The 69,526-nt window shown below is 41.2% G+C and overlaps 1 protein-coding gene across 1 annotated transcript; it reads right to left on the bottom strand.

The window, feature by feature from the left end:
• Positions 1 to 18,666: 18,666 nt before the first annotated feature.
• Positions 18,667 to 63,771, bottom strand: ippk.S (inositol-pentakisphosphate 2-kinase S homeolog). The gene is made up of 13 exons (XM_018261283.2): positions 63,431 to 63,771; positions 45,773 to 45,820; positions 44,927 to 45,022; positions 43,665 to 43,731; positions 38,290 to 38,408; positions 36,977 to 37,066; positions 35,527 to 35,585; positions 33,967 to 34,039; positions 32,254 to 32,536; positions 30,571 to 30,721; positions 28,635 to 28,737; positions 21,279 to 21,358; positions 18,667 to 19,647 (listed from the first exon to the last, which is right to left on the bottom strand). The coding sequence occupies exons 1-13, from the start codon at positions 63,509 to 63,511 to the stop codon at positions 19,428 to 19,430; spliced, it is 1,470 nt and encodes a 489-aa protein (XP_018116772.1). The 5' UTR covers positions 63,512 to 63,771; the 3' UTR covers positions 18,667 to 19,427.
• Between the last annotated feature and the right edge of the window lie 5,755 nt (positions 63,772 to 69,526).

The raw sequence follows: 69,526 nt of genomic DNA, 5'->3' as shown, positions 1-69,526 counted from the left end.
ATCTTGAGTACTAGGTAGTGTGTTTTTAGTGCATTCCTAATAAAAGTCAAGTTTTACTTTATTAATTTTGTCAGTCACTTGAACTGGTTAACATGTGTGTTACAGATTGGATATTATAGTTATATTGTATCCAATAGTGTGACACTACAACTGTTTCTATTTGTACACACCCCTAAATACCATGTCCTTTTTACAAAATTTAGCAGGTTATAGGAACACATTTCTGGGGGTTTTAGGATCAGGTTTATGTGTTATTACAGTTTTGCTAATGAAGGTGAATTGCCCTTAAACTGCAAGTCACAGTTTCCCCAAGAGACCTGCTAATCTTAAATTGTTACAATTGTTTCTTTGCTTATCTTAAGTTTTTACAAATGTATCTAAGTGCACCTGCCATTCTGGGCTCTCTGCTAAAAGCCTCCGCTTTAGAAATGTTGTATCTTTTTCTGGCTGTTCAGTGCAGGAAATCAAAAAGAAAGCCAGGACATTTCAGTAACAATTTGGGACTGCGGGTTGAGCTGTCAAAATCGGGACTGTCCCATGAAAAAGGGGACAGTTGGGAGGTATGCTGATTTATACAATGAGAATAAAAATTCTGCATTCTAAAAATGCTTTACATTCTCTTGATTTGAAAAAGTAGCAGTAACACAGTAGATAGCAGATAAGCTCTGTAGAACATAATGGTGTTATCTGTTATCCACTATTTAACCTGTGACATATAGACTTTTTTTAATTTTCGCCATTGCTACACAGCAGCTTGTTTATATGAACTATAGTAGAGTTTCTGAAGCAAAACATCAGTTTTACCAGTGCAGGGCAACACTACATTATATTTTCATTACTTTAAACCACTTTAATTTTTTGGTGTTACTGTTCCTTTAGAGGAATGTGTCTTTCGTCCTTCATGGAGATAAACTATTTGCATTGCTTCAGATGAAGACTCCTCTGCTCCAGGGTAAAGGATGGCCTCTTGTCATTTGTTTATTCTCTGTGGAAGTAATATCTGCCTATAATTCCCTCTAATGTACTTGTAAAGAGTAGTATGTCCTCTTACAAATGCCCTTTCTCTGGAGAAAATAAAGCAAAGTTTCTTAGTATAATTGTTCCATTGCTTTTACTAGTTTAGTGACACATCGCTGCACTCTTTCCAGCTCAATAACTTTCCTGTGGTCTTAGACTTGGGATCTATAAATAGGCAAAATGATTCTTTCATTCCTCAAGTCAATAGTATACCAGAGACTTATTTATAATTATTAGCAGACCCTGACTGACACTGTCTCGAGTTACAGTCTGTTATCCATAATCAATCCTAAATCCATTTTTATTAGGAAGGCTTTCAACTCAATTATATTTAAATAGGGTGATTCACCATTAAGATAACTTTTAGTATGTTATAGAATGGCCAGTTCTAAGCAACTTTTCATTTAGTCTTCATTATTTATTTTCTAATTTTTTTTTTTAAATATTCACTTTCTTCTTCTGATTCTTTCCAGCTTTTCAGTGAGAGTCACTGACCCCATCTAAATATGTACTGTAAGGCTACAAATGTATTGTTATTGCTGCTTTTTAAGACTCTTTCTATTCAGGCCTCTCCTATTCATATCCCAATATCTTTTTCAAACCAATGCATGTTGCTAGGGTAATTTGGACCCTAGCAACCAGATTGCGGAAATCACAAACTGGAGAGCTGCTGAATAAAAAGCTAAATAACTCAAAAAACAAAAATAATAACATTAAAACCAAATTCAAACTGTCTCAGAATATCACTCACAAGTTTTTATTAAAAGTTAATTTAAAGGGGTTGTTAACTTTTAGTATGATGTCGAGAGTGATATTCTAAGACAATTTGTAATAGGTTTTCATTTTTTATTATTTGTTATTTTTGAGATATTTTGCTTTTTATTCAGCAGCTCATCAGTTATCAGTTTCAGCAATCTGGTTGTGAGGGTCTTATACCCCTAGCAACCATGAATGAGTCACTGGAATATGAATAGCCTTTTTCAGCAGGATTAGGACTAATCCTTCTGTCTGGCCAAACCGAATCCGAATTTGCATATGCAGATTAAGGGCGGAGAGGGAAATTGCGTGACTTTTTGTCACAAAACAAGTAAAAATTGTTTTCCTACCCCTAATTTGCATATGCAAATTAGGATTCGGTTCGGTATTCGGCCGAATCCTTTGTGAATCCAAAATAGTCGATTCGGTGCATCCCTACTTTGTACTACTCCCAGCATGAAACCAATTGTTTGGCTTGTGAGAAATATGTTTTTCACCAAGCCCTTGGATGTTGCTCCCAGTGGTCTCAAAGCAGGTGCTTATTTTTGAATTCCAGGCTTGGAGGCAAGTTTTGGTTCCATAAAAACCATGTGTAGTGCCAAAAAGAGACTCCAAGTGCCTGATAGTCCACATAGGGCTACCAAATTGTAAATAACAGCCCATATTTGCCCCCACAGGAACTTTTTTCAGGCTTGCGTTGCTCCCTTGGGAACTCCTAGTTTGGCCCCACATAGTTTCTTAGGAAAATGCAAAGACAGTAATTATAAAGTCATCCTTGAAGTCATTGGAGTTGCTAAGTGGTCTGTGCCCATCTCATAGTCAGAAAGTCTGCACACACTTGAGCTTGAGGCCTCATTAGCTCAACACTAGGGGCACATCTCTTCCCATGATCAGCAGGAAAAAGTGCAGAAAGGTAACCAGTAAACTGCCTGCTAATTGGCTGCCAACCCGGTATTCCGTATACCCGGACTGGCATGGCATCGGCCCGACAGGTAGTTACTCCACAGCATGTGACACTCGCCTCTCTCATACAAGAGCAAATAAATAGCACATGTACAGAAAATGCTCATGCCTAGGATTGCATCCGACTCTACTGTGAATCACATGTTCTGTATTGCGTTCTGTATTGCGTTCTGTATTGCGTTCTGTAGGGCGTTCTGTAGGGCCGCCATCAGGGGGGACAGGGGGGAGAGTTGTAGGGGGCCCGGAGGGCAAGGGGGGCCCGGCCACGCCGCACTTACTTGATTAGCCGTGCCCCCCTGCTTTCCGAGAGCTGCCGACTTCGGAAGGGAGGGCAGGAGCACAGGGGGAGGAATCTTCTGTCTATTACTTTCCCTTATTGGTCACAGAGTTTAAGTCCTGGCTGAGCTGTTAAGGTATTGGATAGAACTTCCCCTCCAGCTCATCCAAACACCATGCAGCTTTACCGGGACTTTAAATTCTGTGACCAATTAGGGATGAAAATGCTGCTCCTCTCCTCCCTTCTGTAGTTGGCAGCTCACTGACAGCAGGTGGGCCACACTAATGAAGTAAGTGTAGCATGGCACCAATTTTTTTACATGGATATTTAAGAGGGGCCCTAGCCACCAATGTTCTTATAACGTGGGGGGAGGGGGCCCTAGACACCATTTTTTTTTTTACCATGTGGGGTCCTAGCCACCAATATTTTTTAATGGGGGGCCCTAGCCACCAATGTTTTTTAATGGGGGGCCCTGACCACCAATGTTTTTTATGAGGGGCCCTGACCACCAATGTTTTTATGAGGGGCCCTGACCACCAATGTTTTTATGAGGGGCCCTGACCACCAATGTTTTTTATGGGGGGCCCTGACCACCAATGTTTTTTATGAGGGGCCCTGACCAGCCAATGTTTTTTATGGGGGGCCCTGACCACCAATGTTTTTTATGGGGGGCCCTGACCACAAATGTTTTTTATGGGGGCCCTGACCACCAATATTTTTCTTATTAACATGTGGGAACCCTAGCCACCAATGTTTTTTTTTTACTGTGTGGGGGGTTGGACCTGTGGGGTGGGGAGGGCAGACCTGTAGGTAGGGCTTGCGGTGGGCCCAGGAAATTTTGTCGTATGGGGCCCTGCGATTTCTGATGGCGGCCCTGTTCTGTATTGTGTTCTGTCACTGGGTCTCACTCCATTGCTTCCCTCCTAATCTGGGGAATGGGGAGACATAAGAGAACTACATTTAGCACAGGTAGAAGAAATCAGCCTCTCTGCCTTGATTTTTTTTGAAAGCACAAATGCTCCTGCTTTAGATCTGGTTTCATTGGACACAGAGGATTGGTCCAGACCAGTAATAAACTTTCCACAACTTCAACAACTTCTCACAAATTTCCACATTTTCATCCGTTTCAGAGAAAAAAAATGAGTGACGTGAAATTAAATATTCTTGTTTGGAACATTGCTTGTTATCCCCTCCAACGTTACATGTAGGGGTTCTTTTATCTCTGCTCAAGGGAAAATATGCTTTCATGTGTAAATGTGGTGTTCTCAGTCTCCTTGTTTACCTCAGCTGATGTAAAATAGTAACTGTTTCCCTGAGCTACAAAACAGCAACACCCCTAGAGGCTATGAGCAGGTACTGCAGTTTAACAGTCAGCATGGAACAATATCATAAACCTGACCGTTGACTTGCTAATGGCATGAATGAATTCCTACGTCTCCAATAAATCATACCCTTATGATTTACTGTCTGCTACTGGAAAACGGATTTAAGCAGGCCAACCTGAAAAGATGAGCTGGATTTTTTCTAGTGTTGACATAGTAAAAGATGTATCTGTAGGGGAGATCCAAAAATCCCCAGACTACAGAAAAAAAATTGTTTTTTTTAACTATAAATTCTGAATTTTAATGGAAAAAAAAACTTTGAATTTTTCGAGATAGAAAAAGTACAAATACGAAAATCTGGCATCTCAGACCTGCCAAGGTTGTATATAAGTCAATGGTCCTATTTGGAATTTTCTGTCTGCGCTGGAATTAGCCTGAAAATCTGACTAATTCAGACTTTTTGGGCAAAAATCAGACAAATTCTGGCTTTTTTTTATGTTTGTCCCCGATCCAATTAAATTAGATAAGATACAATCATGGATTCTAGTTTGGTCTGACTTTTTTTATTAAAATACTCTTTATCAAGAGTTTTGATAAATATGCCTCTAAATGATATAGGGGCATATTTACTAAAACTCATATTTTGAAAAAATTTTAAAAAACAAATTCAACCTTAACTCCTAACCACAACCTGGCTTAATTTACTAACAATTCAGATCAAAAATTGTCCATTGGGAAAAGTCTCAGCAAAATCGTGCGTTAAGTCGATCTGTGCAACTTTTTCAAATTATTGGCTGGAAAACTCGACTTTATCAAATTGTCAAAAAACTAGAATTTGTCGGATTATCAAATGAAAACCAGCTTCAAACGGCCCAAAACTATTGAGAATCATGAAGGCAAAAAACAGCTTTCTGTTGTTAAAGGGACCATCTGCCATTGACTTTTAAATAACTTCAGGTTTTAGCTGGAGTATTTTCAGATTTGTTGCAGCTTCAGAGCATAATAAATCTAAAAAAATGTGAGGGTTTTTTTTTTCTTCTTAAAGTTCTGATTTTTTTTCCCCCTTTAAAACTCGACCAGAAAAAATCTAAACTAAACCATCATCCCCATAAAGGGGGTCATTTATCAAAATCTGAATTTATCTCATTTATTTCTGAAATATACTCCGACCAAATCCGTGGATTATTTCCCTTTATTTATCAATACATTTTTCTGGTGAACACAAATGTGCAGATATCTGGCAATCAAAGGGTTAAACTAAATATAATATATACACACACATAGGGCTGCCATCAGAAATGTTGGGGCCCTGTACAAGTTTTGTATATGGGGCCCTCATCTACGTTGAGTTCCTAGGCAAGTCAGGGCAGTTTGTGTGAAAGTTACATAAAGTGCTTCAGTTTTAATGTAATAATACGTAACTTACACAACTTGCATATCTTTCCCGATGTAATCAGGCCCCTTCCAATACAGAATTTTTCTGGGCCAGGCAGTACCCCTTCGCCCCTCCCTTGATGGCAGCCCTATACACACACACAGTTATAGTGTAAAGCCACAAATGCTTTTTTGCACAAACACAATATACATAACAGCTTTTTCAGGGAAGAGGACAAGTTCAGTTGCACAATTTTTGTTTCTTTTATGTATTAATTCTAAAATAAAAGGCAACTCGAAATTCTCTACCTCTACCCACGGTCCTACTGAACTGATCCCTGTCTGCCAGCATTTCCTCTTGGCTCTTTGTCTAATCAAATGAAATGTGCTGCAGTTTCGCTGCCCAGTTGGTTCACATCCACCACTTTTCTAAAAGCTAAAGAATTCTCGTTGATCTTTGTTCCAGACCTTGTATAAATATTTTTGAAGCAGCAGGGAAAGAACATTAGCTTAATGCTAGTGAAAGGGCTGCTATCATACTGAATTCTCTCCCCACGGTGTTTCTCTCGTGGACTTATCAAAAGAAAAAGCTGGGTAGGAAGGATTTGAACAAAAGTTTGAATTTTGAGACATTGAAGCTACTCGATGTGTAGGGAAAGTAAGTTATTTGGCTAATTCCCTAAGGTTATGACAAGCAAGATAGGTCCTAATTTACATTTGGGGTAAAGTATTCTACTGACAGTTCAGTATCTGGCCAGGAGGTATCATTGTTCTGTTCTATAAAACTTGTGTTCTGTCTATTCCTGGAAAGTGGGTGCAGATTAGGGCCTGAGTGGAGGTGCTGTAGGCTCAGTAGGAGAAGCTAGTGTGAGGATAGTTCTGTAATGGCTCACTGCAGGAGGGACAAATAGGGTCCGATTAGCTAGTGAGCAGCTTGACCTCCTCTGAGGAGAAGAAGAAAGATTAGAGTCCTGGATGTACCACCTGTAGAGTAGGGACTCAGAGTTATTTTTTTTAGGGATGCACGGAATCCAGGATTCAGCCTTTTTCAGCAGGATTCGGATTCGGCCGAATCCTTCTGCCCGGCCGAACTGATTCCTAATTTGCATATGCAAATTAGAGGCAGGAGGGAAATTGTGTGACTTTTGGTCACAAAACAAAAAATTAAAAAATGTTTTCCCCTTCCCAACCCTAATTTGCATATGCAAATTAGGATTCGATTCGGTATTCGGCCGAATCTTTCACGACTGATTCGGGGGTTCAGCCAAATCCAAAAAAGTGGATTCGGTGCATCCTATTATATTTTTAAAGAACCACTGACACCCACTTGATTTAATCAAACTGATGATGGTAGTTCTGCAACATCTTGCCTCCATTAAGTCTGCAAGGGCACCTACCAAGAGATAAAGAGCCACAATACACACACACACAAAAAAAAAAAAAATATATACATATATATATATATATATATATATATATATATATATATATATATACATATATATATATATATATACACAAAAGCCATGAATATCTTGTAAATTATATCCTTATAAACGGTGAGTTCTGATGTCATCAGTTATAAATGCTGAGTTCTGATGTCATTTCTGTCACATGACTCACCGAAACTTGTGTGTTATAATAAATAAAGTACCCCCAGTTGCAAAATATGAGGATATTGGAAGTTACCTCGGAGTTCCATGACCTGTATAACAAGGCCAAGGCTGTTTTTATATGGTCATGGAACTCCTCTGTAACTTATAATATCCTTATATTTTACAAGAGGGGGAACTTTATTCACTATATATATATATATATATATATATATATATATATATATATATATACACACACAAATCCATGTATTGTTTCATCTTGACTGCATTATTGATACACTGAGAAGTATTGTGCTGCTTTTGTTAGGCCTTCTTGGTTGAGAGTTAGCGGAGATAGTGGGGCTCATTTATAAACAGTGGACATTGCACCTGGGCAGTAACCTATGGCACCCAATCAATTTTTAGGGGTTACCTTGGGCAAATGTGCTTAGTGTTTATAAATGAACCCCAGGACTGACTTTAAGGAATCCTGTTTAGGACTAATGTCTCCTTTCCTAAGCATCATACTGTCACCCACACACTTGACAGTGTTCCATTAATCTGAACTCCGTATGTCCTAATGGAAATGCACAAATGTTTTCATTTAGCTATAAAAAATTCTTTAGCCACGCAGTCCCCTTGAAATAGCTATCAGAATATGTGTGAGACATTTGATTTGATATCTGTTTTATGTAACCACACCTCCAAAAGTATTTTTCCATACCTTTGTTTAAAGAGAGTTCAACTTAAAGGGGAACTCCGACTTCCAAATCAAAATTTGATAAAGAGGCCCACATAACACAGAAACCCCTAATATATCCATCACAGTTACCTGTTTCTTCAAAAAGTATGAATAAATGCCATTTTCTATGTTGCAATCCAGCTGTTCTCTTTCTGCATCATTTGCATCCTGGCAGGGAAGGAGAGACTAAACACTGATGTTACAAATTGTAACAACTTCTCCACAGCTTACAGACAGCATGCAGGAACTGCATAACCCACAATGCATTGCACTGGGATGGTCTGTTCCTTATTGAAATCATGTGTGCAGGGAATGATGCAGTAAGGACAGCTGGCTGTTGATACAAAGTAACAGTAGTCAGCCAGCTCAGCAAAGTAGTCAGACAGATCAGCAGGGGGCTAGGCTTAGGGAAATGTTCCAAACTATTAAAAATCATGAAAAGTCTGCATATTTTTTAATTGATGTATATTGCAAAATTGCTTGAAATTATGTTTACTTTTCAAAAAGCTTAAGGTATGTTTTTGTGGAGTTCCACTTTAATCATTTGGGACTTATATGTAGCACCTATTTGGCTGATTTAGACAATTTCCAACTAGTGTGATAGAGCATGGGCTATACACGACCCTCTTTCACCAGGATGGGCTTTCACAAAAATGGAAACACACGTGCTGATGTTGTTGAACTACAACTCACTACTGCCAAAAATACACCAAAATAGAGTTGGACGCCAGGGGTTCTTTGCAAAACGGTAGAACAGGATTTATTTAAAACAAAGCGCCACAGGTATTGTAATACTGTAATAATTCTAGGTGTATACTGTCCCTTTAATTTTCTACCGACTGTGTCCAGTTACCTGAAATGAACAGCAGGTGCCGATATTTCAGATTTATTTTATTAGAAGTGTAAAAACTGTTCTTACCATAAAAACTAGAAAATGATGTAAATTACAAACTAAGAGCCCTTATTTAAAGGGGACCCGTCACCCAAAAAAATTATTCAAAATCCTATTTTATCACATTAGTCAAGCAAAATGAACTTTAATTACACTATATAAATTATTTGAATCTTGTTTCCTTCAGTCTGGGAATTCATAATTATAGCAAGCAGGCAGCAGCCATTTTGTGGACACTGTTATTAAGACAAGTCTTGTATCATCTCAGAATCTTGTTTGTGCACCAGAATGTGGGACCTGATGTCCATCCCCATGCCCTGGCTACACAATTAAATGGTGAAGAGAATGGGGGAATGTGGGGAGAGCAGTGACATCTAGGAAGTGCTGAATGGAAAGTGAAAGTATTTGTCTGCCCCGCCTCTATGCCCGGGGCATAGAGGAGTGGCAGACAATATTTGATTGACAGCTGATATTTTTAAATGAGCTTACAACAGCTATGAATGCCTTAATAAAAAATAGAAATTGGATTTCATGTTTAATTTGAAAGGGACTTTTATTATACAGATTTTTGTGTCTGGGTGACAGGTCCACTTTAAAAGGGTTGCATTTTCTTTAAGAAAAACACCAAAATGGCCATAGGGTGATTAGGCTAATGGTGTGGCTGACATAGCTGTGCATTCCCTGCATGGACAATATGGTTTGCTAGCGATGTATCTGGGACAGTGCAGGAACCTCTCCTAGGACAAGGTGGATTTCTTGCACATGTGGTCTTTATTCCTCTCTCAGCATCTGTTTCTCTTTATTCTGTTATGTGTCAGATATTCATTGACAGATCCAATACCCTTTGCCTAGATTAGAAGATGTATTAGAGCTCACTTTTAAAATCACCAGAAATCCTGTCTTTCTACATGCAGAGAAAGCCATCCAACCCCTTCTTAAAGCTATCTAATGTATCAGCCTGTACAACTGATTCAGGGAGAGAATTCCACATCTTCACAGCTCTCACTGTAAAAAAAACCCCTTCCGAATATTTAGGCGGAACCGCTTTTCTTCTAATCGGAATGGGTGACCTCGTGTCAGATGGAAAGACCTACTGGTAAATAAAACATTAGAGAGATTGTTATATGATCCCCTTATATATTTATACATAGTCATCATATCTCCCCTTAAGCGCCTCTTCTCCGGCGTGAACATCCCCAATTTGGCCAGCCTTTCCTCATAGCTAAGATTTTCAATACCTTTTAACAGCTTAGTTGTCCTTCTCTGTACCCTCTCTAATACAATAATGTCCTGTTTGAGTGATGGAGACCAAAACTGTACGGCATATTCTAGATGGGGCCTTACAAGTGCTCTATACAGTGGAAGAATGACCCCCTCCTCCCTTGACTCTATGCCCCTTTTAATAAAGCTCAAGACCTTATTTGCCCTTGATGCTGCTGACTGGCATTGCTTGCTACAGCCAAGTTTATTATCTACATACATTTGATATGCAATTACCCAAGGATATATTCCATCACTTTTCTGACAGGGTACTAAATGTCCTAGTTTTGCTTCAAAATCTAAAATTACAACCTGCTTTAAAAATTGAGTGTGTCTGACTTATTACAATTTCAGCAGCCAGTTTTGCATGCCCCCCTTCACCCCAAGCTTCTGGGAACCCTACCAAGGACCTTCCAGAGCCAAGCTATATGGTCTACTATGGGGGCATAAGAATGCAAGGATGAATAATTTTCCTCTGATGAACTGTGTCTGTAAAAAACTCCCAAGGACCCAAGGTCCATGCAGGAAAAACCATTGAAATTAGACCACTGAGATTATACAATTATGTGTTACAGAGGCCCCAATTCATAGAAAAGTTTCCATAAAAGCACTTTCCAATTTATAGTGGAGCCAGCATGGCAGAGACTCACAGCCTTATCAACTGAGTCAGTGCAATGTACCCATCTGTGGATATGGAGGATTGAATTGTGTGACCAGCTGTAAGGGACTTGCTATTCAACAGGCCTGTACCCCATCTAATATCTCAGATACCTTGTGTTTTATTATTCATAGAAATTAGAATTTCTTATTCTAGTCTCACTTGTCAGTAGTAAAGTAAAAAGGGAGTTGTCAGCTTGTTTCCTTCATATTCATAGCATACATAACCAATAAAACCAGGATAAGTGGCACTTGTCATTATTAGCTGGATATGTGGCTGCCTAGCCCACCATTTGATCAATACACTTCTAAACAACCAATAGGAATGAAGGAATCTCACATTTTGTTAAACCTGCCCCTAAATGTTAAATGTCCGGCTGTTAATAACAAATAAGGATAAGAGTAACAGCGGTATTGCACTCAACAGGTCCTGAAAAATTGGGAAACTGTTATTTGGAACCCAATGGTCTTTGACTTTTCTCAACTAAACACAACACTATACACCCAGCCTGCAGGGGCAACTCATTTTTCTTCTTCAGAAAGTTGGGCACAGCCATCTCCATAATACTCCCAGTCCGCTCAAGCAAAACGAATCAGTTAAATCAGCCAAAATGTAACTTCTGATTGCCGGCAACCTCCCCATGATGCCAAATGGTTAAAAGGCCATTAGGCTGCCAAGAGCCACATGGACCCCCCCCCCCACCAAATGCTTGTGGTACAGTTTCATTTACACTACAGCGATGGCAATATACTGCACCTCTGCCACAGGATCATATAGGATACACGATACACATTCTGTTACAGTAGAAACCCCATTGTTTGTGTCCTAGGGGACCAGAAGAAATGACGTAAAATCTGGTAAAACGTTGAATCAGAAAAATGTGTTATGTTTTGTATATTGGTTGGACCACAAAAAAATGATGTAAATGTTTAAAAACTTAAAATTTCACTGTATTGGAGCAGTTTCTCATATAACCCTCAGTCACTTTAAATGGGCTTCAGGCTCCCCCCCCCTATTTGCTGCTTTGGGCCCCCCTATGCTGGAGTCGAACCTCTGCTTTAGATATTCATTTTGCTGATGATCTTTTTTTTTTAATTTATGAGATCATATTTACTAATTAAAACAACTAATTTCAATTAATGATGGAATGTGAGTTATAATCTACTCCATTCCTCTCTATAAAACTTCCAACCTCAAGTGATGGGCCACACAACGCTCTGTCTTCCTCAGGAATGTTCTGTTTGTTCATCCGGGAACCCGCAGAGACCAGGGGCCTAGGAAATATATATTTCTTTATGAACCCCTTGCAGCCAGGGAGAATTACAAGGAATGTATACATGTGTATGGATATAAGGCCTGGTGACATTATCTCCAACGGCTCATGTTTAAAGGTAGGGAAGGAACAATATGTACTTGGCTTTTGTGCTGTAGGCAGATATAACGTGCTAGGGCGTGAAATGTGTAACCTGTTTGCTTCCCCATTATAATCACTTTGGGTACCAGTAGTTGAAGATCATCACCCAGAGCATTGACCTACAGCAAATATACACATTCACATCAGCACCCCCTACAGGAGGACTTAACCATGGCATGAAACACTGCAGCCTTAAAGGGATACTGTCACATGACTTGGGGCAGCTGGGAAATTGACAAAATGTCTAGCCCCATGTCAGATTTCAAAATTGAATATAAAAAAATCAGTTTGCTCTTTTGAGAAATGGATTTCAGTGCAGAATTCTGCTGGAGCAGCACTATTAACTGATTCATTTTGAAAAAAAAGAAATTTCCCATGACAGTATCCCTTTAATCTGTCATATCACTGAGACCAACAGCAACTGCAGCCAATAATAATAGCAAAGCCACCAGACTGTATATTAGGCATTGGCTAGAACTGGTTAGATTTAATTTAATTTAGTTTCATTCACATATAAACTCTCCTGCTGTTTTATTCACTTGTGTCATTCTTGGAAGTTGGCAAGTGTCACTGCCCCCATCAACTGTTTTTTTCCAACCTTTTCTTTTAAGGAGAAATATCCCCTCGCTGTCGGACTGCCCGCTGGAGACTCTGCTGAATACACGACTCTAAGGAATCCCCAAAACCCAGGGTAAGAAAACTAATTATGTGCTCCTTCCAGACATTGTTCAGAAGATCAGCGTAGTTTGATTGAAAAGTGGATTGGAGAAGGGAAAACATATAAAGAAGTGCAGAAAATGATAGGCTGCTCAGCTAAAATGATCTCAAATGCTTTAAAATGGCAACCGAAACCTGAAAGACGTGGAAGAAAATGGAAAACGACCATTCAAATGAATAGAAGAATTGCCAAAATGGCAAAGACTCAGCCAATGATCAGCTCCAGGAAAATTAAAGAAGATCTAAAGTTACCTGATACAATTAGAAAAACGCCTATGTGAAGCCAAACTATCATCAAGAAGCCCTACAAAGTCCCATTGTTTAAAAAAAGACGTGCTGAAGAGCTTGCAATCTTCATTGACTGGCCTAAAGAGAAATGGTGCAACATTTTGTGGACTGATGAAATCAAGATTGTTCTTTTTGGGTCTAGGGGCTGTAGATCGTTTGTCAGACGACCCCCAAACACTGAATTCGAGTCACAGTACAGTGTGAAGCTGGTGGCACAAGCATCATGATATGGGGATGTTTCTCATACTATGGTGTTTGACGTAGTTGGCCAGCTTATATATTGAGGTATATTGACAAACAATCCCTATTTTGTTTAAAGGGTAAGGCATTTTTAGTAGCTTAAAGGAGAAGGAAATTCCCTGGGTGCAAACCCCCCCCCCTTCCTGGCCTACATGTCCCACCAGGCAAATGCCCCATACTTGTTACTCACCCCTCTGCGCAGAACCAGTCCACGGAATTCACAGACGCCATCTTCTTCCAATCGGTCTTCTTCCTGCTTTGACTGGCGTTTTTGGCGCATGCGCAGTAGGAGCAATTCACCGGTACGGATCTACTGCGCATGCATTGAAATCGGAAAACAGTGACTTTTGGCGCATGCGCAGTAGATCCGTACCGGTGAATTGCTCCTACTGCGCATGCGCCAAAAACGCCAGTCAAAGCAGGAAGAAGACCGATTGGAAGAAGATGGAGCCTGTGAACTCCGTGGACTGGACCTGCGCAGAGGGGTGAGTAACAAGTTAGGGGCATTTGCCTGGCGGGACAGGTAGGCGAGGGGGGGAGGAGGGAGGGGGGGTTTGCACCCAGGGAATTTCCTTCTCCTTTAAGCTCTTCTATGAAACACTCTGGAATCTCTTGTATGTAACACTCTGGAATCTCCTGTAACACTCTAAAATCTCTTGTATGTAACACTCTAGAATCTCTTGTATGTAACACTCTGGAATCTCCTGTAACACCCTAGAATGTCTTGTATGTAACACTCTGGGACCCTTGTTACAAACAGTGTAGTGGAAGGGGCTGCCTCGGGCTTCAGAAATCTCCTGCAGGTGTTTGGCATCCATGTTTCTATTGAATGGCTCATTCAGTCCTTCTGCTTGTCTGATACCAGTGTCAACGGGGCTGCCAGCCTGGGACATGGAACAGCAAAGAGTTTCCTCTCGGAATAAATGCAAAAGAATTGGAACGTTGTCTGAATGTCATTTTATTGAATAAAAATCTTGTCGTTTTCCATTTATAAACAAGAACCTCAGCTCATGCGCTATGTACAATATGTATGGCACATTATATATAATTTATTAGGCATTGGAAAATAAATACAAGCATTAAATACAAAATTCTGCAAGACCGGAAGTGTCTCCATTTCTAATAACCGAGGAAGAAGAGCCAAGCAGTAGCCCTTTGTTCACAACTAGACCTCCCCCTAACACAATGATTTTCAGACCATCCTTGCAGTTAAGGGGTTAAACAGATTTCTGGCTAATGGATCTCCAGTCCTGGTCCAGCAGAAGGAAATGACTAGGAGCAGACAGACTGAAGGCACGGTCAGTGGGAGATGCTCAATACAGGCTGAAGAGGGGAAAATACAATTACAATAAGGGCTCTTACTGATGAGTGGTTGAAGCTGTGCTCCCCAGCGTTCCATTTTTCTGCGTTCAGCCGCAGGGGAGCGCAGGAATAGACGAATTAGGTTTTTTTCAATGGGGCTGTACTCACACAGGTGCCTGTAGGTGCCGAACGCAGGTTGAGACGCAACATGCTGCATTTTTCCTGCGTTTGGCGCCTACGTGAGTACAGCCCCATTGAAAAAACCCTAATGCATCTATTCCTGCGCTCCCCTGCGGCTGAACGCAGAAAAATGGAATGCAGGGGAGCGCAGCTTCAACCGCTAGTCAGTAAGAGCCCTAGCAGTTCAGATTTTGTGTTCACATGAAATTCCCTCACCGTGTGAAAAACCCACAACAACCTAATTTATTCAGTAAAATCAACAATTGTCTCCCTGATTCCTAAAGACTTCCACCATTTACTGCTTCAACTGAAGTGTTCCTGGAGTTTAGTAAACCAAAGTGACCATAGAAGTGACTAGTGGGCTTTGCCAATCACGTGCCTGATCCTTGTGTGTCATTTGCACTGAGAAGCGTCCTTATGTCTGACAGTCATCACATTAGCAGCCTATTTACTCCTGTGTGCAACAAAGAGTTAAATGTTTGTCTCTGATAATTTAGCATAATATAATAAGGGATTTTGTTAAGAACCATTAAAGGGCACATGGATTCTGTTGTATTGTGACCGGCAGAGAATCCAGCCCATGTCCCTCCCAGGATGCTTCTTGTCCTACATAGTGTTACCAAGCCCAATATGGCTGCACACTGGGTGCCAGTTACATTCACAGTAACGCTAAAGAAAGTAACAGTGAAAACTCAGCGTTAAATGGCAGTGGCTTCACTTGTGCAAGGAATGTGGTGACCCCTCTATATCCAGCTCCTGGCATGAGCACTGCTTTGCTATTTGTAACAACTTTCTGTGGTTTGCATCCTCCATAATGATGTATAGAGCACCAGCAAGTCACATAGCACTTTATGATAAAACAGGCATCTGACAATACTATAATAAACAGGGGTTACAGAATAAAAGCAATAGGACCTGTGAGCTCTGCTGATTGGATCATGGCAGTATCCATCAAATCAGTTCCCACTTCTTGATAAGTACCAAACTAACATACAGCATCACTTCTTACTGGCATGCAGCCTGGCCTGAACTTATAGCTTGAGCATCAGATTTCCAGGAATAAGAACAATACTTGTCCTTATGTGCAGCTGCAAAAATCAGTCTGATAGCTGCACCACTACACTCCTCCAGAGCCAATCAGACACCACTGCACCCTTCCAGAGCCAATCAGACACCACTGCACCCCTTCAGAGCCAGACACCACTGCACCCCTCCAGAGCCAATCAGACATCACTGCACACCTCCAGAGCCAGACACCACTGCACCCCTCCAGAGTTATTTAGACTCAACTGCACCCCTCCAGAGCCAGACACCACTGCACTCCTGCAGAGCCAATCAGATACTACTGCCCTCCTCTAGAGCCAATCAGACACCACTGCACCCCTCCAGAGCCAGACACCACTGCACCCCTCCAGAGCCAGACACCACTGCACCCCTCCAGAGCCAATCAGACACCACTGCACTCCCGCAGTCCAGACTGCAGTCCCTCAGTTAAAATGGAGTCATTAAATTCCCCATTGGGTTTCTTCATAAAAAAATTGTGCTGTTGAGAAAGTATGTGCTAGTCCAGCCCATTAGCCCTGTGGGATAGAATTACTGAACTGCAAGTATTTGCATTCAGGGGTTTTCTTGCTATATTCGCCAAACCATGCTTGCTTATATTGCATTCATATGTGTAAAGTTTGCCCCATAATAATATATATTTATAGCTAGCAATCCCACAGATGGAAACATAGTTCCTATTTAGCATACATGGCCCTGCATTTAGAAGAACAAGCAGAATTGAACAATAAATGACAGTCTGAGGTCACAGAAAAATGTTTCAGGCAATTGCAGGAGGAAAATGTCACTGAATCTTTACCAGCATAGAAGCCTGACAATAATGGGGTCTCATAATAATGCAAAGGTGACTTTCAGTACTGGGGGGACAGTCAGACGCTGGTGGGTTCAATGTGACATTTTAGCTTTGACTCTGGACTAATAGTTCTAATAGATCTTTAAAATACTGATGTAAGTGTGAAGAGGTCCTGTATATAGAGAGAGGTCCATGCTGCAGTCACTATGCTAAAACATTTCATGCACATTTCCACCATTTCACAAGTGACTTGTATTCTCTCTCCTGCAGAATTGTTCATGTATGGGACAGATGGGCAGCATAGTCACCTGACCAGTAAAAATGTATAAAAAAAAAGGGTAAGTTAAACATCCCATGACATGCGCATCAGTAACATCAGTTAATAATTAAAGAAGGCAGATGGCTTCAGATAAAGGGGATCATTAGTAACTATTATGTAGCACAAGTAAGGGTTATAAACAATAGCAGCCATAGGCCACCTTCATGCGAATGCCAAATGGGCAACCTGGTGCATGTAGTACAACAATGACCTCTCATACAAACATGATCACATGACAGATCCACAAAGTGTATTAAACAAATATTTAATAGAGCCGCCGACCAAGAGGAGGGTTTAAAGACTTTGGCAGGTCACATGTAACATTTCAGCAGGACCACCTTGCTCTGAATTCTTCTGCCGCTAATACTCCCTACGTCCAGTTAGCTCTTAGAAGGCACAAGATTTTCATTGGCTATTGGAATTTTAGCTAAAAGTAAAAGAAACAGACATTAAAAATGCCTAATAACAAATGGCATGAAATCCCATGGATGTCTGTTGCTTTCATGAAACAGGGACATAAAATCTATATGGTTATGGGTAAGGGATCCGTTATCCGGAAAGCCATTATCCAGAAAATTGTGAATTACGGAAAGGCTGTCTCCCATACACTCCATTATAATTAAATAATTCAAAATGATTTCCTTGTTCTCTGTAATAATAAAACAGTACCTTGTATTTGATCCCAACCAAGATATAATTAATCCTTATTCGAGGCAGAATCAGCCTATTGGGTTTATTTAATGATAACATTAGACTTAAGGTACGAAGATCCAAATCATGGAAAGATCCGTTATGCAGAAAACACCAGGTCCCGAGCATTCTGGATCACAGGTCCCATAACTGTACTAGAATAAAATTAACATGTCTCCACACAACAGATCATTTCAGAATAACCACTTCGGTGTAAGTAAAAGGAAGGCTTGTCCCTATAGACATGGTGCCGCAATAGTTAGGCGAGAGGTTTGTACAGAAGACTATATTCGAATTTCTAAGGATTCTGGTGCAGGTTTAGTTGCACAATTACGGTGTCACTAGGGAACAGCATAAATTAGGGCAGAGGCACAAGTGGAGATTCGGGGAGATTAGTCGCCGGGCAACAAATCGCCTTTCCTCATGAGGCAACTTCGGAAAACGAAGAGCTCCGTGTGCCATCCCGCCGGCAATTTAGATTCTTGGCTCAAAAATAGACATTTCAAACAGGCAACGTTCTAGCCGGCCTTCCCGCCGGCTAGAATCTAAATCGCCGGCGGGAAGGCCGGTGAGAACGTTGCCTGTTTGATTTGTCTATTTTTGAGCCAATAAATCACTTCTTTGAGCAAATTAACAACTTCCAGTGTGCTGCAGTAATTATGTTACTTGGATTAAAATTTGGACCCTAGGCAGGCTTGGGTCGTAATACTGTACTAGCACCTGGTACATAGCAGGTACGATAGTAGGTAGAGCACTCTATTTTTGAGTGGATCTGCCCTAACTGGTGGCTGATCTGTCTCTCTACTTTTAAACCCCCCCCCCCCCGAAAAAAAGAGTTGGGGGGTCCACTTTTGACTTACAGTAAACTGAAACTTCACCAACTTGCCAGGGTCCAGCGTTGTTTTCATTTAAAATCTTTTCAAGTATTTGGATCCTTAATGGAAGGTAACGGAGGTGATGGCATGCACATGCACAGAATTGGTGCCATTCTATAGAGGCAGGGGTTCCCGTGACCAAATTTAACTGGAGCATTAAATGCCATAAATCATTACGGTTGCAATATTAAAGCTACATTTAAACCCAGTTACCAGAAAAGTTAAATGGTGCAAGTAGAGAAAGATTATATCCAAGGTTATTGTAGGGCTCAGATATGGAACGCAGGAGGCACCCAATAGAAAAGCAGCAAAATGAATGCACAGGAACATGGTGTTTGCCTTAATTCTGTGTAAAAACAAAATCCTCCAGTATATACGTTTCACTTTGTTAGCAGTCTATTTGTATCAAACAGGCAGGAAATTTAAATTAAATTAATTGGTGGGCTCTGCCTTAAAATGCATAGAACCCTTTTTTACTATCCAAGTACCCACATAGGGCAGCTCTAGGCACTGCATAGTCCAACAGCAATGCTAAATATTGACCCCTTTGCAAGTGCATGCCAAGGTTTTATGACCAAGAGCCATTCACACTGCAAGGATTTGCAAGAAGCATGATGACAATGACCTCAGCCACAAAGGGGTTAACATATTCACAGTTCCAAGCTGGGGGGGAAGGGAATAAGAGTCAATATTATACTTTCTGTAGCAGAAGGGTGCAATCCTCGCTTTTCTTATAGAGGTTTAAGGGATCCTCTTGGACCTTTATACTCTTCAAGTAATGATTCACAATCTTACTGTCCCGTTTGTATTGGTGTGGAATGTTTTCATACGGCTTGAGGTCCAAATCCAGGATGGACACCGAGTGGATAAAACTGGACGTTGTGCTCCTAATCACAGACCTGGGATCCAAGCTGAAATAAGAAAGGAGCTCAGTTAAACAATAGATTCTGCATAGCCACCAACATGGAGTGCATTAGAATAAACAGAATTCCATTCCTCCTTGTCCTTAGGGTGAGGGCACATTGGAAGTGTTAGCTCTACTGCTCTCAGCCTGGCTCAGTTCTATTCTGCATCTCCCTGTACAGACAATCAAAACAGCTTCCTTCTGCGTGTACTACAGGGATCAGACGCGAATATCTGCTTGAAAACACCAAAGCAGATATTTTCTGCTGAACTCCGTGTAGTTATACACAGGTGGAAGCTGAGATTGTCAGTACAGCTACAGGGAGATGCAGAAGGGAGTGGATCTGCTTCTCTCGCCTGCAAAAACAAAAACCATAGGCTGAAAGTAATAAAGCAAGTGTGCCCTCAACCCTAACACATACATACCACACATAAATGCCCCCTGTAACCTTCCAGTCTTCACCACCGAAATCCCATACAGGTAAGCTCCATTCAGAGATCCTAACAGAACTGAAAGCTGCACCTCTACCCCACATACACCTCTATTCTATACATGCAGGCAGAGTTTGGGAGTCCTTTCTAAGCAACTTCATTCACTTCTTCATGATCAAGCCAACTGGTACCTTTAATATAAGCTCTGCATTTTTACCAGCCATGAAGATTTACTTTTCATAACCAATGACTCAAAAAGGCTTCAGCTTTTAGCAAACGTACAGAAGACATTAGTGAGACCATACAACTGGCCAATCCTGTACGGTATCCATGGCCCAAATGTTTGCAATACATGGACAAACAATCCCTGTTTTTTTTAAAGGGTAAGGCATTTTTTAGTAGCAGTATGCACAAAATGTCTCTGTCTTAAATATATTGATAATGGGCTGAGTGCAGAGGACTCTTGTATTTGTCCAAAGGTTTAGGTACCATATGAGGGGATATACATAGTATAGGGCACCTTTCTGATTTTCTCATTTGAATTGGGTCACAGCCATTCAACTGCCTTTGCACCATGGTACAGGGGTACATATATATGTGCTTAGGAGACACTCTTGCCTAAGCAGTGACTTTAAAGGAACAGTTTTGTATTAAAATAAAAACTGCGTAAATAGATGTAAAAATTAAAAAATGTTCTAATATAGTTAAAAATGTAATGTATAAAGGCTGGAGTGACTGGATGTCTAACATAATAGCCAGAACACTACTTCCTGCTTTCAGGTCTCTTGGTTTCCACTGATTGGTTACCAGGCAGTAACCAATCAGTGACTTAAGGGGGGGGGCACATGGGTCATAACTGTTGCTTTTGAATCTGAGCTGAATGCCGAGGGTCAATTGCAAACTCACTGAACAGTTTTGTCCCATGTGGCCCCCTTCAAGTCACTGACTAACTCAGAGTTAGAGAGCTGAAAAGGAAGTAGAGTTCTGTTCTTTTAGACATCCAGTCAGTCCAGCATTTATACATTACATTTTTGGCTAAATAACTATATTAGAAATATTTTATATTTTGCACATACTATCTATTTAGCCAGTTTTTATTTTTTATACTGAACTGTTCCTTTAACAGTATGCACAATTAATACCAACAGGTCAGTGATAATTGTGTCTGGTTTAATAAGCAGTCTTTGTGTAAAGTGACAGCACCTACCATTCTTCCTGTACTGCTGGTGAAAGAGCGATCATGATGGAACAATCTTTAGCAGTCATTGCCACTCGGTACTGCTGGATCTTTATTAGAACAACAGAGGGAAAAGAGCAGTGAGATGATAATGGGACCGTCCAGTTAATGCATTTTATTAGCAAGTAATAATTACTGATAAAATAAGGAGATTTTGTGTATACTCACCGTTAAATCTCTTTCTCTTCAGTCGCTTGGGGGACACAGGAGACAGTGGGGTATAGCTAATGCCACTAGGAGGCAGGACACAACAGAATAAGAAATGTGACTCCTCCTCCGCTGGCTATACCCTCAGCAGTAGGCGGAGCCGGAATCAGTTTGTACCAAAGTAGTACTAAGTAGAGAATAACAACAACTTGTAACTTGAACATATTGACAACAGGCAGTAACATGTCTGACGGACAGAGAAGGGCCTCCATCCGGGAAGGGAAGTCCTGTGTCCCCCAAGCGACTGAAGAGAAAGAGATTTAACGGTGAGTATACACAAAATCTCCTTTTCTCCTTGTCGGCTTGGGGGACACAGGAGACAGTGGGGACGTACCAAAGCTGTCCCCTATCCTCAGGGCGGGAAGGATAGGCCCTATGAGGAAGTAGCCACTGCGGCTTGGAGAACTCTCCTGCCGAAGCGTGCGTCAGATGCCGCAAAAGTATCAAAGTGATAAAATTTTGTGAAAGAGTGGATGGAAGACCACGTGGCCGCCTTGCATAGCTGATCAGCTGATGCCTGGTTTCTGAAGGCCCAAGACGTGCTCATCCCTCTAGTGGAGTGAGCCTTGACCTTGACAGGAGGAACTCGACCTTGTGCCGTGTATGCTCTTTGTATGGCTTGCTTGATCCATCTGGAGACAGAAGATTTGGCCGCTGGTAAACCCTTTCGAGGTCCTGAAGGGAGAACGAACAGTGCATCCGATTGACGAAGTCCTGAACTCTGTGTAGGTAGAATTTGAGGGCTCTGACAGGGTCAAGAGTGTGCAGTGCAGCCTCCTTTGGATTGGAGGGTGACGGGCAAAATGTTGGAACGGTGATCTCCTGATTTAAGTGAAAATCCGACACCACCTTCGGTAGGAAGGAGGGTACAGTGCGGAGGACCGCTCTGTCGTGATGAAAAATGAGAAAAGGTGACTTGCAGGATAAGGCGGTGAGTTCTGAAACACGCCTGGCAGAGGCTATTGCTAGGAGAAAAACGGTCTTCCAGGTAAGCCACTGAAGGGGAATAGAAGCCATCGGCTCGAAGGGTGGTTTCTGTAATGCCTTCAACACCAGCGTCAGGTCCCATGGGGGTGCCGGTGGTCGAACTGGGGGAGCCAGGTGAGCCACCCCCTGGAGAAAAGTCTTGACGTCAGGTAGGAATGCGAGTCTCCTTTGAAAAAGGGCAGAGAGAGCCGAAATCTGGGACTTTAGAGAACCGAGGGAGAGGCCCAAGGCAAGGCCGTCTTAGAGGAACTCCAGCAGATCTGGGACGGAGAAAACTGCGAAGGTCTTCTTGTGACTATGGCACCGGGCTCGGTATGTGGACCATACTCTGTGGTAGGTTTTAGCAGATACTGGTTTTCTGGCTGCCCGCATGGTGCGTACGACTGTGTCTGAGAAACCTTTCTTCCTCAGGATTTTGGTCTCAAGAGCCACGCAGTCAAACTGAGATGTGCCGGATTGGGATGCCGGATTGGCCCTTGTAGGAGCAGATCCGGCCGAAGAGGAAGAGTTCGGGTTCCGCTATGGATAGGTTGAGGAGGTCCGAGTACAATGTGCGTCGAGGCCACCTTGGAGCGATTAGGATTAAGGTGGTGTGCTCCCTCTGTAGCTTTCTGATCGTTCTGGGGATCAGAGGCAGTGGAGGGAAGGCGTAGGCTAGGTTGAAGTTCCAGGGAGCCGTGAGGGCGTCCGCCTCCAGAGCTAGTGGGTCCCGGTAGCGGGCTAGGAAGGTTGGTATTTTTCGATTCTGCCTTGTCGCCATGAGATCGACCTCTGGAGTGCCCCAATGATCGGTTATCTCTAAGAAGATGTCCTCGTTTAACGACCATTCCCCTGGGTCCAGGGTCTGACGACTGAGGAAGTCCGCCTCCCAGTTTTGGAGGCCTGGAATGTAGATTGCTGACAGTTGGGCATGGTGATCCTCTGCCCATTGAAGAATGAGGCTGGCTTCGTTCTGGGCTTTTCGGCTTCTTGTGCCGCCCTGATGATTGATGTAGGCCACTGCCGTGGCGTTGTCTCACTGCATCTTTATCGCTTGGCCTGACAGGTCGCGTTGCCAGTGGGTCAGACCCAACCGAATGGCTCTGATTTCCAACAGGTTGATGGGTAGGGTCCGTTCTTCCTGGGACCACCTGCCTTGTGCTGAGCGTCCTTCCAGCACTGCTCCCCATCCGAACAGACTTGCGTCCGTTGTTAGTAGACGCCATTGGGGTTCTCCCAGATGTCTTCCTATGGACAAGTGTTGAGGGTTTAACCACCAAAGAAGAAACGTCTGGGTTTTGTGTGATAGACGGATCTCCTGTAGGAGAGATTTCCGTTTCCAGGCAGCAAGTATGTTCCACTGCAACTCCCTGAGGTGATGTTGGGCAAAGGGGACGGCTTCTATGGTTAATAACATGACCCCCAGGACTTTCATGCAGTGTCTGGCTGAGTGGGTTGGTTTGACCAGCAGCGTATTCACTAGGGCCTGGAGTCTCACAATCTTGTTTTGTGGGAGGGAGACTTGTTTGGTCCTGGTGTTGAACTGCATTCCCAGGAAAATCATGGATTGACTGGGAACCAGGGACGATTTCTCCCGGTTGATGCACCATTCGAGCTGTTGAAGCTTGGAGATGGAGATCTGTAGGCAGTGTTGTGCTGCCGAGAAGGAAGGAGCTTTGATCAACAGGTCGTCGAGGTAGGGAGTAATGGATATTCCCTCGTTTCGGTTCAGGGCTGTGGCAGCCGCCATGATCTTCGTGAAGACTCGAGGGGCTGAGGTGAGTCCGAAGGGGAGGGCTGTGAATTGGTAGTGTAGGTTTTGGAAGGCAAATCCTAAGTATTTCCGATGGGGAGGGAAAATTGGAACGTGCAGGTAGGCATCTTTGATATCGAGGGATGTCAGGAATTGGCCCTCGGTCATGGCTGCTATGATGGACCTGAGGGATTCCATCTTGAATCTTCGAGGTCGGATGAACCTGTTGAGGCCCTTGAGGTCTAGAATGGGTCGTACGGACCCGTCTTTCTTGGGGACGACGAATAGGTTTGAATAGTAACCCTTGAATCTTTCCCCTATGGGAACTGGTGAGATCACTTCTGTTTGAAGGAGGTTCGAAATCACCAGACGAAAGGCCCTTTGCTTGTCTTGTTCCCGAGGGAGTCTTGACATAAAGAACCTTTGAGGGGGACTTGAGGAAAATTCGAGATGGTAGCCTTGTGACACTACCTCGTGTATGCAAGAATCCTGAGTAATTAAGAGCCAGGTATCCGCAAAGCGTTGAAGCCTTCTGCCTAGAGGTACCTGGGGAGACGGGGGAGAGACCCCGTCATGCAGAGGATGATTTGTCTGCAGGTCTGGAAGAGGGTTTGCGATTCTGCCAGGAGGATCTGGGCTTGCCCCCGAACCTCCCTCTATTGGAGGGAGTGTGTCGTGGAGGAGATGACCTATTGCCCTTGTTTTGGGACCTTCCTCTGCAAAAAGGCAAGCGAGGCTTTGGTTGTGGAAGTAATGTGCTTTTTCCTCCAGTCGCTTGACTGATGATCTTGTCAAGGTCGGGGCCGAATAGAAGCTTTCCTTTGAATGGAAGTGAGGTAAGAGACTTCTTTGAAGAAAGGTCTGCTGTCCACAATTTTAACCAGAGGCATCTGCGTGCCGCAACAGACAGGGCTGAGGTTCTGCCGATGATTTGTGCTGCATCTAGGGAAGCTTCACAGATGTAATCATTCGCCTCTTTTATCTGGGATGCCCATTGCGCTAGCTGGTGGCGTGGGGCTCCCGAAGAAATCCCTTGAAGTAGAGTGTCAGACCAGGACTGAATAGCCCTGCTAACCCAAGCTGTGGCTAGCACTGGTCGGAGGGAAGTACCCGATGCTGAAAATTGGGAGCGAAGTAAGCCTTCTAATTTCTTGTCCATATGATCTTTAAAAGAAGATGCGTCAGGAACTGGTAGAGCTGTATTTTTGGATAGACGTGAGACAGGAGCGTCCACTGATGGTGGAGAGGACCACTTGTCAGTCGAGTCTGATGGAAAGGGTTACAGTTTGAGGAATCTGAGGTTTGGCTGGAACCGCCTCTCAGGTTTGTCCCATTCCTGTTGAATAATCTGTTCAAGTTGGGAATGAGCTGGGAAGGTAGGCGAGGATCTACTGTTTCTTTTGAAAAGGGCTTTGGCAGCCTTGGGGTTCTCTTCGGTCTCCTGAAGGTGGAGCGTTTCAATGACAGAAGCTATTAGGGAGTCAACTGCTTCGGAAGAGAATTTTGGAGATTCGTCCTCTGGTTGATCTGAGGTGTGAGACAGCTCACCGTCAGAAAGGGAGAAATCCCCGTCAGGTTCTGGTGGAGGTGAGGAGAAACCTGGGGAATTGCTGCCGCTTTCCTCGTCTGAGGGAGAAGGGGCTCTGCGCTTTGGGACCCTTTGTTTAGGATTGTCCAAGCAGGAAAGGAGCTTGTCCAGGGAAAGGGCCAATTTCGGAATCCCCGTGGCAAGATGGGAGGCCCAATCTGGGATGGCCTGTGGCCCTGAGGCTGCAGCCTCTGACTGGTTTGGAGGGGAGGCCGTTTGGGAAGCCTGGTCCACCTGGGGGGAAGCAGGACTTGGGGAATCAGAAACCTGTGCGGCAGGTTTACATTTAGTACAGAAAGGCTCCTTATGTCCCCCTGGCAGCTTTTTGCGGCATTTGGCGCAGGCCAGATATCCTACAGAGGCAGTGGATCTCCTGGAGAAAATGCCCTCGCTGGCACCCTCAGACATGTTGCCCCCTAAGTCAAAGTATAATGTAATACTTGCTGTGGATGCCCCTGCTGTTGGATAGCCAGGGAGAGAGCCAGAGGGTAGCGCTGGTGGCAGGTACGCAGTGAGGGAGAGCCCACTGAAGCCTGTGTCCCCCGTGTAGCAGGAAGGTCTGGGAGAGAATGCGCTCTGAAGCGATTGTCTCGCAGTGCGGGGAGCGAAGGACCGGAAAGTGACGTCACGGCCCGTGAAGCGCGCGCGAGAAAAAAAGTGCGCGAAACGGAGGGGAGTGAGGGAGGCGCTGCTGTGAAGCAAGCGCTGCCTCAATGCGCACAATGCCTGCCTGAAAACAGTGGCCGGCGTTTTAAGTGTCAGACACGCTCTGCAGAGTGGAGGGGAGTGTGGCTGAGGGAGGAAGAGGGCTAATCAGGGGCTGTGTGGGTAGAAGCGCCCTGTGTAGCCAGTGCCCTATTTTCTTGGGGAATCACCAGAGCCAGGTACAGCATAAGCCTTGTGGGGGCTGCTGATGGCAGATGGGACACCCGAAGGGGTGGAGAGGGGGGGGGAGAGTACTCACCTACCCCAGGGCACAGATCTCTTCCTTGTCTCCTGGCCAGCCGACAGTCCTTCTGCAGGAAGAAGAAGTCGATTAGGCTGGATGGTCAGGGCTGCAGTTAGCCTTAGTGACGCCAGGGACAGAATCCACATTGGGAGAAGTCAGAAGGACACACAGCTCAGTGCAGGTGACTTAGACTCTGCAGTGTAGAAGGTGTTGTATAGAGAGATAAGAGAGATAGTCCTAACCTCCTTAGGACACAACAAAAACTGATTCCGGCTCCGCCTACTGCTGAGGGTATAGCCAGCGGAGGAGGAGTCACATTTCTTATTCTGTTGTGTCCTGCCTCCTAGTGGTATTAGCTATACCCCACTGTCTCCTGTGTCCCCCAAGCCGACAAGGAGAAATAATCTTTTTTTTAGGCTTTATGAAGACATTCATTTTCTATTGAGTGGATTCACAGTCAAAATAAAAAGCTTATTGTCCCTGTACATGTACTCACTGGCCTGAGTGACAGCTGGAACACTATTTGCCTCAGTGGAAACAGGCCCTATAAACACTATATCTGCCATCACATGGATGTCAATATGCAGAGAAAGAAAGTTCTATCAATACACACAATAAGAATTCACCCTAATGCATTAAAAAAATACCTTTATATAAAGAAGGTACACTTCCCCTTTAATAGAAAACAATCCTGTTGTTACCATTCAGAGCAGATACATTGTGGTCTATAGGTTATGAGGAGACTGTAAAAATGATAAAAGTACTGGTGAAACAGGATATTATGTGAGCACAACAAGCTGTTTGGTAAAGCTGAAACTGCAAGCTGAGTCAGTAAGGTTAATGGTACAATGACTAGTTTTGGGTGTTTTGCTGGCTCTGTTTATTCCTAACTAAAAACATGGAAGATAAAGACACATAAACTGGTCTGTACAGAAAATGTGAATGGAATTAAAAAATAAAAAAGCAGTCAAATTTCAGCCATTTTAGAGAATCTATTCCAAACTGCTCAGTGTGTCACTGGCTTATTATATTTATAGAAGCTTGGAGAAAGTAAGGATAGGAAAAATATACGGTAAACCAGAACAATGTCATATATATACAGTTTCCATGAGACTATTGACTAGGAAAAGTGAGAGCTCAATGGCTGTGAGGCAGGAAAGTTGGAGACTGCAGAGAGAACAAACATGAGATTAGTGGAACTATGTTGATAGAATAAGTACCATGGGGACAGGAGGTGCAACTGCAGCCTGGCACCTTACAGGGATATTGCAGGAAGAAACTATTAGGTGCAGGGTGGGTTACTGGCACAAATACTGCACTAAGGAGACTGATTCTCCTGTAAAATAAACAGTGGCGGGCCAAGAGGTACTTGAGCTACAGTCCTGCAGCAGTTCGCATACCCACGGGTTACCCGCAAAAAAAGTGGCCACCTTGCGGAATGAGGGGAGGACTCTAACTAGTGCTAAACCCATCTCCTGCTCACATTAATGATAAGTGGGTTGATGCAAAAAACCCAAGGTGACCCACAGGATGACCACTTGCTAGTCAGTGGCGTAATTAGATGTTACTGGACCCCATATAAAATTATTTTTAAGGCCCCCCAAGGTCTAGAGGTTGACCCGTTTTACAATATTTATTGAAATTATACATGAATTAGGGCCTCATGGGGCCCCTATACCTCCTGTATTTACGGCCCTTCTGATAGCCACTCCCACTCCAGGATGGGTGGGAACAGAGAGACTAAATTTTTTACATCCTAAATGCGCCTCCTACTCTTAGTTTTTTTCGCATGAAGAGACTTGGATGATTCTTTACACCACATGGTAAATGAGACACATCTTTTGGAACCCTGTGAACATGTACCTTGGTCACTGCATATGATATGGTGCCATCATCCTCCAGAGAAAGGTCTTTTAACTTCTCAAAAAATGTTTCATCATATGGTCCATCCAGTAGTAGTGTGCTTCTGTAAATAGAATACAGTGGATTAGTCTTTATTGGAGTGGATTCTGTAATGTTATATAAAGAGCTCCTATTTATTCAAACTCGAGCCATTCACATTTACATATCTACTTATACAATGCACTGTATATGGAATATTCAGCTGTAATCTCTGGTTTGTAGAGCTTTCAATCCATGTTTGGTGCCCAAGATGAATTCCCTTGGGAAATCCTATAGAGAGAAATCACAACATGCAGATGAAGAAGTTGTGCAGTGACCATAATTTTACTGCATAATGACTTGCTATTACAAGTCTATGAAACAAGCCGGCCGGCGCCTACAAGCAAATTCATTGCAAGGTACATAGAGAGGAGACACTGCTGCCATCTTCTGCTAAATCAATAAACTACATATGGGATTTTTACAGTTTTTCCAAAATCAAAGTTTAAAGTTTAATGTTTGTATCTCTGGGGTTTCAGTCTGGCACAATCCAAAATAGATAGCAGCACTCCCATATGACAGTAAAACCGCCTTTATTTCAGAATTACATCTGGCACAGCAACGTTTCGGACCACCTGGTCCTTTTTCAAGCTGACAAAGTACTTTGTCAGCTTGAAAAAGGACAAGTTGGCCGAAACGTTGCTGCTCCAGATGTAATTCTGAAATAAAGGCGGTTTTACTGTCATATGGGAGTGCTGCTATCTATTTTGGATTCTGCCTGAAGGATGTGAAGGTGAACACATTAATTGGCGTGCACCCCTCAAAGTAAGCTCCTACAAATTTAAATGCTGGATGACTGTCTATAGGTTTCAGTCTGGCAGTACAGTGATCCCAGAGCAGTTTCTATACTGTAGGTACAAAATGTCAAAACTTTCTTCCGCTAGAACTTTTATACTTCTTATATGTGGGTAAACCGATAAGAGGTGCTCAAGTGTTAGCTCTGCTGCAAACAAAGTGCTTTCATCACATGTCCACAAAAATAGAAACAAATGGCACACTCACTTCAATGCTTCTGCATCAATTCAAACTGTTATCATTTTTAGTTCGGTGGGATCTCACCGAAATAAAAATGATAACAGTTTGAATTGATGCAGAAGCATTGAAGTGAGTGTGCCATTTGTTTCTATTTTTGTGGACAGTTTCTATACTGTTACAATGTTCTACATTTAGTTGATATAATTAGTTGATACATTTCTCAGCAGTATCTGTGAAACAGCTGCCTTTAATGAAAAAGATAACATAACCAATGGATCAACTGAATGTATCATTTAAGGTGGCCATACATTGTAAGCGAGAGAATTTTTACCCCGACAGGCCCACCTTTGGCGGGCGATATTGTGGTAATGTGATCATTTGACTCTAGGGCCAAACAATGTTCCTCGATCAAACAAATATCAAGCCTTCCCAATCAAATTCTGGAAGATTTATCGGGGAGGCCAAATCAGGCCACCTTTAGAACAGCCACCCCTCCCCCGAGCTACTTCAGAAACACATGAGGAGGTGGAAAATTCAACTTCACACTTTAGTGTTAGAAAACGGTCACAAATAGAAAGTGATTGAAAAAAAAGACATTATTTCTGGTGAAATGTGTGTGCATATGTAACCTTTATAACCCCATATACAGAGATATATAGAAAATCACTAGGTATATGGGAGTAAAGACATTGTGCAAGCGTATTTCAAGTAAAGTTATTTCCTTGTAACTCCCAGTATATTAATAAACAAAATAAATAAATAAAAAACGTTTTCATGGAAAAGCAACATGTTCACTTCCATCCCCATGAGTAACCTGCACAGAAATATCAGACAGGATTATATCAGTGATTTCTGGACAATGTGAGGAAACAAAGGCAATCACCTTTCCTCAGGGAATTCCTCCAGGTACTTCTCCACTCTTTTGTACAGTGGGTAGAGTCCTTCAATGTCCAGCATGTCCAGCATCTGAGCCTGCAGAGTCTTGTACAAAATGCAGCCTTTTGGCAGTCCAGTCGCCTCTGTTGCATGTTTACCTGCAGAGATGGGAAAAGCAATGAGGTTTCTGATTTCTTTTCTGAGCAGAGTAACATTAGAACAGTTTTCCCTGTAAACATAGATCTCTCTGAACATAAAGTCAGAGAAACGGAGCAGCAAGTGGTGCTGTTACATTTATCATTATTATTATTATTATAATAATATAAGCAGTTAATAAACAGCTTAATAGCTCTGAAACAAAAAAAAAACATTTTGAAAAATTGCAAAAAAGTGTTTAGAAAAGATTTGCATATCGTTTAAATATTAATTGAGCCCATGGAAAAAAAATGCACGAGCAGTTTTTAAAGAGGGCCAAAGAATTCTGCCAGCTGCCCAAGGATATCCAGATTTCTCCCATTTTACGTATAGATGTTTCCAGGAGTAGTGTTATGCTGGAAATTACAATGGCACCTTGTTAAGCTATACTTCTCCTTTAAAGGAGAAGGAAATTCATCTTGCACTTGGGGGTGCCAAATGTTAGGCACCCCCAAATGATTGTAATTACTTACCTGAAACCCCGGGCCGGTGCTCCTATCAGCAGAAAATGGCACCGGCCCGGGGTTCTTCCACCAAGCACCACGGAGCGATCCTCTACCATCTTTCTCTTTCTTTGCACGGCTGTGCATGCGCAGTAGAGCGAAAAGCCAACTATAACTAAAAATTCAGCTATTTCGTTCTACTGCGCATGTGTCTGCCCCAGGAAATTTGAAGAAAGAAGAAGCCGAAAGAGGATCGCTCCGTGGTGCTCGCCGATATAATCCCGGGCCGGTGTGAGAGAGAGAGAGGTGCACGATCAAATATGTTGTTTTACATGGACAGAAGATCAGCACACTCTGTATTGTAGTGAAAATGTGCCCATTTATTATACACAAATATACATATTATCCAACGTTTCGGTCCCACATGGGGACCTTTCAAGGATACAGTGTAGTATGTGTGTTACAACTATATACCCACCCCATCAGTGAATTTGGGCGCCAAAATGACGTCATAAGTCCATATAAGGAATCCATATAAGGAATCGTGCCCCTTTCTTCTACTCAGAACAGCAAGTGCAGTTATATATGTGGCTGCTGCCACATACCTTAGCATAGGGACCAACACAATTACAATGCAAGTTTAACTAGTAACTATATCAGATTCTCATTACATTGCAGCTTAGAAACCTAGAAACCAGTGCATTCTGCATCAGAATTACTCAGCCCTGTATATGATTGGGCAGGTTTGATATACAGAACCTAATATTCTGCTTCATTATTTCCAACAGCTTTGCTTCTAAACCGCAGCCTGTCAGAGCATCAGTCACTGACGCATAAAAAAAGGTTCAGTAACATTATTATATAAAATACAGCAATACTAGCCATATTCATGTTTGGGCTTTAGTTGTCCAGGAACTACAGCTACCAGCAGTTTGTGTGTTTTACAGGTAGATATGCGAAACATTCCAAATTTATGTAAATTAGTTCAGCAATAGTTGCAGTTCTGCACTAGCCATTGCTGCCCTATAATATGCAATAAAATGAGAACATACTGTTTGATAGGTGTGGGCAGAAGTGGCTGGCTTCACAGTAGTTCCTTCCCTGGGACAAGGGGATAATAGGCATGATGTTTGCTGCTCTGGCTGTGTCTGTGCTGTTATTTAGCAGGACTGTGGTCAGGATGTGGATTAACTCTTTCACAACAGTTTTGGGGCATTGAGGTCCACTGATCAATCCACTGGCAGGGTAGAAAAACGGCTTCAAGTTGTGAGCAAGTTCATTTAGGTCTAAAAAGTGCTCCTGGTCATCTCTACATCCATATATTAATTCACCGTTCTAAGGAAGAAAAGAAAAAAGACGTTACCATACTGACGACCTGTTCTCAAGATTACTGAAGAAGCAGCACGTCAGATGAAAAACATTGTGTCCTTTTTTTTCTTACATAAATGGCACAAAGAAACCCTCTGTGTATTTTCCATTAAGCTCCAAATAACAGAATGGCATCTCCCATAGGATCCATTTTCATGCATTAGGTCAAATTAATTTATTTCTCTCTCTAATAATAAAATAGTACTTTGTACTTGTTCCATCTAGGCTATAATTCATCCTTATTAAAGGCAAAGCATTCCTACTGGAATTAATGTTTATTTTTAGTAGACTTAAGGTATGGAGATCCAAACTATGGACACAAATTATCCCACAATTCTGAATAACAGGTCCATAACTAAATACAAGTGGGAGCCACCATATTCAGTGCCTTAGCTGAGGCATTCTTCACAGCATATGTTCCCCCAACTAAGGTAAGGGGTATAAAAAGTGGGTGGTGAGTTGGCACAGCCTGAGTAACTTTGGGGTGAATAACGGACCTGTATACTCATGGGTATATTAAAAATGTCTGTTAACCTCTTCAGCTTGTGGTACATATACCTTGGAATGTATTAGGAATGCACCGAATACAGGATTTGGTTCGGGATTCGGCCGAACCGAAATTTGCATATGCAAATTAGGGGAGGGAAAATCAAATGACTTTCTGTCACAAAACAAGGAAGTAAAAAAAAGCATATGCAAATTAGGATTCAGTTCTATATTGGGCTGAATCTATTGCATAGAATTCGAGGATTCGGCTGGATCTAAAATAGTGGATTCGGTGCATCCCTAGAATGTACATACAGCCCTGCTGATAAACAGGCAATATTTTCCTTTAGCAGGAATAGAGCAGAGGAGCCTAGGAAACACAAAGAAGTTCACAAAGCATACACCATAGCTGTAGAAGAGGCTCAAAGACACTTACAATGTAATCAAAGTAATATATAAAACATTTACCTACAGATAAATAGCAGCAGTCTATTACACGTGGTGAACCCAGGATACTTGAATGCACTTTGTATACAGCGAAATAGCATATGTAATGGTTGTAAATAGAATGCACTATTAAGGTGAAGGTGACAATGTTTCAGGGGGGTACACCCTCGCTTCGTCAGGAGTACCCCCCCCCAGAAACGTTGATACTTTTGGTGAAGCAATGAATGGGTTAAGCACCCTGACTGTATATATTTTGAGGAACGAGGACGTACCCCCCTGAAACATTGTCACCTTCAACTTAATAGTGCATTCTATTTACAACCATTACATATGCTATTTTGCGGTATACAAAGTGCATTCAAGTATCCTGGGTTCAGTGCTACCACTTATAATAGACTGCCGCTATTTATCTGGAGATAAATCCAGGATGTCAAGTGTAAGTCTGGTAGTGGGTTATCACTTACCTTAAATACCTTGAGATTGTTTTGGGACTCCTGCAGCAGATTCATCAGGGCAAAGTGCATTCTCTGCTTATTTCTGCAGAAAAGGAGACAATATTTATTCAGGGTAAGGGAAACAGGAGGAAATCACTGCCAGTCTTCTGCAGTCAAAATGCATTTTAATGGCCTACATAGCTCTCATATTGTGTTGTCCTTGCCTAAAACCCTCCAATAAAAAGGCTCTTATATACAAAGTGCATAAAATAGTCACAAACTGCTTTATCCTCTGATATTATGACCACTGGTAAATAGTTAGGGACCGCCATATGGGTTTTACCTTGACGTGGTATGGTGGCTTATCAATCTTATGATCATAATTTTGTAACTAAAAAAAACCCCTGTCTTTGTAAATACATGCATCTGCATAGATTACTTATATGACAGGGAACCAGGGAATGTGCATTGATCAATTTTTCTTCTTTTTCTCTATGTTTGTAGATAATTTGGCCAGATCAGTAGCACTTCCATTGTATTTTAGTACATTTTTAATTTAGCCATGGAGTGCTCCCACAACCTTTCCTTTTAGCATTTTATCCTCTGTCAGCCTTCTCCACTGTCTGCATTAGCAACATTCCTAAATAATAAAGCCTGCTATTATACAAACCATCTATTAACTGGAATGTTCAGGACCCAGGATTTTGTCAGATCAGGGGTCTGTGTATAAAGTGGCGAGCTGAGCTTTAATGCTATTTTGCCATCAACTTGCATTCAAGTCTATAATAGCTGGATGTATTAAGCTGCCCATATTCTTACCAATAGAACTGTGCAAACTTATTTGTGGTACATGTACAGTGGCCCAACAATATTAAACAACACCTAAGTGCCATGGGTATCAGGCTGGTTTAAAAAAAATGTCATTGGCTAATGCACCATGTTGGCCAGTAAGTGCCTAGAGCATCTACTGAATTTGGTATCTGGATAGTTTTAAGCTAAATTAATTTCATTTGTAAGGTAGTGTCTTCTTGCAATTCTAGAATTATTTTACATAAGACCATAAGGGAAATGGGATTACAATATTTTAGAGCTTTCGGAATAATGGGTTTCTGGATATAGCTTAACATTATCTTCTATTTTATGTCAGAGCAGCAAAGACCAAAACCATTCGCACCCATATTAACCATCTGAGTAAGTATAAGCCTACGTGAATTATTGTTGCAGTATATTTGTGCAATACCCAGAAATATTTTCTTAACTTGAAAACAGCACAGATCTCCTCTATATCATAATGGTATAAGAAACCCCGGAGTAATTGGTCAGCACTCACCCAAACCAAAATTTTATCGAAATGGTGCACGTGCAGGGTTGTCCACTCCAACCGGATAAACAATACGTAAATAGAATCACAGCACCATCCAAAGCGTATTTTTTCTTAAAAAGCCTTTATTGCATTCTCTGGCTTGGATCTCGAATGAACATTCGAGATCCAGTTTCACTAGCTCCCAATATATTGGCGCATATAATAATATTTTTTATTTTATTTATTCATGCGTCAAAAAATAAAAAAAGGGAAAATGGAATAGTTACCCTGAGAAGAGATCCAGCGGGCAATATTTGCTGATTCTTTTCCACTTTCCTTTGGCAACCTACAGATGAATGGAAACAGACTAGACATGAAGTGCAGAACAAAATCCAGGCTGTCACCCCCTCACAGATACCTCCAACACCCCCCCCCCAGTGTAAGTACAAGTTGAGATCTGTGAGATACAGACCCGACTAGTAGACAGTGCCAAAAATGCGAGTGAGACAAGGAGAAACATCCTATGCAAAGCAAAGACCATTTCCTATGCAAATGCCTCCCTCCTCCCTGTTTATAAACATCAAGCAGCCAGCAGGACAGATTGGAATTACAGCTACAACAACAGAACAACTACATGAAAACATAGTATTTCCCAGAACCCTGCCCACTTAAATGGCCTTTAGACAGGTTTACATCAGTATAGAGCTCTGCCTAGTACAGTAAAAGATCTTCGTTCCAAAAGCTTTATGGCTTCTCTCTTAAGAGTTTATAAGGAAGGTCTATATCTAACCCCATTGGGATGGTCCAATCCTGAGGAAGTCAGGTGGCTCTTGTTTTTAGGGATAACAACACAAATTCAGGGGGACTGGAGTTTGTAAGAAAGGTTTTGACTTTCCATCCTCAAAGACAACGGCAGTTTTGCATTGTATCATGAGTCATGAGTAAAGTGGCCCTGAGCAAGTCTGAAGGATTTTTTTTTTTGATAGACATATAAAGGTTTGATTTTGTTTTTTTAAGAAAAACAAGTGGCAGATTTACAAGAAAGCTCATGGTATCATGCTGCTGAGAAATCTCCAGCACTTGTGAAACATTATTTTGGGAAATGGACAGTGATGCCTTATACCAGTGTTCCCCAACATGAAGCTCGCGATCAACATGTTGCTTACCAATCCCTTGGATGTTGCTTCCAGTGGTCTCAAAGCAGGTGCTTATTTTTGAATTCCAGGCTTAGAGGCAAGTTTTAATTGCATAAAAACCAGATGTACTGCTAAACAGAGACTCCTGTATGCTGCCAGTCCATATAGGGACTACCAAACAGTCAATCACAGCTCTTATTTGACATCCCCATTGGATTTTTCATATTTGTGTTGCTCTCCAACTCTTTATTACATTTAAATGTTGCTCACGAGTAAAAAAGGTTGGAGACCACTGCCTTATACAAGGTTATCTGGCAGACTCAGCAGCTGCAGAGGGGCACACAGGGCAGTGTAACTGTGTAAAGTCCAACTCCCCCTGAAGGTATTATTATATTATATATATATATATATATATATATATATATATATATATATATATATGTAGCAAGTGTCTGTATAACACGGGTCAAGCTCATTCCTTATTAGGAAATGCACATAATTTAACCCTTTAAATGAGAGAAGTATAAGTTTAAAATATAGTTCAGATGCCATTACACATAGTATAGGAGGGGTACATGATGATCCCATCTAGGCTTGTTACCTTTAGATGTTGGTGCATGCAGAAGCGACACACTTTCTTCTTGATCTCGTTTGTGATATGGGCAGAAGATGGAATGAAACCGCATTTAGGCTGAAAATGAAAATCATTTCATCAACTGAAAATCAAAATAGATATCCTTACAGCCCTAGCTAAGCACAGAAAGACTAAAACCACACTCCATAACCCATTGTCTGCAGCTGCCTGGAGGTTACATGACAAAGCACAGCATGTGTCAGGGTTACTTACTGCGTGGCGGGTTCTTTCTTTAATCATTGATGTTGGATGGGAAAAAACCAAAGGGCTAATGTTTATATTACAAGAAAATCAATCACAGCAACAATTACCCTGCATTTTTTCCTATGTAATCCCATTCAGCCTGGCACTCGTTTCACGAGGAATCAATATTTTAAAGGGACGAGGCGAACACACACATTCATTTGACAGCAACATCAGTCACTAGACTTCCAAAGTCTCCCCACTGCTACTACAAACTTCTGCAAGCATTGCACCCACACTGATCCGATATATAACAACAAGCCCTGCACAATTCCTAACTGCCCCCACTCACTGCCCCAGTCCTACATTCTTTCCAACTCATCCCACACTATGCTGCCAGTGCTGCCCATATAACGCACCCCATCTCTCACACAACATTCTTAACCCTGCTCACTACCCAGCACACTCATCATCACTGGCCTGTCTTTCACACCCACTGCTGTCATTAAGCAGCAGGTTGGGTACCCGCAAAAAAAGCGGGCACCCTGCGGAACGAGGGGAGGATTTTCAGGTGCGGGTATACCCGCGGGTCTCATCTAAATTTCTTATCTTATGTAATATTGTCTATATTTTACTCCTTTTAAAGCTTTACAAAAGTTGTTTCTGTCCCTGCCCACTTTGATGACATCATGTCCGGTTTGCAGCATCATCACTTCCTGTTTGATGGAGGTCGGCGGGTTGCGGATCCGGCAGTGGATCAAAGTGGGTAAAAATGCGGGTAGCGGTTCGAGTCTTAGAAATTGGTTCCGCGCAGGACTAACACAAGCACTCAGACCAAGGGATGTTACTGGAAATCATGCCCCCCCCCCCATACTATTGCAGACCAACCTGACTTTTCAATTGTTGGGCCCCATAATCCAAGTAGAATGGAGAGCTGTTTATTTTAATTTAAAAAAAATCTTACATACATGCATACATTTTTATCTAATCCATTTGAATTTACAATTCCTCCCTGGTCCCTCCTGATGGTGGCCCTGTTCAGTCCTTCAGGGCAGGAGTGTAGCAGTAAGAGTTCACCATTAAGATGTGCTACTGACCTTAATCTCTATACAGAAGATGGGTCTGCATTCTAAAAAAGGGAAAGTCTGCAGCCGGGTGAGGTTAGGAAGGCACATTGCATAACCACTGACATCCATCTCTTTCTCACAACGAGATTCTGCAACAGAAAAATAGCAGCACAAGGTTTTTATTGTCAACATTAGCACTACTTCATCTTGTACTTCTTATATCTCTGTATATCGCTTATCTTTCTGTATATCTCATCTTTCTGTATATCTCTTATCTCTCTGTATCCTTCTAGAAGTTTGCTATAGACTTTGTTAAAAAAAACTATCTAAAAACAGAATCCAGTGAAGCACCCATTGGTATACTGATAAACTGAAATCATAAAATAAACCATATGATAAACTGTATAAAAAAATAACTCTCCCAACAAGTCATCAATGTCCCTTTTGCAAGGGGATTTAGTAAAGTGCAACTTGTGTGTCCATGTCTCAAATCAAGTGAGTGAGTGCACTTTATTAACTCTCCTTTGCAAATTATGATCAGGACCCTACTTCCTACTGTGTCTCTTACCAAATAAAACGTAATCATAAAACTGTGTAGCCATGGGGGGAGCCAGTCAAGCTAAAAAAGGAGAAAAAAGGTGCAGGCTACTTAGCAGATAACAGGTAAGCTCAGTATTATAATACAATAGGATTCTACATGGTTTTGAATGGCTGATCCCATAGCTACACAGCAGCTTGTTAATAGAAACTATAGTAGTGTGCCTAAAGGAAATACACCAGTTGTACCAGTGCAGGCAAATAGTACATTATATTGTAATTCAAAAACAATTAAAATGTTTGGTGTTACTGTTCCTTTAAGTGTATACAAAAGTGTAACCTAGCTTTTAAAGGAACAGTTCAGTGTAAAAATAAAAACTGGGTAAATAGATAGGCTCTGCAAAATAAAAAATGTTTCTAATATAGTTATTTAGGCTAAAATGTAATGTATAAAGGCTGGAGTGACCGGATGTCTAACATAACAGAACACTACTTCCTGCTTTTCAGCTCTCTAAATCAGCGATTTGAAGGGGGGCCACATGGGACATAAATGTTCAGTGAGTTTGCAATTGATCCTTAGCATTCAGCTCAGATTCAAAACCAACAGTTATGACCCATGTGCCCCCCCCCTCTAGTCACGGATTGGTTACTGCCTGGTAACTAATCAGTGGAAAGCAAGAGAACTGCAAAGCAGGAAGTAGTGTTCTGTCTGTTATGTTAGACATCCAGTCACTCCAGCCTTTATACATTACATTTTTGACTTTTTATTATGCACAGCCTGTCTATTTACCCAGTTTTTATATTTATACTGAACTATTCCTTTAAGGTGAAGAAAATAAAAGTGAATTATTAATAGAAACACAGGTTCAGTCACAGAAAGATCAGTGCTTAAAATAAAAGTGGGAAATGACAGCTAAGTGTCAGCAAGTGTTTATTATACCGTACTGGCTACTCACAACCTGACTCATTGCTAATCATACACACTCCTTCATGCACAATATTCTAAAAATGACACAGTCTTCCCATTACGGTCACACACCCTTTTGAAACCTGTATCAATGTTCTCTGCCTTCAGCCTCACTATTTTATATGGTCATGAAACTCCTTGGTGACTTCTCAAATCCTTATAACTTAAAATCAGGGCTACATTGTTCTCTAGATGAGGGGTCCCTAACCTTTTTTACCGGTGAGCCACTTTCAAATGGAAAACAAGCAACACAAGCATGCAAAAAGTTCATAAGGGAGCCAAATAAGGTCTGTGATTGGATATTGACTGGCAGCCTACGGGAGGCTATGTTTGGCAGTAAACCTGGATTTTATGCAACTAAAGCTTACCTTCAGGCTAGGAATTCAAAAATAGGGCTTAGGAATATCACTTTTCTAATTAGCTGCACAAGGAAACTTCGGGCGACTTCGGAAAACGAAGTGCTCCGACCTGTCGGCGATTTATATTCTAGCCAGCGGGAAGGCAGTTTGGGGAGATTAGTTGCCCAAAGAAGAGGTGATTTATCGCAGAGCGACTAAATCTCCCTGAATCTTCGCGCGTCTCTGCCCTTAGACTTAAAAGATCAGTAACAAATTATTTTTTTTAAATTTGTTTTTACTTAACGGAAAAAAAAGACCAAGGCAGTTTTAACTTTAAATGCGCAAAGTCTTTATTAAGAAATTACTTACCGATTCTCTGCTTGCACTCCTCTTCAGAAAGGTGACGATCAATTGTGCACGCTCGATTTCTCCTCCCTGCTTCTATAGGAGATAGCCAGGGAGGAGAAATCGAGCACCGTACAATGGATCATAATCCTGACGTTGTTTCTGAAGAGGAGCGCAAGCAGAGAATCGGTAAGTAATTTCTTAATAAAGACTTTGCGCATTAAAAGTTTAAACTGCCTTGGTGTTTTTTTTTCCGTTAAGTAAAAACTTAAAAAAAAATTCATGTTACTGTTCCTTTAAGGCTATCTAAGGAGGCATGCAGGTCAGCTAGAAGTATAGCATATTTGGACCAAAAAAGGCTAACCAATAGCAAATTATTTTTAAGAACTTGGTCAGACTACCGACATTCAAATATATTGTTACAGATCATGTACTTATCCCGAAGCGTGTGGGTGAAAATGTTTGGGTTAAAAAAAGTATACATCCTTTCCCCTCAGGGTTAAACCAACATCAAGCCATAAAATAAAGACGTTTACTGGGGAGTGCGCATGGAACATAGATTATCTCATATTTTTCATTCAACTATAATGCATTACTCCAGAATGATTATCAGACAGTGAGGATCCAGCAGTGGAGATTTGTTATATAAATACATCTATATATATCTATATATCTATCTATCTATATATATATATATTTAGTTATTTATACATACATATATACTGTATGTATCAAGGGGACTCTATGGCTATTACTGAGGTCTGTAACAGGATGTAAATAACCACTGAACCCCCTGTATAAAACAAAAATCCTCCAGAAAAACAAAGACAATAGAGGAAGTGAAGTCATTGTGTATACAACCATCATCTCTATTTAGAAATAATGTGAGTATGATCTTGTAACTGTGATAAGTTGTGAGTATGATCTTGTAACTGTGATAAGTTGTGAGTATGATCTTGTAACTGTGATAAGTTGTGAGTATGATCTTGTAACTGTGATAAACGTGACCAGTGGATTTCTGAGAAACAGCTGAACGGTTCTGTCAGTTGAACAGAAGAGCTGTACAATGTGTAAATATTTGGACAGAGACAATTTTTTTCTAATTTTGGTTCTATACATTACTACAATGAATTTTAAATGTTGAACAAAGAGATTGCATAAAATGTGAGGAACTAAAGCCTTTTTTTCACACAATCACTTCATTTCAGGGGCTCAAAAGTAATTGGACAAATTAAAAAACAGAAAACAAAATGTTCATTTCTAATACTTGGTTGAAAATCCTTTGCTGGCAATGACAGCCTGAAGTCTTGAACTCATGGACATAACCAGATTCCGGGTTTCCTCCTTTTTAATGCTCTGCCAGGCCTTTACTGCAGCGGCTTTCAGTTGCTGTTTGTTTGTGGGCCTTTCTGTCCAAAGTTTAGTCTTCAACAAGTGAAATGCAGCTCAATTGGGTTCAGATCAGGTGACTGACTTAGTCATTCAAGAATATTCCACTTCTTTACTTTAATAAACTCCTGGGTTGCTTTGGCTGTATGTTTTGGGTCATTGTCCATCTGTATTATGAAACGCCTCCCAATCAATTTGACTGCATTTAGCTGGATTTGAGCAGACCGTGTCTCTGAACACCTCAGAGTTGTTTCATTTAAAATTCATTGTGGTAATGTACAGAACCAAAATTAGAAAAAAGCTGTCTCTGTTCAAATATTTATGGACCTAACTGTATGTGTATGAACAGGGCCGCCATCACGGGGGGACAGTTGTCCCGGGCCTGGTGGGTTTTGGGTCTAGAGGGAGGTCCCAGCTGTGCTGCACTCACTTGAAATTAGCTGGACCCCCTGCAAGCATCAGACTGGACTGCTTGCCAGTTTCTTTATGCTCCTCTACATCCTGCACAATCAAGGTTCAGTCATTGGATAATGCAAGAAGAACCCGCTCCCTGTCCAATCACAGAACCCGCCCCCTGTCCAATCACAGAACCCACCGCCTGTCCAATCACAGAACCCACCGCCTGTCCAATCACAGCACAGTTAAGTTGGGTCCTCAGAAGGAACAGGGACTCGACAAGCAGAAGAGAAGAGAGGGGCAAATTAGAATTGAAAAAAAAAAATAAAGCAAAAAAAGTACAAGAACTGATCAATGAAGTGGGGAGACAAAAGGGGAATAAAAAGAAAAATTATGGGGAGCACAGAAGAAAAGGTAAGGGTTAGAGAAGCAGGGGGATGGGAAGCCTAATAAAATGAAAAGAGAATTCAAAGCTCAAAAAGGAGGAAGATTCAGACAGGGAAAGAGGAATTGAAAGAGTACAAAACAAGAGATCAGAAGATAGAATGTAAGGGGTAGAGGAGAGATGATGAGGAAAAGTGGAAAACAAGAGGAAAGAGTGAGGAAACAGCATGATGTGGCGAGTGTAATGTGTATTTATTTTATACAGAAACAGCAATGTGGGAGTTATAGCACATTCTTTAGTCACAAACAAGGAGCACGGTCTCCAGTTCTCCATAAAAAAACAACTTTCTAGTACACATTTGTTAAAAAAATCCATCTTTTTTTTTTTTTTTGTATTTTGTTTTTTTTTTTTAAATGCAATTCCCCCTTCATTCCACTTGCTCTGATTACCACAAATCTTTATACGACCCCTGGCTGGACAACAGTGAAATGATCAGGACTGCTTTGAGTTCTGAATGGAACTCGGAGCAACACTAATGGTTTCTAAGTAATGCAGCCAGATTTGTGTGATCAGTATTCAGAGTGAGTGGAGAATTACAGGCAAGTCATCACTGGTTTTTTTTTGTTTTTGTTTTAGTGAATGCATATTGGAACTAGGTTTATTTTTTTTTAATGGAGAATCTGGGACCATTAGAGCCCTGGCCACCAATTTGTGTTTTGGGTTTTAACCATTTGGGGGGGGCCCGGATAATTTTATTGTGTGGGGCCCCGTGATTTCTGATGGCAGCCCTGTGTATGAAGAGGAAATAATGCAACTTGTGGCATATTGTTTTCCCCAACTTACAACACACTCTGAGGTAAAGAAATGAGCCTTGAAACTATTTTTGGTTGCCAGCCGAACAAGCAGAGACTTCCCTTTGGTGACGTGTCTATTCTCGTTGCACAGCAAGACAGAATGTATATGTTAATCAAAGAATGCATATTAGACGATTATATTCATGAATGCATTTATATATAAATCATCTGAACGGTCACAATTGTCTCCTTACCGGGTCTGTCTGACTGAACCTTCAAACATAAGCTTTTCAAAAAATCCAGAGGCAATTTGACCACTTCCTGCAGAGGTAAAAAATATTCCATGTGAGTAAACAAGGAAAAGCTGCCCCAGCTCCCTCTGTCATTTATTAACATACTAACAAATACGAATAAACAAATACATTTTCCATACTTATGCATCTTTAAATATTAGTCAATAAGAGTTGACTAAAATATGCCTTCTTGATTAATAAAAACAAAATTATTCAATGATAAACTGCATTGAATAACTATTTAAACAATGTTTGATGCATTGTTTTTTAAATATTAAAATATGCCAAATTATCAATACATTGCATGTATTTCTTTTTTTCAAAACTTTGTCTGGACAAAAAAATTAAAAAAAAAACTGATATTTTTAACTGTTCTGTCTTGAAATGGCATTTTAGGCAGTAGATCTTCCAAAGAATTCACCTTTACCAAGTCAATTTTTATGGTACGGTTATGGGACCGGTTATCCAGAATGCTCAGGGGTTTTCTGAATAATGGATTTTACCGTAATTTCGATTTTCATACCTTAAGTCTACTATAAAATCATGTAAACATGAAATACATCCAATAAGCTGGGTTTGCCTTCAATAAGGATTAATTATATCTTAGTTTGGATCAAGTACATTATTTTTATTACAGAGAAATTGGACCTAATTTTTAATAATTTTGTATTATTTAGATAAAATGGAGTGTATGGAAGATGGCCTTTCTGTAATTGGGAGTTTTCTGGATAATGGTTTCCATATAATGTATCCCATACCTGTATCACGATTCCAAAGTTATGCCACCCCCAAAATAAGCTTTCTAGTAGAACATTATAATGCCAATCAGTATACTATCTCATAGTAATTTGCAGTAAGGAAGAAACCGGAGAGGCAACCCATTTTGTGAAGAGTTGTATGGCTTACATGGCAAATAAGCAAAATTCTCTTACAAGCAGATATCATTAAACCAGAGGTAACTGAAAAGCAAGGACAAATGGAATAAGCAGCAAATATGTTTGTGCTACATAACAGGCTAGAAGAAATCACATTTTCTTTCATTTAATCTGAAGTCTTTACATGCTCTTTTATGTAGATTTTTTTTATATTAACCATACTTTCAGTCTGCAGTACTGTGCTTACAAATGCACATGAGGTTAGTACTGGCAGTATGTGTGTGCATCCACCTATGATAAAGCAATCTATCCACCCTGAATGGCACAGTTTCATTTTCCTGCACATACCCCGTGGTGAACGTAGTTTTCCCCCAGAAACGGCTTCATTATGTGTTTGCCGAAATCTAGAATATTGTGCAGGTGCTGGTAGACTTCTTCTGTGCTCTGGGAAAGAAAATGAAGCAGATATTAGTCTCAAACCTTCAAAACAGAAAGTTGCATTTAGCAGTCTCAGTCTGGTAGTGATGGGATAACAACTGCATAAAAAACTGCACTTAAGCACCCAGGGGCCCGCATTGGCAACAACCTCCGCAATAGCATCAACCTCCACAATAGCTGCACTGAAGCACCCAGGGGCCGCATTGTGCTTTTTATTGGTATATAGGCAGCCATCTTAGGTCATTTTGCGTGGTCATGTGCTTGTCTGTGTTGCCATCTGCTTCTGTTGCTATTAGGTGGATACAGTGCAACACCACCAGCCAAAACTTAAAAAAGTAAGTACTAGCTGCTGTGCAGGGGCGTAACTACAGAAAAAGCAGACCCTGCAGCTACTAGTTACACCACTGCTGTGTACATACATTATATATACAGCTTCAGGAAAGGCTAGTGTAAGCCAGATTTCTGTCTGAGAAAAAGCCCTTGGAATAAAGGCTTTTTAAGAAAAATTACCTCGTTTGGTGCTGTCTAATTTGAAAAGTGTACATACACACATACATATATCTACACATATTATATTTATATATTGTTTATATAATGGTTACTGTGCATGAGTAAATATTACACTAGCATAGTAAAACACCCTGTAGCTGTTGCCTTTCAAGACCTCCATAATAAAGAGGCTTTATAACGGATTATAACATACAGTAGCTAATTGATATGAATAGTTGCCATACTGTTGAAGTAGCGGGTCCTTACCTTATTAATGTTAGGGAGAAACTTGAGGAAACGCAAAACCACACAACTCTGGGGAGAGAAATAAAAAGCAGTCATTATGGCATAAATGGCACTTTAGCTAAAATAACTTGCTCCATTCATCTCTGTTTTGAGAATCCCTTTTATAAGGCATTTCAACTGACGAATAGATGCTGTGACTGCAACTGTAACACAATATTCACAATACTGTACCAACAACACACCACTGAATTTGCTGCAGTGACACTTAATAAGCTTCTACACTTTTATAAACCCCAATGATTTACATTTCAATTGATACAGAAACATTGAATACCATTTGCAAAATGTATATCTCTAATAGACAGGGAACAGCATTCCCAAAGTAATATCAGCCTATTCCTCCATATAGTTTGCTGCTTAAAGGAAAACTATACCCCTCAAATAATGTAGGTCTCGGTAAAAAATATATTGCATAAAACAGCTCATATAAAAAACCCTGCTTCATGTAAATCATTTTTATAATAATATACTGTTTTAGTGGTATGTGCCATTGGGTAATCATAAAATGCCAATTTTCTATTTAAAGAATAAGGGCCTCCTCCTGGGATCCTAGGATTCACGGTGCACACAAGCAAACCATACATGTTAGGTCACATGAGCCAATTAACAGACAGGGTTCTTTCTTTTGCTTCAACACTTTTTCTGTTAGGGTAAGGCCAGACGAGGAGATTCGGGGAGATTTTGTCCCTTGGCAAATTATCGCCACATCTTTTGCGCGACTATCTCCCCGAACTGCCTCAGCGTTTTTTCCCCATAGGCTACAGCCTCGTCTGGCCTTACCCTTACAGTTAGAGTTGCAGTATCAGGTGATCTCTGAGGCAGGACACAGACCATCACAAAATGGTGGTTCAAGGCAAGAGATGTAAAAGGCCAATATTTACTTAAATATATTCCAGTTAATATGCCACTTAATATGATATTAATATGAATCTGTTGTTTAAATATTCATTTTGGGGGTATAGTTTTCCTTTTAGGGGAAGTCAAATGCAATCCATTAAACCGATAAAAGTGATGGCAAAGGGTAAAAAAAAATGGCTTGAGGTTAATTCTGCACAATAATGGGTGACAAACCTCCCAAAAAAAGCTTACCATAATATAACATCAAGATTGCCACAAGTAAAACCTATTATTCGCAGGAAATTGCCTGTCTTTGCATTTTCCCACAATTAAAAGACTGCTATGAGTATATAATGTAATAATAATACATTTGTTCAATTTATTATAAAAGCTGCTAAAGGTGTGAGAAACAAAGCAGTGCATCTCTCAAATGACCCACAGTCTCAGGCTTCACTTTACAGCATGTCGGGCTGCAGTAGAGGACCATTAACACCAAAGAAAATGTCATTATTTTTTCTGTGTACTAAAATCAACATGAAAAATAAACATTGGCCATACACCATTCATGGGTCTCCCAACCACATCTGAACTATTCAGCATTAACGGTCTCTGTGCAGATACATTCATCTGAACCCTGAGAATGCACAACCATGCTTGTGTGGAATAGAACGACCATGCTTGTGTGGAAAAGAACAACCATGCTTGTGTGGAATAGAACGGCCATGCTTGTGTGGAATAGAACGACATGCTTGTGTGGAATAGAATGGCCATGCTTGTGTGGAATAGAACGACCATGCTTGTATGGAATAGAACGACCATACTTGTATGGAATAGAACGACCATGCTTGTGTGGAATAGACCGACCATGCTTGTGTGGAATAGAACGACCATGCTTGTGTGGAAAAGAACAACCATGCTTGTGTGGAATAGAACGGCCTGCTTGTGTGGAAAAGAACAACCATGCTTGTGTGGAATAGAACGGCCATGCTTGTGTGGAATAGAACGACCATGCTTGTATGGAATAGAACGACCATGCTTGTATGGAATAGAACGACCATGCTTGTGTGGAATAGACCGACCATGCTTGTGTGGAATAGACCGACCATGCTTGTGTGGAATGTGGAATAGACCGACCATGCTTGTGTGGAATGTGGAATAGAACGACCATGCTTGTGTGGAATAGAACGACCATGCTTGCGTGGAATAGAACGACCATGCTTGCGTGGAATAGAACGACCATGCTTGCGTGGAATAGAACGACCATGCTTGCGTGGAATAGAACGACCATGCTTGCGTGGAATAGAACGACCATGCTTGCGTGGAATAGAACGACCATGCTTGCGTGGAATAGAACGACCATGCTTGCGTGGAATAGAACGACCATGCTTGCGTGGAATAGAACGACCATGCGTGTGTGGAATAGACCGACCATGCGTGTGTGGAATAGACCGACCATGCGTGTGTGGAATAGACCGACCATGCTTGTGTGGAATAGACCGACCATGCTTGTGTGGAACAGAACGACCATGCTTGTGTGGAACAGAACGACCATGCTTGTGTGGAATAGAACGACCATGCTTGTGTGGAATAGAACGACCATGCTTGTGCGAAACAGAACGATCATGCTTGTGCGAAACAGAACGATCATGCTTGTGTGGAAAAGAACGACCATGCTTGTGTGGAAAAGAACGACCATGCTTGTGTGGAAAAGAACGACCATGCTTGTGTGGAAAAGAACGACCATGCTTGTGTGGAAAAGAACGACCACGACCATGCTTGTATGGAATAGAACGACCATGCTTGTATGGAATAGAACGACCATGCTTGTGTGGAATAGAACGACCATGCTTGTGTGGAATAGAACAGGCAGGAGCAGACAGCTGGGCTCCTGTGACTATAAATAGGGTTTCCATTCTTGGCATCACTACGGTCACACCACAATGGTATGATAACCCTGCGTCTAAAGGTTCCTTAAGCATATTGTGATCTGCTGTGTCGCAGTTTGGTAGTGAAATAGCCAGCATTACCTACAGATTTCTATAAAATGTAATGAAATGAAATAGCAGCATAACTTGTGCGTGCCATGTGGTAGAAATTAGTAATGTGCGGGCCGACCCGATGCCCGGGTCGGACGGGTTCGGGTTGACCTCGCACTGCAACCTTCAAATGCCGGCATCCGACTTCCGGTTTTATAGTCTCAGCTGCAATAGGCCGGTTTTGCTTCCAATAAGGATTAATTATATCTTAGTTGGGATCAAGTACAAGCTACTGTTTTATTATTACAGAGAAAAAGGAAATCTTTTTAAAAAATTTGGATTATTTGGATAAAATGGAGTCTATGGGAGACAGCCATTCCATTTGGATCTTCATATCTACTAGAAAATCATGTAAACATAAAATAAACCATATAGGCTGGTTTTGCTTCATAATAAATCTCTGTGTCTAATATGACATAAGCAGAACAGTGATCATGTCTAGTGGGTTCAGCTAAACACGGTAGTTCATATTTCACACAAATTACACATAAACCCAAGTTATCAGTGATTAAGCAGCTCTTTGTTTCATGGTTAAGGGTGTAACAGCCAAGCAGCAGTTTTAGCCTCATGTAAATGTAACTGGAATGTGCACACTGGGAACCTGGCAGCAGTATAAAGCCTCCTATTGATAAAAAGAACACTATGCTCCTTGAATGACTTGCAATGGCAACTAAACCGACAGGTCTGCTGTGCTGCCACCCCAGGGCCAGGAAACGTGGCACCCAGGAGTTTCACAGGGCACATGCATGGCTTACAGAACATATAGTTAGCTAAAGGTGGAGTTCAGTGAATCAGTAACTTGCTGGTGCTATGAAAATAAATGATGATGAAGATAACCTAAAACAGGATAGGGCTACTGTTTCTGGGAGGCGGTACAGAAGCTGGAAAACTATATATACTTTGCTGACAGCACACACCTATACAGTGTCACGTTTGCATACTTGTTACTATTTATACAGCACAAATAGACCACAAACAAGGAAAAACAACCATGTCAAGCACACATATTTATAAAAAAAATATTATATATATTCTTTTTAAATATGTGTGTGAATAAATTATAAATGCAGACACACACACACCTTTCTGTATAAGTGGTTACCAGATAAAGATATAAGCTTTATAGCTCTAACCATTGTGTGGGTAACAAAGAGTGGTGAGTCATTCACACTGGCTCATAAGTACAAGTATGGGACCTGTTATTCAGAATGCTCGGCACCTGCGGTTTTCCAGATAACAGATCTTTCTGTAATTTGGATCTCCATGGCCTAAGTCTATTAGAAAATGATGTAAACATTAAATAAACCCAATAAGGCTGGTTTTGCTTCCAATAAGGATTAATTATATCTTCGTTGGGATCAAGTACAGGGTACTGTTTTATTATTACAGAGAAGAAGGAAATAATTTTTAAAATTTTGGATTATTTGGATAAAATGAAGTCTATGGGAAATGACCCTTCCGTCATTCAGAGCTTTCTGGAAAATGGGTTTCCGGATAACGGATTCCAAACCTGTACCACAATTGCAAGTATATAGTTCAACATACAACACAATAGTGTTGGTCATAAACTGGCTTCATGAGAGGAGGGAATTTATTGGCCATTAATATAATCCAAGTTGTTGGCATGCTACATGTGTCAAACAAAGGAATCGTTGGCTTGTTCCCCATACAAGCTCCCTCTTCCTTCAATTCCTTTTACTAGCGGTTATCCTACTTTTGTTACTTTGGTCTTCACTTTCCATTATAAGTCTCAAGTATATAAATGTCACAGTTATATCCGGGATGTACGATCAAACCTTATAAGGAGAAAGGAACGCTTGTGGCTATTGACTTTAGAGAGGAGGACTGACTGAGCATATGAGTTTAAGAGATAAAAATTTTTATCTAGCCACAGAAACAAAACAGAAAAACAAGTTATTATATCAAGCACACTTTGCTTACTAACAAAAGACAGGGACAGCTGTATATATTAGAAAATAGACACGGAAACTATTACACTATTTTGTATGTCTTTAAAGGTGAAGGAAAGGCATAACTAATGGACGGTGTCCAAAGCTCGGGTGTCCAAAGCTCGGGTGTCAAACATTTGGCCACCCAAGAGATTTTACCTTTCCTGCTTATTTAAAGGAGGCAGTTAAACAGAATAGAACACAGATTCTTAATCCATGGGTCAGGACCCACAAAATTCATCCCCGTGCTGTTTAGGTTGGATCCTCACAATCCCCTTCTGTGAAAGTAACTACTATTAAACCAAGTGACTAAAACATGGTGATTTGGTATTAAACCAATTTTTTGGGGGTCACAAAGTTGATTGGGCAACATAATTTGGGTCCCCTGGAAAAAGAAATAAGCAGTATATAAGGATACTGCCCCCCTTTACAAGTGACTTAGTGACTCACTAGGCTAAGTATTCATTTAGCACTCAGCTATGGAGTAGTAAAAAGCCTTGGTACCTACTGGACTTCCACCGGATAGGTTTTATGGGCGTAGAGCAGGGGTCCCCAACCTTTTTTTACTCGTGAGCCACATTCAAGTGTAAAATAATGTCGGAGAGCAACATAAGCATGCAAATAGTTCCTGGGGATTCCAAATAAGCCTTTGCTTGAGTATTTGTAGCTCCTATGTGGACTTAAAGCCAACAGGAGGCTCTGTTTGGCAGTACACATGGTTTTTATCCAACCAAAACTTGCCTTTAAGTCAGGAATTCAAAAAAAAAAATCACCTGCTTTGAGGCCACTGGGAGCAACATCCAAGGGGTCGGAGAGCAACATGTTACTCACGAGCCACTGGTTGGGGGATCACTGGCGTAGAAAGAGGGATTATTTACCTGTGTGTGGCTGAGCCTTAAACTGACCATAGACACTAAGATCCGATTGTACGAATCATCGTACAATCTGACTTTCCCATCTTCCGACCTGCCACTAACCATTCAGATCAAATAAAGTAGAAAAGAACAGATGAGCCAATGTTCTGCCCCTGACAGCAATCGTAGGAAAGTTATGCTGGTGACAGTCTCCCTCTGAAAATCGTATGATCGGCAATACACGCAGAGATATTATCGGCATCCGACAGAAATCTTTTAACCTGTCCGATCGACCAAACAACCGATCTCCGCCGGACGAAAAATGCCGGGACTCTCCACACGCGGTCTGAAAATCGTATGAATCCTCGATTCGTACGATCAGATCTTTGCGTCTATGCCCAGCTTAATGCTCTGCATTTTGAAGTCCAGCTCAATGTCTTTCAAACAAACATACATACACTCATCACAGTCAAGATGTATATTGAAATGCATGTAAGGGTGGAGGTTAAAGGGTTATTGGAGCGACAAACAGGTAGGAGCAGGCAAACATGCAGGTTGTGTATTTGGGCTTTGGTGGAAGTCTATGGAGCAAGTCTAGTGTAGCACAGGCCTCCAGTCCAACCAACTGAACATTGATTTTCAGCAAAAAATCAGGTTCTAAACATTAAGTCAATAAATAACTTACAGAAAAAACATATCTCTACCATCACAAGTTTAAGAGCAATGTATACTTTAGCATTACTTTCCATGAAATCACCAATAATCACCTACATATGCGACAAGAGGTCTGCAGTCTTATACTTCTCATTATTTTGTTCAAAGTGCAGCAATACCATTCATGTCCAAGAACAAATAAAAAAAAAAGTGTGGCAATTGCACCAAAGGGAAATAAGCAAAGTGACAGATTAGAATGATATTGTGTGAGTAACTGAAAAACTGAAAGTAGAATACGGATTACAGCAGCAGCACAGGGAAAGTGACAGATGAGAAAGGGAAATACTCCAACTGTCAAAACATCCAGAATATTAAGGTAGCATAATTGTAAAGGCGTGCTGAGAAAATACAGTGTAAAAAACATCACGCGTTTCCGCAGCACATTACCAACGAAAGTTTCTATTGTATTAATAGATAATATGAGATGCTCCTCCTATACTAGGAGTTTTATCCTTCCAGCTATGCAGTTATACAGGTATAAGACCTGTTATCCAGAATGCTCAAGACCTGTGGCTTTCCAGATAAAGGATCTTTCTGTAATTTAGATCTTCATACCTTATAGGGGTTGTTCACCTTTGAGATAACTTTTAGTGTGATGTAGAGTGATATTCTGAAACATTGTGGTTTTTGAGTTATTTAGCTTTTTATTCAGCAGCGCTTCAATTTGCATTTTAGGCAATCTGGTAGCAAGGGTCCAAATTACCCTAGCAACTGCACTGATTTCAATAACTGGAATATGAATAGGAGAGGCCTGAATAGAAAGATGAGTAATAAAATTTAGCAATAACAATACATCTGTAGCCTTACAGAGCATTCGTTTATTTTAGGAGTCAGCGACGCCCATTTCAATGCTGCAAAGATTCAGAAGAAAATGGCAAATAATTCAAAAACTATAAAAAATAATCCATGAAAATTGAAAAGTTGCTTAGAGCTGGCCATTCTATAACATAATAAAAGTTACCCTAAAGGTGAACCGCCCCTTTAAGGGTAGAATTTCGAATTCATGAGAGTTTTTTTAAACTCACGTGAATTTACTTGAAATTCGATTACTTATTTAAAAAAATTGAATATGTGAAACTCGGACAAATTTTACCAACTCGAAACAAATTAGAAAAAAAGGCTACAAACAACTCCAAACTGGTCACTGCACCTCTCCCGTTGACTTGTACAGTAATTCAGCAAGTTTTAGGTGGCGAATAGTCGAATTCGAATTCTTAAAGGGCCAGAGAATGATAAATCTAGAAAATCTAATTTTTTAAAAAAAAAAAAAAAACTTAAATAGAGTTTGAATAATTCCCTAGTCGAATTTGACCATGAAAAAAAATTCGCAAAATTCTAATTCAAATTTTCAATTCAACTCTTAAAGGGCATGTAAAGTCTAAAATAGAATAAGGCTAGAAATGCTGTATTTTGTATACTAAATATAAACATGAACTTACTGCACCACAAGCCAAATCAAAGTTGGTGACAGGGGGGCACCATCTTGTAACTTTGTTAAAAATCTTTGCAAGACTAAGACTGTGCACATGCTCAGTGTGGTCTGGGCTGCTTAGGGATCGTCAAAGAAAGCTGCTTGAGTTCTGCATGGCTGGGAAGGCGGGGGCTCCCCCTGCTGTTCATAAGTATAATTGTTTCCCTGCTCAGCAGTTAGGGACCATCTGACAATTCCTATCCGTAGCAGTAAATGAAGGGAGAATTTCACTGCATACAGTCAGGTTTCTTATAAAAACGGTACACTTTTTTTTATTAAAGTATATTGGAGATAGGTTTCTTTTTTTTTCTTTTTTTTTTTTAACTTTTTTTTATAACTCTTTATTTAAGTAGTTTTATGAATTTTACACAAATAATAAGTAGGACAAAATAGGAAACATAAGAAAACAGAAAAAAAAACACATAGGGAAAAAAAAAAAAAAAATTATACAGTTGAGAAACTGAAGTATGCAAGGTTGTGGATATGATTGACTAAATACAATAAAATAGCATAGTGTCTTAAGGTTTCACAAGGTGCAGCCCCACTCTACATCAAAGTTTGGAGTATGGTATCTGGGTAAACCAGTCAAAGAGTGATATGGAAGTAGGAGGTATAGGTCTAAAGTATCGCAGAAAAATTGAAAAATGGAAAGGAGGACTTAGTGCAAAGAGGCCCTGATCAAAGAACGTAGTCGTGTCCATACTCTGCAGTCATAAACTGCGCATGCTGTGTAGGCGCTCTGGGCCCCTAAATTCTGGAACATCATAGTGACTATGCTGTTGTATGAATGTTGGGAAAATGATATATCCAATTCGTCCATACCTTATCGTAAGCCGATTTGCTGTGATTATGTATGGCTGACATATATTCCATTCTACATATGTCTTCCACTTTATCTTGCACTTCAGTCATAGTAGGAGCTAATCTTTGTTTCCACTTTGAACATATAAGTCTCCGAGCCGCTGTCAGTATGTGGTTCATTAACCTTTGATCTGCCTTGGGATTCCCCTCGAGGGGTCTACCCAGTATATATATCCAAGGATCAAGTGGTACGTTCCGAAAAAGCACCTTGCTTAAAAGTGTTGACATCTTTTCCCAGTACGGGACGATTACGGGACAATACCACATTAGATGTGCTAGTGTGCCTCGTTGTTTGCAGCCTCTCCAACATCTGTCCGTTGTGGTAGGGTATATGGCGTGGAGTCTATCCGGGGTGTAGTACCAATTAAGTAGGATTTTGTATACATTCTCTTTATATCGAACGCATGTGGAGGATGTTTTGGCATTCTGATAGGTTTCTTTTTCATTAAAGAAAGTAAAAATGGGATTTTATTTTTTTTGCCTTTACATGCCCTTTAATAAATCTGCCCATTAATGTACAAAACCATGAATAAAGCCAAGAGATGTTATTTAGCTCTGGCTAGTTTCCATCTAGCAGTGCTGGACTTTCCAAGAGACAATGGCAGCATGTGTGCTCAGTGCAATGTGAGTGCTCTCAGCGCAGAAGAGAAAGCCATTGTTTTCACCCGGATTTAGCTCACAACTCTGTCTCCAAAAAGAAAAGGATTGATTTCATCTGCTATTTACAGAAAGACAAACACCCACAGCAGACTAATGTAAAACACAAAATAAATGAATACAGTAAACATGAAAAAATCTAGACGAAGACAGATATTAAAGGCTCTAGTTCGTTGCATTAAAGGTGGGGATATTCTCATAGAACTAGGAATACATTTATCCAGGTGTGTAAGGTACGTTTTAAAACAGAATGGAGAAAATATTGAAGAATTTTTAGACACATTGCTTGAACTGAACTGCATATCTTGCTAGTAATTTTATCACACAGTAATCTTAAAGGGGTTGTTCACGTTTACAATAACTTTTAATATGAAGTAGAGCATTATATTCTGAGACAATTTGCAATTGGTTTTTATTTTTTATTATTTGCGGTTGTTGAGTTAATCAGCTTTTTATTCAGTAGCTGTCCAGTTTGCAATTTCAGCCACCTGGTTGCTAGGGTCCAAATTACCATAGCAACCATGCATTGCTTTGAATAAGAGACGGGAATATGAATAGGAGAGGCCTGAATAAAAAGCGAAGTAAATAAAAAGTAGCAATAACAATACATTTGTAGCCTTACAGAGCATTTGTTTTTTAAGATGGGGTCAGTGACCCCCCCCCCCCCCCATTTGAAAGCTGGAAATAGTCAGAAGAAGAAGGCAAATAATTAAAAAAAACTATAAGAAATAAAAATGAAGGACAATTAAAAAGCTGCTTAGAAATAGCTATGTTATAACATACTATAAAGTCTATAATGTAAAGCATGCAGTGCTATATTTAACCTCATGGAACTGAAGCTGGTCCTGGTTACTATGCTTAACACAGGCACAAAACTAAATTCCAAAGGCAGAGCTGCAGTACATGTGATGTAAAATATTGTTAAAAAAAAAATAAAATGTAATGAAGACCAATTTGTACAAAAATCTTAATTTAAAGAGTACATCCCCTGACAGTAAATAATGCCCAGTCTGAGGAAGTCCCAGATCACTTTCCAGGTTGTCGGTTTACAGTTTGCGGCTATGGCTATGCCCCTGATTTGTATTGTAGAACTTTTCATAGTTTGAAACTAAGGGAAACTGTAAGCGGATTTTCCCACACCTTGAAAAAATAGGCACCGCTGGGTCAGCCCGTGTGCAACTGAATTTCCACTGAGCTGCTTTGTTCCTGTGCCAACATGTACCAGCCACTGTGCAATGGGACTGTGTATCCTGCCAAATAGAACACGAGTTCTCTGAAGTATGGAAGTAGAAAAGTTCAGTGCTAGTGGGGTTCTTAACCCCTGCCCAAGCCATGAAAATAAGAACAGGCTGCCTGTATAAACAGAGTTTCCTATATGGTTGATTCCCACTGGCTTTAAAGTAGGCCATCTTTAATCCTATACTTACTCACACACCAAGGTTTTTAGAGACATTATCAAACAGTGAAATGTATTCCTATATATATATATATATATATATACTGGTATGGGACCGGTTATTGAGAGTGTTCGGGACCTGGAGTTTTCCGAAATAACGGATCTTTCTGTAATTTGGATATTCAGACCTTAAGGGACAGATTTATCAAGGGTCAAATTTCAAATTTGAAAAACTTCGAAATTCGAATTGAAAAAGACCAACCTAAACTTATTAAAAGAAATCAAAGGGTTTTTTTTTGCGGAATAGGTCAGTTTTCTATCAAATTCAAATCCTACGAATCGAAGTAATAGCGAATTCAATTCAAAGTTTTTCCAAAAAAAGAAAAAAAAAAAAACTTAGATTTTTCAAAGTCCACTAATTGACTCCAAATAGGTTCTAGGAGGTCCCCCATAGGTTAAATGGCATTTTATTTTTATTTTCTTCAAATTTGAATCGAATTTTGACTATTCCCTAGCCGAAGTACACAAAAATTAGCTCCAAATTTGAATTCGAATTTTCGCTTCGACCTTTGATAAATCTGCCCCTAAGTCTCCTAGAAAATCACGTAAACATTAAATAATCAAAATAGGCTGGTTTTGCTTCCAATATGGATTAATTACATCTCAGTTTGGATCAAGTACAAGGTACTATTTATTATTACAGAGAAAAAGGCAATCATTTTTTAAAATTTTGATTATTTGATTATAATGGAGTTTATGGGAGACTGCCTTTCCGTAATTTGGAGCTTTCTGGATAAACACACACACACACACACACACACTTTTCTATATGTATTCCCTTGAAAAAGGTCACAGGTAGGGAGGGATCAAAACATTGGGCCTGAAATCACCAGCACCCAGGCGCTTGATTTTTAGTGTGTTTAATGTGCTCCTTCCATGGACAGCGCACATACAGGTATGGGATAATTTATCTGGAAACCCAGTATCCAGAAAGCTCCGGATTACAGAAAGGTTGATTCAATTTTATCCAAGTAATCCAAATTTATTGTTTAGAAATTATTTATTTTTAGTCTGTAATAATAAAACAGTAGCTTGTACTTGATCCAAACTAAGATATAATTAATCCTTATTGGGCGAAACACCCGCCTACTGGATTTATTTAATGTTTATATGATTTTCTAGTAGACATAAGGCATGAAGATCCAAATTACGGAAAGATCCATTACCCGGAAAGCCCCAGGTCCTGCGCATTCTGGATAACAGGTCCCATACGTGTATTATATAAGTAGTCCAACTGGTGGGGAAGGTTGTGCCCAGCAAGCAGAAATAATTGCAGTTTAGGCAAACCTGAAGCTGTGAACAAGGTGTGGAACCCTTTCAAACTATATATAACTACAGGGAGAAGCAAAGCAATGATGCAAAGAGTTGCTGTCCCAGGTATAGCTGTATAACTACTGTACTCTGTTTAACCCTCAATCTTCTCTGCACATTTTAACTGCCAAGAGGTAGAAGTGCCAGGCACATGAATCAAGTACAGTTTTCACAAGAGGCAGGAGATGTGTAGTCATCCCGCCTCCCATCCCTTAAAATTGGGAGGCACATTTATCAAAGGTCGAATTTCAAATTCATGCAAATTCGTTTTCCGAAGTCGCCCAAAGTTTCCTAGTGAGGCAATTTCGAACTACTTCGGAAAACGAATCGCTCTGAGTGCCATCCCGCGGTGTTTTCATTTTAGCCGGCGGGAAGGCAGGGGAGGCAGTTTGGGGAGATTAGTCGCCCCGAAGAAGAGGAGATTTGTCGCCGGGCGACTAATCTCCCCGAATCTGCCTGTGTGCCCTGACCCTTAAAGGGATACTGTCATGGGAAAAAAAAAATGTTTCAAAATTAATCAGTTAATAGTGCTGATCCAGCAGAATTCTGCACTGAAATCCATTTCTCAAAAAAGTAAACAGATTTTTTTATATTCTATTTCGTAATCTGACATGGGGCTAGACATATTGTCAATTTCCCAGTTGCCCCAAGTCATGTGACTTGTGCTCTGATAAACTTCAATCACTCCTTACTGATGTACTGCAAGTTGGACTGATATCACAGATAACCAGATAACAGCTCCCTAACACAAGATAACAGCTGCCTGGCAGATCTAAGAACAACACTCATTAGTAAAAACCCATGTCCCACTGAGACACATTCAGTTACATTGAGAAGGAAAAACAGCAGCCTGCCAGAAAGCATTTCTCTCCTAAAGTGCAGGCACAAGTCACGTGAAAGGGACAGCTGGGAAATTGACAAAATGTCTTGCCCATGTCAGATTTCAAAATTGAATATAAAAAAATCTGTTTGCTCTTTTGAGAAATGGATTTCAGTGCAGAATTCTGCTGGAGTAGCACTATTAACTGATGTGTTTTGAAAAAAACATGTTTTCCGATGACAGGATCCCTTTAAGGTAACTTTTAGTATGTTATGGCCAATTCTAAGCAAATTTTCAATTGGTCTTTATTATTTTCTTTTTATATATATTTTTAAATTATTTGCCTTTTTCTTCTTCTGACTCTTTCCAGCTTTCAAATGGGGGTCACTGACCTCATCTGAAAAACAAATGTTCTGTAAGGCTACAAATGTATTGTTATTGCTACTTGTTACTGCTCTTCATTCTGTTAAGACCTCTTCTATTCATTTTGCAGTCTCTTGTTCAAATCAGTGCATGGGTGCTAGGGTAATTTGAAACCTAGCAACCAGATTGCCGAAATTGCATACTGGAGAGCTGCTGAATTAAAAGCTAAATAATTTAAACACCACAAATAATGAAAAAAGAATTAAAACCAATTGCAAATAGTCTCAGACTATTAATCTCTACATCATACTAAAAGTGGATTTAAAGGTGAACAACCTCTTTAAATGAGCCCTTAAGTGTTCAGCACCCTTTAAAAACATACAATTACAAAAACAAAAGGCCATTCGCATTGTAATTAAAAACACACATTACACATAACACTCTTTTCAAAGAACAACTTGTGTTCACCAGGGTTGGTTTAATAAATGAGCAAAATAAGCATTTGTTCTGAGTCTCCATTCAGCCAGGGAAGGGAAATTAAAGCTGCAATGAGATAAACTATAATAATTATACCTTAATTCAACACTGGCAATTTCCAAATGAGTTATAAAAAGACATACAAAGTTTCAGGCACCAGCCTGAAGGTCAGTTTGGTAAGATTTGGGAGAGAATACCATCAATCTGAAGGCGTATCAACGTTTATTAGGGTTAGATTTAAGGGTGAACATTTACTATATTTGCTCCCCTAGATAGTATTAAAACTATGGCCGACTGGCAGCAACATTTTCATAGATCTGTACCCTGGTTCATTTATTAGCCAAATTTTGGACCTCAAAGGAGGACTTGAAAACTATATAGAGCAATAGTGCCTGTGTGTAACACACCCAGAATATGATAACGCACCCACGTGCGGAGCAGTCATTAGGCTGCTCTGCAAGTTGCAGAACTTTAATTAACCCAATGTACAAATCCTAAAAACGTTTTGAAAACAGATGAAATCAGAAGCAGATACTAAACTATTCCAGGTCTGCAGTGAGCTGCTTTACAAGGGCATCAATACAGACAACTGCTACTGCAGCACACCATGGAGGGAATTTATCAAAGAGTGAAATTCCGCAGCTCTCAATTCATTTCTATGGGATTTTGAAAGGCGTATTTATCAATGGGTGAAAGTTCACCCTTTGATAAATACGCCTTTAAAAATCCCATAGAAATGGGATTTTACTCTAGTGGCGGAACTTCACTCTTTGATAAATATACCCCTATGATGGGATTGTTCTATACTTGGTGTTTAGCTGAACTCCTCAGTCATTTCCACACACACGGCACCAGATAATAAAGGGAATACGCCAGCAACACTACTCCCTTTGCCAGGGTTGATACATACACAGGGTTGATACATACACAGGGTTGATACATACACAGGGTTGATACATACACAGGGTTGATACATACACAGGGTTGATACATACACAGGGTTGATACATACACAGGGTTGATACATACACAGGGTTGATACATACTCAGGGTTGATACATACTCAGGGTTGATACATACTCAGGGTTGATACATACTCAGGGTTGATACATACACAGGGTTGATACATACACAGGGTTGATACACAGGGTTGATACACAGGGTTGATACACAGGGTTGTCCATATTGCCATTACTATACTACACCTCCATTTGGGAAGCATTAAAGGGCTAGTCAACCCCAAAATAAAAATGTGCCTAATAAAAGAAAACATTATTCTAAGCAACTTTTCTATATACATTCAGTACAATTGTTCTATGGTTTTTATGTTATTTGTACATGTATTACTATTGAAAGCAGCGTCTGTCCCTTTCTATTCTCTGTCCTGATTTCTAAGACTGTTGATACAATGTAAGACAATGAAAGACCTGTCTTTGAAGGGGAACCAAGACTTTTGCAACATTCAAAAGTAACAACTGGAAGTTAAGCCGATGCTTTTAATATGAATTGTTTTTACAAACAACTTTAAAAGCAAATGTATATTGGAAAATTGCTTAGAATTATGTTTTCTTTTATTAGGCAGGGTGTGTAAATAGAGCTCCACGTGTCGTTACAGCTGAGAAACATCATGGTTATGAAGCAATAATACAATATCCCTTAATCATAGGCCTATGATTAAGGGATACATTCCTGAAACGCGTTAGGTGTCCAACAGCAGCAACCCCAATAAACTACATTCCAGAAGTGCCTGGTGAGTTTCATGTATTTACAGTGGGGACACTGTTGACAGAGCACCTGGATAAAGGGAAGAGCGGTGAGCTGAAGCAGCCGTTTTTGTGTTTTATCTACACTAGGGAACAGTTGGCTCTGCAGAAAGGCTGGGGACTTACTTACTTACTTATTTGACCTGTTATCCAGAATGCTCGGGACCTGGGGTTTTCCGGATAACGGATCTTTCTGTAATTTGGATCGTCATACCTTAAGTCTACTAGAAAATAGTGTAATTATTAATTAAACCCCATAGGCTGGTTCTGCTTCCAATAAGGATTAATTATATCTTAGTAGGGACTGGTTTAATATTACAGAGAAAAAGGAAATCATTTTTAAAAAAAGTCTGAATTATTTGATTATAATGGAGTCTATGGGAGACGGCCTTTCTGTAATTCTGAACTTTCTGGATAATGGGTTTCCGGATAACAGATCCCATATCTGTAATATATAAATCCATCCCACTATTGTCCTGCTTCTGAACCATAACTCTTTTAGATTGTAAACTCTGAAGAGCAAGGACCCTCTAGCTCAGGCATGTCCAAACTACGGCCCGCGGGCCAATTGCAACCCATTCTCAATTTTAGACTGGCCCCCAGCCCGAGCAGAGATGAGCAGAGCTTCTTGTCGCAACGGCTGCACGCAGTGACGTAACCGCGCGTTAGCGTGTGCGTGTGACGTCACAACGTCACTGGGTGACGAAACCAAAAGTCTGGCCCCCGCTGCTGCAGATCATCAGCCAACCTTTCGGCAACTGTTTTGTACAGGGCTCGGCGTGACTAGGAGACACCACCTTCCTTTTCCCATTTAGCCAGTGAGTGAGGGTGAGGTGTGGTCTGGGAAAGTAACATTCGGCATCGTACTGGTACCCTGTGTGGGTTTAGGACGGTGCAGTAATTTCCCTGAAAAATGGCAGTGCAAAAATAATGGCATCTAAAACTGCTCCATAGCTTTGATTGGCACCAATACGTCCTGCATCCACTTTCAAAATGTGGTCAATGTTCTCCTACTGAAAGATTTTCAGCAAGATGGTATCAGATTTGTGACAAAGTGCACCCAGCCATCCTGCTCTCACTGCTACTAATCGCTCCCAACCTTGTCCCACCACCACATATCTCCTTGCCTCAAAGAATGTCCTGCTGAATGTTGGCCCCCACACATTTTCACCTCGCCAAATCTGGCCCTCCTTACAAAAAGTTTGGGCACCCCTGCTCTAGCTCCTATGTAAGGTGCAGAATAATTTGGAGCTTTATAAAAGTGTTAGTAATATATGTATAAGTCCCAGCAACCGCCCCATGAAAACCAAGAGCAGCTGGAGCAGTGCAGGCTGCATGTATGTCCTTATTATAAAATACAATATTAGAAGTCCATTTGTTTCCCCACCCCAAAGGCCCCTGAGCCCTGTTCTACCCTCAGCCCTTGTGTTACACTCGTGAAAGTCACAGCGCCTAGTTGTGTGTCTGTAGCACAGAGTCATGGGAAGGATGCTGGGAGTCATGAGAAGGATGCTGGGTTGCTGGGAGTCATGGGAAGGATGCTGGGAGTCATGAGAAGGATGCTGGGAGTCATGAGAAGGATGCTGGGAGTCATGGGAAGGATGCTGGGAGTCATGGGAAGGATGCTGGGAGTCATGGGAAGGATGCTGGGAGTCATGGGAAGGATGCTGGGAGTCATGAGAAGGATGCTGGGAGTCATGGGAAGGATGCTGGGAGTCATGGGAAGGATGCTGGGAGTCATGGGAAGGATGCTGGGAGTCATGAGAAGGATGCTGGGAGTCATGGGAAGGATGCTGGGAGTCATGAGAAGGATGATGGGAAGGATGCTGGGAGTCATGGGAAGGATGCTGGGAGTCATGAGAAGGATGCTGGGAGTCATGAGAAGGATGCTGGGAGTCATGAGAAGGATGCTGGGAGTACTAGACTGAGAGCCCCTGACAGACAGACAGACAGACATAACAGAGTTACACATCGTGTTCCCGCCCCGGCTGCCTCCCAGTAAAATCGCCCCCCACAGCACGGTACAACTCGAAGCAATGACAGCCCTCACCTGAGCATGCGACACTACCAGGCTTTTGTTTCCCTCCCCGTGATAATTCCATTCATTCTCGTCCATCTTCTCCGGTTCCATTCCCACGCCCTAATCCGGACACTGCTTGTGGGGGAAGCGACGCACGGGAGGTAAAGGAACAAACAACGTGACACGTTCCCTCCCACCCCCACAGCTCCGCTCACTCCCCGGTGACTGCTTGTACCACAATCCTCCTGCCGGGATCCAGACACATCTACTCCGAGTTACGTCACCATGCTCCGCCCAGCCGTACGGAAAGCATTTTAGGACATCCTCAGGAGAAATCAGTCTCAGCTCTCAAACCCTCCCTTCGTAGCCTTCCGTGCTCAGATCTCAGCTTGTAAACCAGTCTGAGGGCTGAGGACAGAGAGTTTAAACACTGAGGGCTGAGGAGGGAGGAATGAGACAAGAGGGGGGAGATTGGAACATATGTGGCCAGTTTGGAGTTGTAACTGCAGCCTCTTCGAATGTGTGAATGAAACAAGGAAAGTGTCTGCATTCCGCTTCCTTATGGCAGACACTCTGCAATTAGGGGAGATTAGTCACTCAGCGACTAATCGCCTCTTCTTTGGGGGCGACTAATCTCCCTGAACGGCTTCCCCTGCTATAATGAACAAACGCCTGCGGCACGGCACTCGTGGTGCTTCGTTTTCCGAAGTTTCCAAGTAAGGCAACTTCGAGTGACTTCAGAAAGCGAAGCGCCGCGAGTGCCGTGCCGCAGGTGTTTTTTCATTCTAGCAGGGGGAAGCCGTTCCGGGAGATTAGTCGCCCCAAAGAAGAGGCGATTAGTCACTGGGCGACTAAATCTCCCCGAATCTCCAGGTGTGACCTTACCCTAAGGGTATCAGGTGCTTAATCTGGATGACCTTTTCCTGCCCAGGTCCAGCATACAATGTAGGAACAAACCAGCAGCACACTGATTGTAGTGAAATAAGTCAGATTGTTGTTTATTTAGCCCATGTACATACAAGGTAAGGGCTAGAATGAATATCGCCGACGGGATGGCACTCGGAACACTTTTTCCGAAGTTTCCTCGTGGGTCGGCTTCAGAAAACTAATCGAGTGCCATCCTGCCGGCAATTTACATTCTAGCCGACAAGGAGGCAGTTCGGGGAGATTAGCCGCCATGAAGAAGAGGGGATTTGTCGCCAGTTGACTAATCTCGCCGAATTGCAGCATGTGTCTCTGCCTTTAGGAGTGCATATAAAGGAGAGCATGGCACCATCAGGGGGTACAAGTGTACCGGGCCCAGCTGTGCTGCAGTTTTTTAAATAGCCGGACCCCTCTTAGTAGCGCTGAAAACTTGCCACCTCTTCAAAAGTCCCGAAGATGCGAAAAGACCCGAAGTCACGGAAAGAGCCGAACTTGAAGTCCTGAAGCCACGAGTTCAGTTCTACTGAACACTAATGTGTGTTTTTTTTATTTTTTTAAAGCCCTAGCCACCAATGTATTATTTTAATACTCTACAGGCCCATGCCACCAATGTTTTTTGTTTTTTAAATATTCTCTGCGCCAATTTTTTTTTAACTTGTAAGGGGGCCCTGGTGCCAACATTTTTTTTAACTTATGGGGGCCATGACCACCACTGATTTTTAAAAAAAACTTTTATGGGGGTCCCTTGTGGCAGTGTTTTTTTTAAAAACAAAAACATGGGGGGCCCAGGCACCACAGTTTTTTTTTTAACTTATGGGGGGCAGGTCCGGACTGAGAATTAAAATAGGTCCTGGCATTTCAGGTACACAGAGGCCCAATCAGCCCACACAGAGGCCCAAACAGCCCCCACCAGTCCACTAAACACTTACTTTCTATGGCACCTTATAGCAGCCCCTCTGGCATTTGCCAGAACCCACAGATTGCCAGTCCGGGCCTGTAGGGGGGCCCTGATCATCAATGGCTTTTTAGAACTTGAGTGTGGGGGAATTTAGCATTTTTTAGCGCTGATGTCTGTGTAGTTTTTTTGGGGGTAGGCGGGGGCCCCAAAATTTTGTTGTACAGGCCCGTGATTTCTAATGGCGCCCCTGCAGGAGAGTGATTTCTCCTGAGGATGTTCTAAAATGCTTTCCCTATAGCATCTCTATGGTTCTACTTCTTTGAGGGGGGCAGTAGCATATGTAGCGCGTACGTATAATAAATAGCCGATGTCTCTAGGGACTTTGGAACTGTAAGAGCCAGTGCTGGCAGAGGTTGTTCCTGCTAGAAGGTGTAGGCAACAGTACATAGCAGATTGTTCTGCAGTAGCATGTGTATAAACAGAAACTGCAGCAGCAATGCATCCAACTGGCCAATAGCATCCGGTTATTCTCCCAGCAGCAGCAGTAGGGGTTGGTGAAGCTCACTGGGCAGGTCAAAGTGTACAGCAAGGTGTAGTTTTGCTTAGAGCTGTAAGGGGCTATCGCCAAGGTTTATCTTGGCACATTGGGAGGGGATACAATGGAATTAGGGAATGACTATTTTATATTCCTAGTGATGTCATTCATGTCATTTAGTTGCAGGGTCGGACTGGGAGTCCCAGGGCCCCCCTCCAACCCCCTACTGTGATGCACCTGTGTGAAGGCGCCCCGCCTACGTGAATGGCGCTATGTGCATATGGCACTGCGCAGCGCCTAAAAAACCTTTTTTTTTGTTGAATGCGATCGAGAGAGGGGTCTGGACTGTTTTTTTCCGGTGTCCCACCGGGCCAGTCCGACCCTGTTTATTTGTATAAACACATTTACATTACAGCACTGCACAATAATTTGGCGCTCTATTAATAATGTCAAACATTAGTGTCTAACGGAGCATTTCAGACATGCAGTATTTGCAAAATAAAGGTAGTAATCACTTTGGTGCTTGTGTAATAAATGAACCTACAAATAATGTATTGATGTAGGTCCAAACCTGGCCGACCCATTGGTTTTGCCCTGTCCCACACATCGCTACTGCAGATGGGGGAAACAATTGTACTGTTTAAAGTAAAACTATAACACCCCCCTAACTATGTAGGTCACTATAAAAATATATGGCATAAAACAGCTCATATTTAAAAATTTGCTTCATGTAAATAAACCATGTTCATAATAATATACTTCTTTTAGTAGTATGTCTTATTGGGTTGTCCTAAGTAGAAAATTGCCATTTCAAGAAATAAGGGTCGCCCCCTGGGATCCTTTGATTTATGGTGCACACAAGCCAATTAATGGACAAAGTTCTGTGTGTTGCTCCCACACTAACACTTCCTGTTACAGTTAGAGCTGCAGTATTTCTGGTCAGGTGATCTCTGAGGCAGTACAGAGACCATCACAGAATAGTGGTAAAGATGTAAAAAGGCAATATTTGCTAATATATATATATATATACACACTAGATTGGGAAGATTCTTTAAGAGGCCACCTGATATGTTATAAGCTATATGTTGGTTAAGTATTCATTCTGCAGGTATAGGTTTCCTTTCAAAAGAATATACCCCTTCTGATCACTTTTCCCACCCGCGCTGGGAGCTCTCAGCACGGGCGTCCCTGCAGGTTGGGTTTGCTAAGTGCCACTAGCTCCCCTGCACAGCCAAGCCAAAACACAAGTTTTTAAAGCACATATACTTCTATACTATATGTAAACATAGGCAGATGGTGATTTTTGTGCTTTGGGAGGCTACATAACCCATTTCATCCCATGGTGTTTTGATTTTGCCTCTCTGCTTATGTCCTGTAAACGCAGAGCATGTCATACAGTAGAAAAAAGAGCCATTATTGTGCTGTGTTAAGTCTATGGCATTTTACTCCCTAGAATTTAATATCTGTGGCAGGTAGGTGAGTAAAAGAAACTGTTCTAGTTTTTATAATGACCCTCTGTTTGTACCATAGTAACAAACAAAATGCCAAGGAACTTCTTTTCCTCTCACTATTGGCAAGATGGGTATGTGTAGTGCATACTTCATAACAGACTGCTGCTTTGAGAACAGTGGCAACACATGGGATACTGGGAATCCAATTATCTTCCATGCAAGGACCAGAGATGCAGTAGCTTCAATTTCCCCTTTAAACTTGTATTATTCTCAGACAAAACCTACTTAATGCTTTTGTCTATCTAAGGATATTGAGAGACGTAGGAAAAAAAAAAAAAAAAATTAATGGTGCCTAAAGCCACAACAATAATGATGGTACTACGATTTTTGCTCCTAGGGGGTTGAATTCTCCTTTAATGTCTGTATTTGAGGTGTAATCAATCTCAGTTCTGATACCTTTTAAATCTTACACAAGGTAAGAAACAGGCAGACTTTCATGTGGGGGCCACATAAGGGGGGGTCGTGGGCTGGATGCAAACAGCTCTGGTCTACATATTCTAGTTTTTTTTTTACCTCTTTCTTCCTTGTTTCTTCTCATTTACCCACTCCATCTTCCCTGCTATCACTTTACAGGTCATTTTGCATTTTTTAGTAGTAGCCTTACATTTTGCCCCTCCCTCCATATTTCTGTGCTCTGACTTCATGTTTCCCTAACTTGGTATGCATGCTCTACTATTTTCTTACCGTTTCCAGGCTGGTGGGGGAATTAAAAAAAAAAATCCAAGAATAAAAAAAAAAAGGTACCTGGGACCTGGTGCTGGCCCTGACGTACTGTATATAACCCAAGCACTTATATTTTAAAGTTTTTAAGCATAAACATGTATATTGCAATACATGTTTATCAGTTCCCTATTTTATGTTGCTTTGCAGTCCAGCTTTTAAACTAAAATTCAACTGCCATGCATTAACAATAATAAATCCCATACCATTTATTAGCATTGCACAGTATATAATTACAGCTATTAAACACCAATACAATATCTTCCTCTGAGTTTGTGTTCTTTCATCCTGTTGGCTTCCAGTGCAAACATGCTTGGGTGTGGTGCAACAATTATTTTACTAAGACTAGCTAGGGGCAGATTTATCAAGGGTCGAATTTGGAAGTTTGAAATTCGACCATCGAATAGAATCCTCCGACATTCGAATTCAAAGTCGGAGGATTTTATACATCGTACGATCGTATTCCGATCGTACTCCGATCATACTTCGAATCGAACGATTCGAGCGAATTTATCGTACGATTTTCCCAAAAAAATCCTTCGACTTAAAAAAACTTAGCAAAACACACAGGAGGTCCCCCATAGGCTAAACAGCAATTTGGCAGGTTTAAGTTGGCGAAGTATTGAAGTCGACGTTTTTTTAAAGAGACAGTACTTCGATTATCGAATGGTCGAATAGTTGAACGATTTTTACTTCAAATCTAAGTCAAAGTAAATTAGAAGTCGTAGTATCCTATTCAATGGTCGAAGTATCCAAAAAATTACTTTGAATTTCGAATTTTTTTACTTCGAAAATTCCCTCGAATTCACTTCGACCCTTGATAAATCTGCCCCTAAATATTCTTTTTTTTTTAACTAGCACTTTTGCAAATAAATCAGAATACATACACTAAATAAACAGATAGCAATGAACAGGAGGAAAACAACATTAACTCTCTAATGTACTCAATGAAGTTTATATCCTGCCATAAATGATTCCATGTCATTCAGTATTTATTCATTATTGTTTGTCATACTTTGGCTTCAACCCGCTGGCCCAGTCCGACCCTGATGAACTCTATGCTCACAGAGAACGCTGGAGCAAAGGAGGGCATTATGCACTGTAAAAAATAATTTTTGCAATTTTCAATTTATTCTGACAATACCTATGACCTGTTTTTCAATATCTACATTTAGGTTACCATTGTCAATCAACTATTATAAGTGCAAGAACTATTTAAGCTGCTGTTTGGGCCCCTTCAGACCAATGTGTATGTGGCTCTCAGACAGATATACCTGACCATTATCTAGCCAAAAACTGGGCAGGTGTGATTTTCCTGTTGGATCGAGGACAGTATCTGTGCGTTGGTCCAACAACCAACTGAGCGGATTTTATGATTCGGTTGTTGGCCTGAGGACCAAAAGATCTGATCAGCCCAATATTGCCCATGGGAAGGTAGGTGAGATATCTGCTTGTTTGTCGAGGACTGAACTATGGTTTTTTCTCTGCTACTGTGTTGCCCTAAAGTTTGATTTTCATTTACCAATAAATCTTCACTG

Source organism: Xenopus laevis, chromosome 4S (assembly GCF_017654675.1).
Source record: "Xenopus laevis strain J_2021 chromosome 4S, Xenopus_laevis_v10.1, whole genome shotgun sequence".
Classification (NCBI taxonomy): Eukaryota; Metazoa; Chordata; class Amphibia; order Anura; family Pipidae; genus Xenopus; species Xenopus laevis.
Note: the sequence above shows the minus strand (reverse complement) of the source record. Positions and strands in the feature narration are given on the sequence as shown.

Excerpts from the sequence above, each read along its gene's own strand:
- ippk.S (XM_018261283.2), bottom strand. The coding sequence starts at position 63,511 with ATGGAACCGGAGAAGATGGACGAGAATGAATGGAATTATCACGGGGAG. Across the intron at positions 43,732-44,926 it reads AAAACTACGTTCACCACGGG|GAAGTGGTCAAATTGCCTCT; the intron begins GTATGTGCAGGA and ends TTACCTCTGCAG. Across the intron at positions 37,067-38,289 it reads TCTTCTGTATAGAGATTAAG|CCTAAATGCGGTTTCATTCC; the intron begins GTCAGTAGCACA and ends TTTCATTTTCAG.